Source organism: Chlorocebus sabaeus, chromosome 8 (genome assembly GCF_047675955.1).
Source record: "Chlorocebus sabaeus isolate Y175 chromosome 8, mChlSab1.0.hap1, whole genome shotgun sequence".
Classification (NCBI taxonomy): Eukaryota; Metazoa; Chordata; class Mammalia; order Primates; family Cercopithecidae; genus Chlorocebus; species Chlorocebus sabaeus.
In genome coordinates, this window is record NC_132911.1 from 56,731,188 (window position 1) to 56,803,276 (window position 72,089).

General features: G+C 40.4%; 1 protein-coding gene across 2 annotated transcripts; it reads right to left on the minus strand.

The window, feature by feature from the left end:
• Positions 1-9,537: 9,537 nt before the first annotated feature.
• ALKAL1 (ALK and LTK ligand 1) lies at positions 9,538-37,436 on the minus strand. Of its 2 annotated transcripts, XM_008000618.3 has the most exons (5): positions 36,984-37,436; positions 18,091-18,144; positions 15,513-15,593; positions 14,126-14,202; positions 9,538-10,091 (listed from the first exon to the last, which is right to left on the minus strand). In XM_008000618.3, exons 1-4 carry the CDS (start codon positions 37,171-37,173, stop codon positions 14,138-14,140), a joined length of 390 nt encoding a protein of 129 aa, XP_007998809.2. In that variant the 5' UTR covers positions 37,174-37,436; the 3' UTR covers positions 9,538-10,091; positions 14,126-14,137. The 2 variants fall into 2 exon arrangements, with proteins under 2 accessions (XP_007998809.2, XP_037856436.1); XM_038000508.2 differs by lacking the exon at positions 14,126-14,202 and having other exon boundaries at positions 36,984-37,293.
• Between the last annotated feature and the right edge of the window lie 34,653 nt (positions 37,437-72,089).

A 72,089-nucleotide genomic window follows, 5' to 3' on the forward strand; every position in this document is an offset into this window, starting at 1 on the left:
CTTTTATTTTAAATTCAGGGATAGATGTGCAGGTTTCTTACTTTGTTTCTTGTTACCTATGTAAACTTGTGTCCCAGGAGTTTAGTGTACAGATTACTTTGTCATCCAGGTAATAAGCATAGTATCCCACAGGTAGTTTTTTTTATCCTTACCCTCCTCCCACCCTTCACCCTCAAGTAGGCCTTGGTATCTGTTGCTGCCTTCTTTGTGTCCATGTGTACTCAATATTTAGCTCCCATTTATAAGCAAGAACATGCGGTATTTGACTTTCTGTTCCTGTGTTAGTTTGCTTAAGAAAATGGCCCCCAGCTCCATCCATGTTGCTGAAAATAACATGATCTCATTCTTTTTATGATTGCATAGTATTCCGTGGTGTTTATGTATCACATTTTTTTTAATTCAGTCTACCATTGATCAGCATTTAGATTGATTCCATATCTTTGCTATTGTGAATAGTGCTGCAATGAACATATGCGAGAATGTGTCTTTACAGTAGAATGATTTATATTCCTTTGCTTATATACCTAACAATGGCATTGCTGGGTCAAATGGTAATTCTCTTTTAAGTTCTTTGAGGAATTGCCGCACTGCTTTCCACAATGACTGAGCTAGTTTACATTCCCACTGGCAGCATGTAAAGATTCCCTTTTCTCCGCAACCTCACCAGCATCTGTTGTTTTTTAAGTTTTTAACAGTAGCCATTCTGACTGGTGTGAGATGATATTTCACTGTGGTTTTGATTTGCCTTTCTCTAATGATTAGTGATGCTGAGCATTTTTTCATATGCTTGTTGGCCACATGTATGTCTTCTTCAGAATAGCCCTCCTAACTGGGGTGAGATGATACCTCATTGTGGTTTTGATTTGCATTTCCCTGATGATTAGTGATGTTTAGCATTTTTTCATACATTTGTTAGCCATATTTGTATGTCTACTTTTGAGGAATTTCTGTTCAGAAATTTTGCCCATCTTTTAATCAAATCGTTGGGTTTTTTTTTTTTCTGTTGACATGTTTGGAGTCCTTGTATATCCTGAATATTAATCCCCTGTCAAATGAATAGCAAATACTTTCTCCCATTCTATAGGTTATCTTTTCACTTTTCACAAATGCTTTTTAGTTTGATATAATCCCATTTGTTGGATACTAAAAAAGTCTGCTTAAAAAAAGAAAAAAAAAAGAAAGATATAATCCCATTTTTTTTTCTATGTGATATGCTTTTGAGATATTGTTCATAAAATCTTTACCCAGACCAATGTCCTGAAGCATTTTTCCTATGTTTTCATCTAGTAGTTTTATAGCTTTAGGTCTTACACTTAGTTCTTTAATCCATTTTGAGTTGATTCTGGTATGAGAGGTGGGGGTCATTTCATTCTTCTGGGTGTGCATTTCCAGTTTTCCCAGCACTGTCCTTTCCCCAGTGAGTGTTCTTGGCACCTTGTCACAATTCAGTTGACTATAGATATATAGATTAATTTCTGGGTTCTCTGTTCTGTTACATTGGTCTATTTGTCTGTTTTTATGCCAGTACTATGATGCCAATACCGTGATGTTTTGGTTACTATAGTTTTGTAGTATATTTTTGAAGTCTAGTAGTTCTTTTTGCTCAGGATTGCTTTGGCTATTCAGGGTCATTTGTGGTTTCATAAAAACATTAAGATTTTTTCTTACTGCTGTGGAGAATGCCACTGGTATTTTAATAGGGATTGCATTGAATCTGTAAGTTGCTTTGGGTAGTTGCTCATTTTAACAATATCAATTCTTTTTTATGTTTTATTTTATGTTATTTATATTTCACTTTATTTTATTTTATTTTAGATCCAAGGGGTACATGTGCTTGCTTCTTACATGGGTAAGTTGCATACTGAAGGAGATTGGGATTCTAGTGTACCCATTACCTAAATAGTGAACATTGTACTCGACCAGTAATTTTTTTAACCCCTCCACAATCCTCCTCTTTTTTGGAGTCCCCAGTGTCTACTATTTCCATCTTTATGACCATTTGTGCCCATTGTTTAGCTCTTACAAATGAGAATGTGTGGTATTTTTGTTTGTTTGTTTCTGAGTTATTTCACTTAGCATAATGGCCTCTAGCTCCATCCATGTTGCTGCAAAGGACATGATTTCATTCTTTTTTGGGGGTGCATAGTATTTCATTTTATACATATATATCTTATGTATTATGTATATAAAATATATAATATATATTTTATATATATATGTATCTTTAATCAAACCATTGATAAACACATAGATTTGTTCTATGACTTTGCTATGGTAAATAGTGCAGTGATACACATACCTGTACGTGCATATTTTTAATATAATGATTTATTTTCCTTTGGGTAGATACTCAGTAGTGGGATTGCTGGGTTAAGTTGTAGTTTTATTTTTAGTTATTTGAGAAATCTCCATACTACTGTCCATAGAGGTTGAACTAATTTATGTTCCTACCAGCAATGTATAAAATTTTACTTTCTCCACACCCATGCCAACATGTGTTCTTTTTTGACTTTTTAATAATATCCACTCTGTACTAGGCCATTCTTGCATTGCTATAAAGAAATACCAGAGATTGGGTAATTTATAAAGAAAAGAGGTTTAATTGGCTCCCAGTTCTGCAGGCTTTAAAGAAGCATGGTGTTGGCATCTACTGGGGAAGTCTCAGGAAGCTTTAATTATAGCAGAAGGCAAAAGGGAAGCAGACATATCATATGGCAAGAACAGGAGCAAGAGAGAGGGACACACATTTTTAAACAACCAGGTCCCATGAGAACTCACTCACTATTACAAGGGCAGCACCAAGAGGATCATGCTAAACCATTCATGAGAAATCCACCCCTGTGATTCGGTCATTTTCCACCAGACCCCATCTCCAATTCTGCGGATTACAGTTCAACAAGAGATTTGGGCAGGAACAAATATACAAACTATGTCACATTCTGACATATGATAATATCTCTTTGTGGTATTAATTTGCATTTCTTTTTTAAAATTTCAGCTTCTGTTTTAGATCTAGGGGGTAAATATGCAGGTTTGTTACATGCATATATTGCACCCAGGTAGTTGGTCTAGTACCCAATAGGTGTTTTTGTAACCCACACCCACCTTTTTTCTTCCCCCATCTAATAATCTACAGTGTCTATTGTTCCCATGTTTGTGTACACGTGTGTCCAGTGTTTAGCTCCTGCTTACAAATGAGAACATGTGGCATTTGGTTTTCTGTTCCCATGTCAGTTTGCTTAGGATTATGGCCTCCAGCTTCATCCATGGTGCTGCAAAGGACATTATTTCATTCTTTTATGTGGCTGCATAGTAGTTCATAGTTGTGTATGTACCACATTTTCTTTATCCAACTGACCATTGAGGGGTACCCAGATTGATTCCATGTCTTTGCTATTGTAAATAGCATGGAAATATATCAACTCTCTGGCTTTGTGTCATAATCTTATTCGGAGAGACCTTGACCATTTTTTGCTTCCACAAGATATCACACTGGTCTGTCCATTGCATTGATGACATTATGCTGATTGGATCCAATGAGCAAAAAGTACCAAACACACTGAACTTATTGGTGAGAAATTTGTGTGCCAGGGGATAGGAAATAAATCCAACTAAAATTCAGGGAACTTCTACCTCAGTAAAATGTTTAGGGGTCCAGTGGTGTGGGGCCTGTCAAGATATTTCTTCTCAAGTGAAGATAAGTTGCTGCATTTGACCCCTGCTACAATCAAGAAAGAGGCACAACACCTAGTGGGCCTATTTGGATTTTGGAGGCAACACATCCCTCATTTGGGTGTGTTACTCCAGCCCATTTATCAAGTGACCCGAAAGGCTGCCAGTTTTGAGTGGGGTCCAGAACAGGAGAAGGCTCTGCAACAGCTCTAGGCTGTTGGAGAGCTCTAGAATTTTGGAGCAAGGTCCTGCCATCTTTTGCAGATAACTACTCTGCTTTTGAGAGACAGATCTTGGCGAGTTACTGGACCTTGGTGGAAACCGAATGTTTGACTCTGGGTCATCAAGTCACCATGCAACCTGAACTGCCTATGATGAATTGGGTGCTTTCTGACTGGTTCAGGCATAGCAGCATTCCATCACCAAATGTAAGTGGTATATATGTGATTGGGCTAAAGTATGTCCTGAAGGCATAAGTAAGTTACATGAGGAAGTGGCTCAAATGCCCATGGTCTCCACTTCTGCCACCTGCCTTCTCTCCATTAGCCTGCACCGATGGCCTCATGGGAAGTTCCCTATGATCAGTTGACAAAGGAAGAGAAGACTGGGGCTTGATTCACAGATGGTTCTGCACAGTATGCAGGAACCACTCAAAAGTAGACAGCTGCAGCACTACAGCCCTTTTCTAGGACATCCCTGAAGGACAGTGGTGAAGGCAATTCTTCCCAGTGGGCAGAACTTCCAGCAGTGCACCTGGTTGTGCACTTTACATGGGAGAAATAACCAGATGTGCAATTATATGCTGATTCATGTGCTGTAGTCAATGGTTTGGCTGGATGGTCAGGGACTTGGAAGAAGCGTGATTGGAAAATTGGTGACAAACAAATTTAGAGAAGAGGTGTGTGGATGAACCTCTCTGAATGGTCAAAACTGTGAAGATATTTGTATCCCATGTGAGTGCTCACCAACAGGTGACCTTAGTGGAGGAGGAGTTTAATAATCAAGTGGATAGGATGACCCATTCTGTGGATACCACTCAACCTCTTTCCCTAGCCACTCCGTCATTGCCCAATGGGCCCATGAACAAAGTGGCCATGGTGGCAGGGATGGAGGTTACACATGGGCTCAGCAACATGGACTTCCACTCACTAAGGCTGACCTGGCTTCGGTCACTGCTGACTGCCCAATTTGCCAGCAGCAGAGACCAACACTGAGCCCTCGATATGGCACCATTTCTTGGGGTGATCAGCCAGCTACCTGGTGACAGGTTGATTATACTGGACCTCTTCCATCGTGGAAAGGGCAGAGGTTTGTCCTCACTGTAATAGACACTTACTCTAGATATGGGTTTGCCTATCCTGCAAGCAATGCTTCTGCCAAGACTACCATCCATGGACTCACAGCATGCCTTATCCACCATCATGATATTCCACACAGCATTGCTTCTGACCAAGGCACTCACTTTACTGCTAAAGAAGTGTGGCAGTGGGCTCATGCTCATGGAATTCACTGGTCTTACCATGTTCCCAATCATCCTAATGCAGCTGGATTGATAGAACGGTGGAATGGCCTTTTGAAGTCACAATTACAATGCCAACTAAGCAACGATACTTTGCAGAGCTGGGGCATAGTTCTTCAGAAAGCTGTGTATGCTCTAAATCAATGTCCGATATATGGTACTGTTTCTCCCTTAGCCAAGATTCACAGATCCAGGAATCAAGGGGTAGAAGTGGAAGTGGCACCATTCGCCATCACCCCTAGCGATCCACTAGCAAAAATTTGCTTCCTGTTACCACAACATTACGTTCTGCTGGCCTAGAGGTCTTAGTTCCAGAGGGAGGAATGCTGCCACCAGGAGACACAACAACTATTCCATTAAACTGGAAGTTAAGATTGCCACCTGCACACTTTGTCTCCTCCTGCCTTTAAGTCAACAGGCTAAGAAGGGAGTTACAGTGTTGGATGAGGTGATTGACCCGGACCATCGAGATGAAGTGTGTCTACTACTCCGTAATGGAAGTAAGGAAGAGTATGCATAGAATACAGGAGATTCGCCAGGGCATCTCTCAGTATTACCATGCCCTGTAATTAAGGTCAATGGGAAACTGCAACAGCTCAGCCCAGGCAGGAGTATGAATGGTTCAGACACTTCAGGAATGAAGGTTTGGGTCACTCAACCAGGAAAAAAAAACCCACAACCTGCTGAGGTGCTTGCTAAAGGCAAAGGGAATACAGAATGGGTAGTAGAAGAAGATAGTCATCAATAGCAGCTACAACCACGTGACCAGCTCCAGAAATGAGGACTATAACTGTCATGAGTATTTCCTCCTTCTTTTGCTAAAAACGTATTTGTGCATGTATATACTTGTACTAAGAAAATATCTTCATTTTATTTCCTTTTCCTTTATCATGTGACATAAGATTTACTGACTTCATATCAGCATTTTAGGTATTGTTAACTTTGTGTAACAGTATTTGGGTTGGGGATTAGTGAGTTTCCCATTGTATGAAGGATAGTTGTGTTATGTTAGGCATAATTATGACCTCATTATTTTCTTAATTTGAAGATTATGTATGATCTCAGGAGATATGTATGGGTTTGAGTTGACAAGAGGTGAATTTGTGATGATTAATACTGAGTGTCAACTTGATTGGATTGAGGGATATAAACTATTAATCATGGGTGTGTCTGTGTAGGTGTTGCCAAAAGAGCTTAACATTGAAAGGTGGGCTGGGGAAGGCAGTCCACCTTTAATCTGGTGGGCACCATCTAATCAGCTGCCAGCAAATATAAAGCAGGCAGAAAAATGTGAAAAAGAGAGAGATGGGCCTAGCCTCTCAGCCTACATCTTTCTCCCATGCTGGATCCTTCCTGCCTTCTAACATCAGACTCCAAGTTTTTCAGTTCTGGGACTTGGACTGGCTTTCCTTGTTCCTCAGTTCACAGACAGCCTATTGTGAGACCTTGTGATCATGTAAGTTAATACTTAATAAACTCATATATATATACACACACACACATATATATGTGTATATATACATACAATTCATATATATATATACACACACACACATATACATCCTATTAATTCTGTCCCTCTAAGAGAACACTAATACATCTGACTTGATGCAGATAGGTAAATAGAGCAGTATATTTATCTCAAACCATCTCTTCTCTGTCTCTCTCTCTCTCCCCCCTCTCTCTGTCTCTCACACTCCCTCTCTACACTTCTTCCCCTTCATCAACCTCCCCACCTATGATTGGCACACACTGAAGAGGCAAAGATTCACCTTTGTCAAGGATCAAGAGGTAGCTCAGGGTTCTGTGAAACACAAGGAGATGTGGTTTACCTTGCTGGGGGCTACACAGCAGGAGCTCAGGAGAAAGTTCCCCAGGAGCAAGGTGTTAGAGAGCTGCCAGGCCAAAGCCAAGGCACAAATATAAAACTCACCACTAAATCTCCATAGGGACCAGACACAAGAGGGATCCCAGTTCTTCAAAGGGGATGAAAGGAAGTCAAACTGAAAATATCCCAAGTTAAAAATGTCCATCAGATGTCAAACAATAGCAGCTTCTGACCCAAATAGACTCAAATAGGGCTCCAAATTTTTTTTTTTTTTTTTTTTTGGCTGGCATATACATTGGAATTTTTCTAGTAAATGCCAACATTTAGAAACTGAGATGTTTCACATAAAAATCCAGATTGCAGTCTTCCTAGAAAAACCAAAAGGAAGCCTGCGTTCTCACTTAGCAGCATGGCCAGTGAGATGTAGTGGGGCTACAAACCCGCCCTACCCCAGACTACATCGGGTCTCTGTGCTACAATCAAATCACTTGTGTTAATCGCCTGGCCCACAGGCATTGAGTTTCAATGCCAGTGTAAAGTTCTTTGAATCCATGAGTTAGATAAATTGAAGCAGTTACAGGACTAGAAATGAAGTGGGTAAACACAACGTTTTCATAGAAAACATAAGTTTTGATAAGTCACTAGACAACTGCTCAATAGTGTTTTCATAAGTCATTGTCTGCTTTTTATTACCGGTTACAGTGTGTTTGTTAATCTCATTCATTGGAGTATGAGATGACTGTTTATTCCTTCACTACACAAAGTAACTACTATGAACCAGGCATTGTTGTAGGTTCTAGAAATACTTCAGAAGACAGTCTCTTCTCTTGTAGAGAGAATTCATGAGAGAATTCATCGTCATTTATTGTGACGAGGTAGATAAGAAACCATCAAGTGTGATTGCGTAAACTGATAATGATTTGAAGCAAATTAAGCCAGAAAATGTGGGGGAAGGCTAATTTAGATAGGGTTAGATTTTCCAGTCAACCATTTTTTACCATGTGGAAAATGATAGGAGATATACACCTCCTCTCCCCCACCCCAAGGTTAAAGCCCACTTCCTCTCTTCTAGAATGTCTCAAGGGGTAGCTTTACTAACTACATTTTGCCTTTCAAACCAAAAGATCTACACGAAGTAGAAAGTTAGGTAATTATACAGACAGCTCCAGGCTTAACAAGGTGGTTTGCCTAAATCTCTTAAGTGCCTAGTTGAGAACAGCCCACTTAGTTGATGTAGCTCTAAATATTCTGAAAACATTGCTAACCTCCTGGTTTGCTGCTTAGACAATGAGATCATTTCTCTGATGTGTGGATATTACTTTACCAAGTAATCATGAATATTTTACCCTACTCACGTTTCAATCACTCATTTGTCCACGTGAGAAAATTTTCTCATTAATACAATGAGAAAATGAGGATCATGTAGTAAAATAAACACGATTTTAACTGGAGTAATATTTAATATATCTTTGTGTGTTTTTGAGAAATATATAGCATGGAACACATTTCTGAGGTATACTACTCATCTATGAGAATGTTTAAAATCTAATTTCATAGAATTGCATCTGAAATCATTTATCTTATTAAAACCACACTAATCACGAAGCCCCTTTAGGCTATTTTCTGTATTTCAACCAAATATGTCTCACCAGTAAGTTCTTTTATATCATCATTCAACAGCTTCTTCATTTATAAAAACAGTCCTCAGCTCCCCAGATACTTATAATCAAAACCTACTTCATTTTCCCAGATATAGTATTATAATTATTATAAGTAAAATTAACTAAAAAGTAGTTTTTTTCATTATTACATAGCATTACTGCAGAATTTTCTCCCCCACCTCAGATTTTTTAAACATAATTATTTGTAAATCTTTGCTCATAGACCAAAATAAGTAAAACCAAAAATTGAGAATGGAGCTTCATAATATTCCTGAAGCCAAGGGGCATTTTTGTAGCTTGGTTTTCTGAGGAACAAAGGACAATGTATGTATACATACACAAATAAGACATGATACAGTGTCTGGAAGTTATGCAAGAGACAAAAGGCACTGCATAATTGAAATGATGGCTTCCATGAGGCACAGAGGTACATATGTCTTCATGACACCAACACAAGCAGTTGGCAAGTGATACAAAGTCAATGACTTCACTGTTGAGGTATTGTGAAGCAACTCATGATTTGTCTACTCATTAAAGGGATGGAGGTTCTCCATCGTTTTGTTGTAGGTTCACAATTTTTTTTTCATTGTTGTTTTTAAATAGAACTTCTTGGCTGCATCAGAGTATTCTGCTACATTCTAAACAGAGCATCCAGGCCACCCATACATTCCTCTCACTCCTTGATATACAGCTCGCCAGTCCAAGAACAACTGGACTTCTTTGTATTTAAGAGAGCAATACCAGATGTTCTAACTTTAAAAGGCAGAAGTTGTCTCAGGATTCTAATTATCAATTCAAACAATACATATTTATACACATATACATATATGGTAATCACACTTCAAAAGCATAACCTCTATTGCAAACATCTTTAATTCAAAGGAAACAACACATTTTTTCACATTTCAGCTTTAATAAAATTCACATTTCAAATTAATGCAAGTGAAGACAACAAGTTCTAAATAAATGTATTTAAATATTAAATAAGAATTATAAAATTTAACTTGGTACATGATGATTTGACAAATATATTACTAACAGTCATATACAAAAAAATCATTATTTCTCACTGGTACTCTCAGATATAATTTACACAATTATATGTTTAATTAGATTGTAAAGAAAATAATATATCTAGTAAAAATAAAATACAATCACACAATTTTTAATATCTAATTTTCAATATGTGATTCAAACTCTGTTTTACAAAATTATAAATTACTGTATACACAAAAAGATAAAGCAAGAAAGACTCCATTCTGTGACAGGACACAGCTACCAGTTATTTCTGGGAAGTCTCTTATTTTACTCATCTTCATATCCATAAAATTATAAATTTCATCTTTTTTTTACATTTTGCATGATTTGAGGCACTTTTTCTTCACATTAGATGTACATTCTTAGGAAATGCCTATGGGGGGAAAAGAAGAACCATATCATTTATGACCTGGTTTTTAGAATACTTATAAACATGTACAGTTTCAATAGTTTATTTTATTTTGCTTAAAGAATCTGTGGACTCCTAATTTACAGTCTAATCCTGAGAATGCAGACTAATTCGTGTGCAGAGGGGCAGGAAGGTTGATCAGTACTTTTAGAGACTTTAAATATTGACTTTTCCCTTAAAGATTTATGATATCTAGACATACCAAAACAGAAAAGAATTTGACACCTTGTGAACAACTCATTAAATATCCCTAACATTTATTAATCTGTAATATTGATTGCAAACCTTATTAAATAAATAATTCGAAACAGATAACTCATAGAGAAAAATCACTAAGTCTCTAAAATCTATAATTTTCAAAAGTCATGTTTATCAGCTCTGTCTTCTATGATCTAGCCCAGGAGAATGTAAATTTGTGTACATTATCTTAAATTATAATACAGCACTTGTTTGGGAAAACTTTTCCAGTATTGTGTTGTTTCGGGACTTTAGGTAAATTTACTCATTTACATGGAATATATTAAAAACGAAGAAAGAGATAAATATAACTTGGTTTAGGCCATTTCAATAACCAAGTGAATTATCTTGATTTATGTTTTGTGTTGTTCAAAAGAGTTGAAACCAGGCACGGTGGCTCATGTCTGTAATTCCAACACTTTGGGCAGCCAAGATCGAGGATCACTTGAGCCCAAGAGCTTGAGACCAGCCTAGGCAACACAGTGGGACTCTGTTGCCACCAAAAAAAAAAAAAAAATTAGATGAGCATGGTAGCATGAGCCTGTAGTCCCAGCTACTTGAGAGGCTAAAATGGGAGGATCACTGGAGCCTGAGAGGTTGAGGCTACACCAAACTATGATCAAGTCACTGAACTCCAACCTGGGCAACAGAGTAAGACCTTGTCTCACAAAAAAAAACAAAAAAAAAAAAAGGAAAGAAAAGAAAGAAAGAAAAAAGCTTTGAAACAGGTAGGTTGAGAGTAATTGAATTAAGTATCCTGCCACTACAATAATCTAGTTTATTTTCTTAATCTAAAAAATTTTTTTTTCAATTTAGCAACTGTAGATATGCAGAACTAACAGTTCTAATTATTATCATTAATGTGTAATAATCAATTTTAAAGTAAGACTAAGTATAGCAACAATAATAGGTCAGGATTGTCTCAGTAATTGTCACAACAAAACTGTGAGATAGTTTAAGTAAATCCTCATGCAGTTATTTATGATATTGATACCGAGTTACACTGGCCAGTTCAAGATATTCATGATTAATTTTAGACTACAAGTCCTCTATGACTTTTTTTTTTTTTTTGACGGAGTCTTGCTCTGTCGCCAAGCCTGGAATGCAGTGCCATGATCTCAGCTCACTGTAATCTCCACCTCCTGGGTTCAAGCAATTCTCCTGCCTCAGCCTCCCGAGTAGCTGAGACTACAGGCACGCACCACCACACGGCTAATTTTTGTATTTTTAGTAAAGACAGGGTTTCACGATGTTGGTTAAGCTGGTCTCGAACTCCTGACTTGAAGTGATCCACCCGCGTCAGCGTCCCAAAGTGCTGGGATTACAGGTGTAAGCGACGGTGCCCAGCCATCCTCTTATGACTTTCACTCCCACCTTCACAACTGAGGAACCAGTTGCCTTAAAAGGACTTGTCCATGGTACTGAAATGCTGACCCAAAAAAAGTTGACTTGGTACTACACTGCGAAAGAACTACTGATTAGAGAAATATTTGCAAAGAAATAAGTATCTTTCAGTATTTTGTATAGAGTCTACTTTTTAAAATAAATGTTACAATTTACATTCAATTTATTTAGGATCGTACAAATACTTTATTGCCCAAGGGCTCCTACCATAAATTAGCCAGAATGAAAATTCTGGTTTACCATTTCACTCTTGTAAAGTAATAGGCTAGAGCAAGAAATAATTACATGTTCATCATCTTTTTTATTCTTTGCTTTTTCTCTTATTATTACAATATCTTCTCTCTGTTTCCTACTTAGAGTACCAAAACTGTACCAAAGTTTTAAGACCTGTCTTCATTTTTATTATATATTTTGGACAGTTAAAAAATAGAACTGTATAAGTACTTTTGTTCATCTAATGTCTATCTGCGTAATGTTTCTGCACAATCATGAAACAACACTAAATGCTGAAAGATTTTTGGAAATCTCTCAAGGCTGGTAAGGTTGTCAAAAAACTATTTTAATTCAATCACTGCTGAGGATATTTTAAACTAATTCATTAAAACGGTCTTTTCATTTGGACCAAGTTTTAACATTTAGTGAAAAATCCATAGATTAAGTTCACAGGTATTGCTAAAATAGGCTTCCTGGCTTCTGACATTATTCAAACATTTTCTTAAGAAGATTAGGCTATTAACAGAGTGAAGAGACAACATGTAGAATGGGAGAAAAGATTTGCAAACTATCCAGCTGACAAGGGACTAATATCCAGAATACACAAACAATTAAACAGCAAAACCCAGATAATCTGATTTAAAAGAGGGCAAAGTATCTGAACAGACATTTCTCAAAAGAAGACATACAAAAGTCTAACAAATATATGAAAAAAATGCTAAATATCACTAATCATCAGGGAAATGCAAATCATAACCATGATGAGATATTATCTCACGCCAGTTAGAATGGCTATTGTCAAAAAGACAAAAACAAATGCTAGTGAGGAGCAGAGAAAAAGGAACCTTTATACACTGTTGGTGAGAATGTAAATTAGTACAGCCATTATGAACAACGGTGTGGAAGTTTCTCAAAAACAAAACTAAAAATGGAACCACCATATAACCCCAAAAATCCCACTACTGGGTATTTATCCAAAGGAAAGAAATCAGTATATCAAAGGGATTCCTGCATCTCTATATTAACTGCAGTACTAGTCACAATAGCCAAGACAGGCAATCAATCTAAATGTCCATCAGTGGATGAATGGATAAAGAAAATGTTGTGTATATACACAAAGGAATATTATTCAGCTATAAAAAGAATGAAAAGCTACCATTCAAGGTGGCATGGATGAAGCTGGAGGACATTATGGTAAGTGAAGTAAGTCAGGCACAGAAAGATAAATATTCTCACTCATATAAGGGAGCTAAAAATAATTAAGCTCATAGAAGTAGAGAGCAGAAAGTTGGGTATTAGAAGATAAAGAGGGCCAGGAATGGTGGCTTATGCTTGTAATCCCAGCAGTTTGGGAGGTTGAGGCCGGCGGATCACTTGAGGTCAGGAGTTTGAGACCAGCTTGGCCAACATGATAAAACCCCGTCTCCACTAAAAATACAAAAAGTAGCCAGGCATGGTGGCACGTGCCTGTAGTCCCAGCTACTTGGGAGGCTGAGGCAGGAGAATCGCTTGGACCTGGGAGGCGGAAATTGTAGAGATTGTACTACTGCACTCCAGCTTGGAGACAGAGCGAGACTCTGTCTCAGAAAAAAAAAAAAAAGAAAGAAAGAAAAAAAAAAGGCTAAAGAGGAGTGGGAGGCACAGCTGGGGAGCGGTTGGTTAGTGAATACAAACTACAGCTAGACATGAGGGTTCTGGGGCTCTGCAGCACTGTAGGGTGAATCTGGTTAACCGTAATTTATTGTATATTTTTGTAAAGCTGCAAAAGAAGGTTTTGAATGCTCACAGTATAAAAAATAATAAATGTTTGAGGCATATCAAACATTTATTAGTATTAAATTTTAGATTAAAATTTAAATTTAATTTAGATTATTTTTCATAGACCACGACTCTACCTCCCACAGAGCTTGGGTAGGGGGAAGAGCTCTCAGGCACATTCTTTTAAGGGCATGGAAGTATGTAAAGTGTTGTTATATTAGTTAAATTAAATTTTAAATTAGTATCACATTTTGGTTAAGTATCAAAATGTCACACCGTACCCCATAAATACGTACAATCATGTGTCAACTAAAAAGAAAAGGAAAAAATGTTAAAAAATAAAGTTAGACTATTAAACAGGATAAGAAAAATAAATATATACTCACAGGGTAGGTTTGCTAGGTCTGGGAGCACAGTGGACTCACTGCTAATCTTGTTAACAATCTAGCACATCTTTTGTAATCTAGGAAAAACATTTAAAGATAAATTATGTATAGAGTTACTAGAAATGTTGGGGAAATCCTGTTATTGTTGTCACTAATTCATATAACAATAACTACAATTTAATAAATAGCTACTATGTCAAGTGGTGAAAATGGATTTTCTCATCAATTCTTTTAATAACACGATCTTGAAGGTGCTATTCCTATATTCACTTTAGAGGTGAGACAAGAGCCTCAGAATGTTAATTAATCACCCCATAACTAGTCAAAAGCTTTATGCCAAAGCATGTGGTTTCTCCACCATGCTTGGCTACCATTAGTCATTCTGCCTGTAATCCAATGTGATTGACTTTCTCTAGCCATTTAACACAAGTTGTTTTATTTTATTTTATTTTGGAATTTTTACTTATTAATTTATTTATTTATTTATTTTTATTTTGAAGCCAGATTGTAAGATTGGCTAACTTTTGTATTTTTGGTAGAGACAGGGTTTCACCATGTTGCCAAGGCTGGTCTCCAACACCTGAGCTTAAGCGATCTGCCTGCCTTGACCTCCTAAAGTGCTGGGATTACAGTCGTGAGCCATCCCACCTGGCCTAAACACAAGTTGTTTTTGAAAAACATTATAACAAATCAACTTAACATGCTGAGTAAAAGTCAATACTCCTCAAGATGAGCAATCTAGTTAAAAAGAAACAAAATGCTTAGAATTCATGTTCTTTAAAAGGAAAGTTGAGGCTTAGAAAGGAATTTAGAAACAGCAAACGGAGTTACCACACACAGTCATAATTTTGGCACTTTAAATGACAGTGCTTAAATATTATGTTTAGAATTATTATTAACTTCAGTAACTAAAGTATCCAAAAGAATTCATTATAGCAACCTTTACATGCTATCATTACTCAGAAAAATCCAGCATCATTATATAAATGATGTGATATAAAAAATATTTACTTTAAAATAACTTAGGAAAAAATTTTTACTTAGAGTTCACAGTCATCTCATTTTTTTTCATTTATTTGAGACAGCACCCTATTTATGCCAAAGAATTTGAATCATGATAAAATGTTTAAATCCTAACAAACACTTTGGTCTTTAAGGAAATCTGGCTATTATCAGATTTGAATAGATTCCCAATTAGAATGTGGTTTCATTCCTTACAGCAACAGTACACACAAACCTTAGGTACTGTCAGTGTTATAAATCAGTGTTATAAATAGAATGTCAATGGTTAGTCTACTTCTTCCCATCCACAGACATTTGAAGTTTAAAATTACACACATTTATTGTTGGATAATTTTTTTTTTAAAAACCCACCCATGTTACTTACAAGCTGGTGTTGAGCACTCCCTGGTATTGTAATAGAGTCGGTGGAAATGTTTGCTGCATTCTGGTGAAAATGTGACTGGCCCTAGAGCACAGGAAAAGAATGCTTATTATAAACATAGGCATGTTTTCCAAACAAATTTCCTAGCACTTTATGGGTGGATACAATATAACAGCACTTTACATACTTCCATGCCCTTAAAAGAACATGCCTGAGAGCTCTTCCCCCACCCAGGCTCTGTGGGAGGTAGAGTTGTGGTCTATGAAAAATAATCTAAATTCATTCCACATTCTCAACATCTCACATAATGGAATCTTCACATGTAGTACAACTATGTAGAAAAATTAAAAGAAAAAAGTTCTGGACAGATAATAAAAAGACTGTAGAGAGCAAATTGAGTGCATGACAAGTACAAAAAATAAGTATCTTTGGTTTCTACTTTCTGTTTTTATCTAAAGCAATTAATGTTTACATGCCAAGACATTTATTCCATTTTCTAATTATAGTAATTTGTGTCGTATTAGTGTCTAGGATAATTGTAAAATGGAATGGGCAGGGCCTTGAGAAGTCCTTTGTCTCTCCCTTTAAATCCAAGGTAGGGCCCATCAAGACTTTCATCCCGGATGGGGAGTAGTGGCTCACGTCTGCAATCCCAGCACTTTGGGAGGCCAAGGCAGGAGGATCACTTGAGCTCAGGAGTTCAAGAACAGCCTAAGCACCATAGTGAGACCCTGTCTCTGCAAAAAATAAAAATAAAAAATTAGCCAGGCATGGCAGCACACACCTGTAGTCCCAGTTCAGTTACTCTAGAGGCTGAGGCAGGAGGATCCTTGAGCCCAGGAGTTGGAGGCTACAGTGAGCTATGACTGCACCACTGCACTCCAGCCTGAGCAACAGAGTAAGACCCTATCTCTTAAAAAAAAAAAAAAAATACACACAGAACAACAACAACAAAAAAATGTTCATCCCTCCGTCCCTCTGGTGTCTGCTTCTCGTGGGGTCCAGTCATGTCGCTAACGGCTGCCTCAAAAGGCTCAACATCCCCACACATCCCTGTGCCCTGCAGGTGCATCTCCACTTGATCCTCAGGACCATCCTTTCCGTTAATAAACAGGTAGGGCCCTTGGACTTGACTAAGTGGGCAAACCACATCTTTCCCACATCACAGGCCTGAGGTGTAAAAGAAAAAAAAAGTAGCTGGGATGACTGGGAACAGAGAGGTAATGCCAATAGTAAATATGGGGGTGTACTGTCCACAATAATTCAGTGATTTGCTAGAAATTGGGGCACAGGACGATGTGCAAATGATTCACAAAGTCGATATGAAGAACAAAACAGTGTCATGGGACAGTATTTATCTGTGCTCACGATGTGGCAGGTGGGCCTGGTGCAGTGGCTCACAACTATAATCCCAATGCTTTGGGAGGCCAAGGCAGGAGGATCACTTGAGCTAGGAGTTCAAGACGAACCTGGGCAACATAGTGAGACCCCATCTCTAAAGAAAATAAAAAATTAGCTGGGTGTGATGGCATAGTAGTCCCAGCTACTTCGGAGGCTGAGGTGGGAGGATCCCTTGAGCCTATTTGTTCAAGGCTGCAGTGAGCCATGATCTCACCACTGAACTCCAACCTGAGTGATGGAACCAGACCCTGCCTCAAAAATAAAAAATTTTTGGCCTGGCGTGGTGGCTCACACTTGGAGGCTGAAGCAGGCAGATCACTTAGGCCAGGAGTTTGAGACCAGCCTGACCAACATGGTGAAACCCCATCTCTACTAAAAATACAAAAAAGTAGCCGGGCGTGGTGGTGCATGCCTGTAATCCCAGCTATTTGGGAGGCTGAGGCAGGAGAATTGCTTGAACCCGGGAGGCGGAGGTTGCAGTGAGCCGAGATCATGCCACTGCACACCAGCCTGGGCAACAAGAGCGAAACTCTGTCTCAGAAAATAATAATAATAATTAATAAACAAATATATTTTTAAAAGATGTAGTATATGAAAGTCTGTCCCTCCCCGTTCAAAACATTTCTATTGCCCCCTCTCTCCCTACCTCCCACCGACTGGGGAACATAGTCTGAATTCCCCAGCATGCCGTTTAAGATTATCCACAACGTGACTCCAAGCTACCTTTCCAGCCATATATTTGACCAGGGCCACATACGTCCCACATACCTAAGCCCACCCACAGTCCATGCATACCTGTCCTTGCCTAAACCACACCCTGTGCCTTCATGGCTTACTCAATGCACTCCTTCTGAACAGAAGGTCTCTCTCACCACGAGAAAGCCTTATTCATCCCTTAAAGCCCACCTTAAATACTGTGTCTACTACAAGCCTTTCTTGGTAGTTCTTGGTCACATTATTCGCTTCCTGTGTGTCCTTAAAAAGTGGTTCATACTTCTATTACTTATTAAGGGCTGGTTTACATTACAGTTAACACAAGTTAGTAGCATCCGTCCATCTCCCCAACTGGACCATGAGTCACTTACAGACATTTATTTTCATATCCCTAGTGCCTGACATAGTAACCTGCACACATTCTTTTTATTTAGTTAATGGAATCATTGATAAATTTTGTACTTACCTGTGAAATGCTTTATGAATTTGTCTTTTAAGTTAGAATCTCTTGGGAATATTTCTGAAAAAGAAAAAAAACCTTCAGAATTTCTTGAATGCATTTCTCCCATTTAAAAATATCCTTAATACTTCGGGAGGCCGAGACGGGCAGATCACGAGGTCAGGAGATCAAGACCATCCTGGCTAACACGGTGAAACCCCGTCTCTACTAAAATATACAAAAAACTAGCCCGGCGAGGTGTCGGGCGCCTGTAGTCCCAGCTACCCGGAAGGCTGAGGCAGGAGAATGGCGTAAACCCGGGAGGCGGAGCTTGCAGTGAGCTGAGATCCGGCCACTGCACTCCAGCCTGGGTGACAGAGCAAGACTCCGTCTCAAAAAAAAAAAAAAAAAAAAAAATCCTTAATATGCTAAATACTTAATAAGGCACTAAACACATGAATTCGTGACAGTTTATTTAGCTGAGTCCAAACAGATATCTCCAGCCCTGACCATTTCCTGGGCTCCAAAACTCCAGTACACCTACCTCACCGCTTGCTCTACGGCATGAAGGGTACCTTACAGCCCTCTCAAAAGTGCACAGTCGCAATGGAAGGTCTCCTTTTCCTCTGCCCAGACCTGTTTGTCCCCATGTTCCTCAGTCCACTGAAGACTGACTGAAGTGGCATTGCTCTTGATCAGGCCCCAGCTCAAGAAGTTATGCTTGACTTCCTTTTTCCCTCACCACTACACCCAACCCATGAGTTAGTTTTATGTATTCCACCTCCAACAAATTATTCCAGACCCACTCACTTCTTTCTCCTTCCCTCAACATGAGTCTGGCCCAAGCCATCGTCCTTTTGTGACCATGCCTTGGCAGTGGCCTCCTAACCCCTCCTCTACTGCCCATAATCATCTTTCTCCCCAGTAGCCAGAACAAACAAACTGAAATGTACTATAGGTCATGATCTCTCCCACTTGGAAGGCTTTGCACTTAATATATAATAAAATTTAAAAATAAAAGTGTATCTCAGGCTTTACCTTGTACTCACTAAAACTACACCATCCAGAAAATGCAATTTATACAAACAACTGGGAGCACGTGCAACACTTTCAAAGGAAAGGAAAACTTAAACTTTAGTAAAATAGTGGAGCCTCAAGGTTTGTTGGTAGGTATACATTTAAACTTACAACATTGTAAGAATATAATAGGGAAGTGAACGTTTGTCATCCCTCTCTAGGAGAGTCTGAGCCACCACGGTGATGAGTGTGACTTCGCCAGGACAAGGCAGTGGTGACTGAGGCTTGGAAAATGCAGACGCAGTAACTCTAACTGTTCCTTACATGCCATGAGCTCCTGAGGGACATCAGAACCCCTTTCCTGTGCCGGGAGCTCCCCAGCTTGGGGGAGCCTTCTGCGAGTTCAGGGCCTGGCTCAGGGAGTGATTGTGTGGGTGCAGCAGGAATGCAGAGAGATCGGAGCTCCCCTCCCATTTGACAATGAACACCTGCACTTTACAAACAATTAAAACTAATCCAGGAAAACAAAGCAGCAGTAAAATGAAAGTACTTCATCACATAAACCTTTCCTCTTCTCTCCGATAATGCTCCACTCAAACATAGGTCTTTTCCCCTGTACTTCTCAGAAAGCAAAAATAGCAAATTGGCTTCTGTGGTGTCAATATTTGGGCCAGGTAGTTACAGTGGTGCATTCTGAAAAATGAATGAGAGCTGAGTACAGCAGAAGCACCTACTGTGGCTAAGGCGTGCTCAAAGACTTCATAAATAATTCTATTTCTGAAAGCATTTTAGAGTATCATTTTAATCTCTAGACCCTGTGACAAGGACGACACTCAGGTGTGTAGAAAATTGCATATTTTAAGTAAATTACCCTCCTCATCTCCGCCCCATAACACATTTTATAAGATGTCACATTCTGGTTAGCATGACAGGGCACCGTGCGTGTCTGTCTTCCCCGCAATTATGGCTTCCTGAGGAAAAGGATGTGGTCTTGTCCCCCTGTACAACCCGGCTTTGCTGGCAGAGGCACCTGGCACGTGTTCAAGGAATAGGAAGCCGAGAGGGCTGCTACTGCTCAAATGGAAACATCAGTGCCTTCTTGCACTCAGTACAGCCCACCAAGAAAACCACAATTTCAATACACTTGAATTTTAACTTCAAAGCACAAACATCATATAGGAATACAAGAATGTACAACAGATTGATTTAACTGAAACAGAAAAGTGGTGTTTAAGTCCACACCTGAAGTAACAAGCCAGAGATAAGAAGGTAAGAAGAGATGGGAATGGGGAGGATTGCAGCCTGTTTAAGTATTGGGAGAAATGTCTAGAGCTGCTGAAGAAGAGGTGGGTGACACAAGACCGCAGGCACAGGTGGGCTTTAGAGTCAAGTTGTACACAAACTTTGTGCTTAATTCTGTAGGTGATGAGAAGTCAAAGGGCTTTAGGCAAAGGAAAGGCAAGGTTAAGCTACATTTTCAAAAGATCATTGAGGGAGGGAGGGAATGGGGAGAATTGGTCAAAGGATTCAAAGCTGCAGATGGGTAGGATGAGCAAGTCTAGACGAGGACTGCAGGGAGTAATGATGTGTTGTATGTGGAACAATGGTTGAGTGAGCAGAGTTCAGGAGTTCTCACCATCAAAAAAAAAGGGTAACTGTGAGATGATGGATGTGATTTGCTTGACCACAGTAACCACTGCACTCTGTATACATATATCAATACATTATGCTGTGCACTCTAAAGACATACAATAAAAATAAATAAAATTATATACACCATTTAAACATTTTTTAATAAGCAAACTTCGTTTTTTTGAGACAGAGTCTTGCTTTGTTGCCCAGGCTGGAGTGCAATGGTGCAATCATGACTCACTGCAGCCTCCAACACCTGGGCTCAAGCAGTCCTCCTACCTCAGCCTCCCAAAGTGTTGGAATTAGAGACATGAGCCACTGAGCCCAGCATCAACTATTTTTAATAATAAAAAACAATTATGCCTAAGTATTGTGAAAGGAAAATAAATCTCAGGACCCCAAAATCACTAAGCCAAGGGAAAAGTCAAGCTGGGAACTATGTCAGGCAAACCTGCCTCCCATTAATTCCTAAATAAGATAGTTACAAAGATAAAAAGCCACATACCTCCCTCATGATCTGTCCACAAGAAAATTCTTTGTGGATGGAGGATAGAGAGAACTCGAAGTCATCCCTCTGAGGCTCACCTGAGACAAATACATATGATTGTTTCCTCTGCCCTATTGTTTATGTAAAACTGCAGATTCACCGAGCCACACTAAACTGTTTATTCAGTGGAAGGCTGATCAAGGACTCAAAAGAATGCAAACTTTTGTCCCTTATCTACTTCTGACCTGGAACCCCCCCACCCACCTCCCTCCCTGCACATACCCCTTTCCCCTCAAACCCGTTTCACCTCCCCCATCCCCCTTAAACTTGTCTTGCCTTACTGAGCCCAACCAATGTACATCTTCTACATACTGACTGATGTCTCATGTCTCCCTAAAATGTATAAAAGCAAGCTGTACCCCAATCACCTTGAGCACATGTCAGCAGGACCTCCTGAGGTTGTGTCATGGGTGCATCCTTAACCTTGACAAAATAAACTTTCTAGATTGATTGAGACCTATCTCAGATACTTTTTTTTTTTTTTTTTTTTGAGACGGAGTCTCGCTCTGTTGCCCAGGCTGGAGTGCAGTGGCGCGATCTCAGCTCACTACAAGTCTCAGATACTTTTTGGCTTACAGTACAGAGGGCAAAGAATAGATGCAGAGAGATAAGTTAAAAGGTTTACAGTCATGTGCTGTTTAATGATGGGAATACGTTTGGAGAAATGCATCATTAGGTGATTCCTTCATTGTGGGAGCATCATAGAGTGCACTTACATAAACCTTGGTGGGAGAGCCTCCTGCACACTCAGGCTATTGCTCCTAGGCTACAAAACCTATTGTGCTGAATACTGTGAGCAGCTGTAACACCATAGTGAGTATCTGTGAATCTAAACATATCTACACATAGAAAAGGAACAGTAAAAATACAGTATTATAATCTAAGGACCACCATGGTATATGCAGTCTGTAGATGACAGAAACGTCCTTTTGTGGCACGTGACTATAACTGTATTGACTAGCACTGGCCTATGCAGGGGCTAGCAAACAACAGCTCCTGAGGCAGATCCAGCCTGCACCTGTGTTTGTGAATAAAACTCTGCTGCAACATGCCCACATCCATTTGTTTAGGGGTCGCCAGTGGCTGCTTTTTCACTACAAGGGCAGAACTGAGTAGTTGCTGCAGAGATAGTATGGCTCACTGTACAGAGCAGAAAAGTTCCTCTTCAAAGCTCCTCTTGGTTTAAAAATAAAATAATAGACACTAGGAATAATAGCTCCTTACTCCAAAGCGTCTTATCACCTACTAGTTCTTACACTTTAGCCCAGTTAGTTGCTTTGGCTTGCATGCCTGGACAGGCCCAGGCAAGTCTTAGCTCATAGCTTATGCCCCTTCCTTGTTTGGAAATGTTATTGCTTCCTTAAACCTTTTGTAAGCAACTTCCTTTTCTTCTTTATTCTCCCTTGAACTTAGCTATTTAGGGAAGTTTTTAGGTTATTAGCACACCGGGTATCAGTTTAAGACTGTGAGGTCCAGCTCCAGCCAATGGATGCAGGACACAGCAGTAAGGACGACCCAAATGCGTAAGGGATAAATATGTCTGCTTTTCCTTTGTGCAGGTGTGCTCTCACCATTGTTCCATCTGCGAGAGGCATCCTTTCTGTAGATAGTAAAGATTGCCTTGCTGAGAGATCCTTTGTCTCCACGCTTTTCTTTGCAGCACCAATTATCTGTTTCTAACACTCACAAAGCCCAAAATATTGACTATGTGGCCCTTTCTAAAGAAAGTTTGCCAATCCCTGCTCTGCAGCACACTCCTATTTGTATAAAAACAAACTAAAATGGTGGGAGGTGCCAGGGAGCAGAATTCTGGGGATGGAGAGAAGAGATACTTTTCCATGCACACCCTTTTTATTACTTTTAACTTTTTTGAACATAAATCTGTACTAATTCTTCAATAAAAACTAATTGAAAATGAATTTGCATTCAGTGACTAGATGTACCCAATAGTTTTGATCCACAAAATATTAAATAAACAACTGAATGTAAGAAAATTACCCTAGGCCAAGCATAGTGGTTCACGCCCATAATTCCAACACTTTGGGAGGTTGAGGCAGGTGGATCACCTGAGGTCAGGAGTTCGAGACCAGCCTGACCAACACAGCGAAACCCCATCTCCATTAAAAATACAAAAAAATTAGCCAGGCACGGTAGTGTGTGCCAGTAATCCCAGCTACTCAGAAGGCTGAAGCAGGAGAATCACTTGAACCTGGGAGGTGGAGGTTGCAGTGAGCCAAGATCACACCACTGCAGTCCAGCCTGGGTGACAGAGCAAGACTTGATCTCAAAATAAGTAAATAAATAAATTTTAAAAACTAAATAAAAGGAAAACTCCCCCTAAACAACAAAACTAGTTGATTTCTCTCAGATGGAAAACGTTCTAAGAGAGCAGCATCTACGATGAGATAAATGGGAGCCACACATGTAATTCTAAATGTTTAGTAGCCACATTTAAATAGTAAAAAGAAATGAGTGAATTAATTTAATCATTTGGCCAGTCACAGCAGCTCACACCTGTCATCCCAGGACTTTGGGAGGATGAAGCTGGAGGGTTGCTTGGGCCCAGGAGTTTGAGACCAGCCCAGGCAACATAGTGAGACCTCATTTCTAAAGTTAAAATTAGAATTAAAATTTAAAAAATAATAATTTATTTTAACCGAGTATAGCCAAAGTGTTACCATTTCAACTTGTTATCAACAATATTAATTACTAATGAGATATTTTACTTTTTTTGCACTAAGTTTTCAAAATCCAGGGTGTATTTTGCACATTCAGCACATCTCAGTTTGGACCAGCCACATGACAAGTGCTCAGTAGCCTCATAGCTCGTGGATGTGGTGTTGGACAGCACAAGTCTGAAATGTAACTTCAGGCTGGATGTGGTGGCTTATGCCTGTAATCTCGGCACTTTGGGAAGCCGAGATGGACAGATCGCCTGAGGTCAGGAGTTCGAGACCAGCCTGGTCAACATGGGGAAACCTCGTCTCCATTAAAAATACAAAAAAATTAGCCAGGCACGGTGGCACACGCCTGTAATCCCAGCTACTCAGGAGGCTGAGGCAGGGGAATCACTTGAACCTGGGAGGCAGAGGTCGCAGTGAGCGGAGATTGCACACTCCAGCCTGGGCGACAAGAGTAAGACTCCATTTCAAAAAAAAAAAAAAAAGAAGAAAAAATAAAATAAAATGTAAGCTTCAAATGACAACTAGATGAAAAAATAAAATAAAATGTAAGCTTCAAATGACAACTAGATGGGAGGAAGAAGTGCTAGTGTTCTATAGCACTGCAGGATGACTACAGTAAACCATAACACACTATACAATTTCAAGTAGCTAGAAGGAGGATATTGAACGTTCCCAATACAAAGAAATGACAATTGTTTGAGATGGATATGCTAATGACCCTGATCAGATCACTGTGCATTATAGATATTGAAACATCACTATGTACCCATTATTTGCCAATTAAAAAATAAAATAAAATGTATGCTTCATTTCTGTGATACGTAACTACGATTATATAAAAGATTACATTATTTGGGAGGGTTAAAATCAAACAGGTCTCTAGGTAATGCATGATCATTATCTTGGAAAAATTTGAATAAATGACTATCTCATTCATCCAATTTGTAAAAATTTCTAGTTTTTATTTACTAAAACAGTTGCCATCTGCTGCTCTCCTCAATTGTAAGTTTACAAAATCTTTTAAAGAAATAGATTTGCATACATATGTACATATATATGTTGGCATACTTATCTCTTATTTTATATTCTTGTTTTAAAATGAGCCATGGTCAAGTGAAATAATTAAAAAATGCAGTACGACCAGAAAACAAAATAATTGAAAATGTTTATTGTTTGCTTCTACCTGCATATAATTTGACTATCTTCCATAAAGATAATTTGTTCTGATATGACTTACTGTTGACAAGCCTTGTTAATTGATCCTCAGTCCTTTGTGAGGTACTATGGAACATTACTTTAAGTTTCAATCTAGCATTACATTAGGTACTTAAATCAAAATGTTTGCTGTACAGTTCTTTCAGTTATTTATTTTAAAGATAAGACACTACTAATCTCATTACTAATCAATCTAATCATTGTATAACTAGTTCCTATTTCAAAAATAAGAACGATTACCTTTATTACAGCAGTACTGAGAGAATTATAGATGAGAACTGTTTTTGGAGAAAAATTCAATTTTAATTTCAATATGACAAATTCAAATTTTTTAAATATATAGCAGAAAAAGCTATACTATATTAAATATATAATAGTAGAAAAAGCTACTTCAACCTCTGCCTTCATCGTCACATGAAGTTCTCCTGTGTCTCTGTATCTTCCCATGGTTGTCATCTTATTAACAATACCAGTTGTACTGAAAAAGAGCCGACTCTAGTATAACCTTTTAAATATATTAAAGCTGACTTTTAAATATGTTTAAGAAATATTTTTTTAAAAATACTAAATTGGCCAGGCACGGTGGCTCACTTCTGTAATCTCAGCACTTTGGGAGGCTGAAGCAGGTGGATCACTTGAGGTCAGGAGTTTGAGACCAGCCTGGCCAACGTGGTGAAATCCCTTCTCTATTAAAAGTACAAAAATTAGTCGAGCATGGTGGCATATGCAATCCCAGCTACCTGAGAGGCCGAGGCAGGATAATCGCTTGAACCAGGGAGGCAGAGGTTGCAGTGAGCCCAGGTCGCACCACTGTACTCCAGCCTGGGTGACAGAGTGAGACTCCATCTCAAAAATAAATAAATACATAAAAATACTAAATTAAAAGCATTTAAAAATAAACTGCCATAAAATGGGTGCCTTCTTCTTTCTTTATGTAGTTACATAACATCTGTACCAGTATATACTTGTAAATGTATAAATATTTGTAAATACATGTTTTTATATCACGCTGCTTCTGTTACAGTTTAAGATATTTAAATAGAGGGATGTATGTGTGTAACTCTCTTTTTGACACACACATTAGCCAGGTGGTTTAATGAGACCTACATGCCATTTAGGCTGCAAATTACGCAGAGGATATAAAAGTAAACTCAAATTGGTTGCTGATTATCTTCTAAGTTTTTGCTACATTCTACAGACCAGCAGTGTCAGCATCTTCTGGGAGCATGTTAGAAATGCAAACCAAGCCCAGATTTACAGAGTCAGACTTTTATTTTACTGGAACACAGTATGTTGGATAGACTCCCATTGATATAAGTTTGTGTGGCGCTTTTGAGCTGCAGAGACAGAGTTGAGTAGTTGCAGCACTTTCTCAAACTTTACATATGGAATAAGTACCGATGGATTCTGCCTTCAGAAAAGACCATATACTATGTATTTGTTTCCTAGGGCCACCATAACAAAGTTCTACAAGTGGGACGGCTTATATCAACAGAGACTTACTGTCTCACAGTTCTAGAGGCAAGAAGTCTGAAATCAAGATGTGGGCAGGGCCATGCTTTCTCTGAAGTTTTGAGGGAAGGATCCCTCCTTGCCTGTTCCAGCTCTGGTGGCTGCCGGCGATCCTTGGCTTGTCGATGCTCCACTCCAATCTCTGCCTTCATTGTCACATGGAGTTCTCCTGTGTCTCTCTATCTTCCCATGGCCATCATTTTACTAAGACATCAGTTATACTGAAAAGGGGCCAATTCTACTCCAGTATGACTTCATCATAACTAATTACATCTGCAATGACCCTATTTCCCAATAAGGCCATACTCTGAGGCACTGGGGAACTAGATCCTCAGCGTATTTTGGGGAAGGGGAACACAATTAGACTCCTAATGTATGAAATCTGAATTCACTAAACAAGTAAGTTGGAATTAATTATTTGCATTATAAAAGAGAATTATTTTCACAATAATTTGCTCAAAATTTTTAAAAATGAATTAACCAAGACATCAAAAAATATGACTTATTTACAAAATTTCAATGGGGAATAACTTTTACATAAATAAATATATTCTGTAATGTGAGGTTTTATTACAATCTCCTGTGAAAGAAATCAGCTAGTCCATTTAGCCAATGCAAGTTGTAAAGACCCACCTACAAAGAATATCCTGACTGAAAAACTTCCGAAAATAGAAAATATGTATTTTTATTTTTTTTTTTTTAGAGACAGAGTCTTGCCCTGTCACCACAGCTGGAGTGCAGTGGTACAATCATAGCTCACTGCAGCTTCAAACTGCTGGGCTTAAGCAATCCTCCTGCCTCAGCCTCCCAACGAGTTGAGATTTCAGGTGTGAGCCACTTTGCCCCACCAGAAATATTTTTAAAACATCACTCACTCCAGGTTATTTATATTACTTAAAGTTTTTGTAGTAGTGTTAATTTAGATTTTTTTTCTTATTTTCTAAGTAGCTTTTGAAAAATATAAATTATTATTTATTTATAATTATTCTCTCTGTGACAGATAGCTTTAAAAGGCAGTATTTACATCCTAAAACTAAAACCCAATGTTTTGGAAGATGTCAACCACCTGCAAGAGTGAGATAAAATTTTTAAAATAAGTCTTTTATTATTGAGCAGTTTTAGATGCACAGAAAAATTACGTAATACAAAGCATTCCCATATGCCCTGCCCTGGTGTCTCCTATTATTAACATTACATTAGTATGGCACATTTCTTGCAATTAGTGAGCCAATACTGATACATTCTTACTCACTGAAGTCCACACTCCTTTCAGATTTCCTTCACTTTTCCTTGATGTCCTTTTTTTGTCCCAGGATTCCACATTACACTTAGTCATTATGTCTCCTTAAGCGTCTCTTGGCTGTGAGTCTCTCAAAATTTCCCTGTTTTGATAACTTTGAGCATTTGGAGGAGTCTTGGTGAGGTATGTTATAGAATGTCCCTCATTTGAGATTTGCCTGATGTTTTCCTTGTAATTAAAGTGAGATTATGGGTTTTAGGGAGGAAGACCACCAAGGGAAAATGCCATTTTCATCACATCCTGTGAAGAGTGCCCACTTTTAGTGTAATTTACTTTTGCTGATGTTGACCTTGACCTCCTGGCTGAGTCCCTGTGTGTCAGGATTCTTACTGCAAAGCTACTCCTTCCCCACTCCCCTCCCCCTGCCCCACACTGTACTTCTCAGAAGGAGGTCACTACGCTCAGCCCACACTTGAGGACAGGGGAGTTATGCGTCCCTTCTTTGAGGACATAGTATCTACATGCATTATTTAGAATTCTTCTACATGAGAGGTTTGTCTCTTCTCCTCCAGTTATTTATTTACTCAATCATTTATTTACGCAAGCAATGACTGATGAATAATTTATATTTTGTGTTACAATCTAATACTACTTGCTTTATTTTGTATCTCAGATGATTCTGGCTCTGGCCATTACGAAATGTTTTAGTTGGCTCCTGTGTTCCTTTGACTCTGCCATTGGTAAGTTTCTGTTGTTATTTTTATTGCTTTGTATTTTTTATCACTTTTTAAAACTTTCTGGCATTACCAGATACTCTAGGCTCATTTCTTATTATTTTCCATCTTAGTCTTGGTTTTAGGGATTTCCCCAATGAACCCTGGTTCTTTTACTGGAGAATGGCATTAGAAACCAAGATCAGGGTATTTGGTGCGCTCCTGCTGACTACAGTGTGGCTGCTTCTAGTCCCTCGAAGCTGACAGAGCAAGGAAAAATGTGTATGGTGTAAGTGAGCACCTTGATTTTTATACATCTGGTGTTTAAATTATTTCTAAAATTGGACTACGGTGCTTAATAGGATATGTTTTGGGGGCTGGGCATAATGTCATCCCAACACTTTGGGAGGCCAAGGTGGAAAAATCACTTGAAGCAAGAAGTTCGAGACCAGCCTGTACAACATAGTGAGACTCTATCTCTACAAAAACTTTTAAAATGAGCTGAGCATGGTGGCGCAGGACTGTGGTCCAAGCTACTTGCGAGGCTGAGGCAGAAGGATCCCTTGAGCCCAGGAGTTAGAAGCTGCAGTGAGCTCTGATCGTGCCACTGCCCACAGAGTGACACTCCATTTCTAAAAAAAAAAAAAATTGGAAGATGCAGCATCTGTAACATTTCACTGATTATAAGAGCTACCTAAAATTTATTTTAAATGATCTGACTTAAAACACATAGTCATATCGAATCAGACTCTATACTCAACCGTGTCCTATGTCCTCTCTTAGGATTGGACAGTCATGCTTTGCTTTCTCAGCAAAAGTAAAGTTCTGTGTCCAGCCAGACCTCCAAAGACGCCTTGGGTTTTTTTTTTGTAAATTCAGGTAGACAAGCTAAATAATCTCTAAAGTCCTTTTGAAGTCCTCTTATATTATGCAATATTATGATAAAATTCTACCATTAGATTGCATATTCACAAAAGGACAGAATATTAAATGAGCCCAGAAAACTTGAAAAAATACAAAGTCATATTATAAAGTAGACTATTTTCTTGCTGTAAACCACAGAACAATTTATGTTTAATTTAAATTTTAGCAATTTCATCTAAAGACTGATCTCATGAAAATGATTTATTCAGTTTCTAGTTTAATCTAGTTAATCCCTCTTCCAGATTTAAAATGATCATTTCCATAGACACTTAAAAAGATAAACAAGATTCTTATAAAAATGCTAAAACAGGGCCCGGTGCAGTGGTTCATGCCTGTAATCCCAGCACTTTGGGAGGCCAAAGTGGGCAGATCACCTGAGGTCAGGAGTTCAAAACCAGCCTGACCAACATGGAGAAACCCTGTCCCACTAAAAATACAAAAATTAGCTGGGCATGGTGGCACATGCCTGTAATCCCAGCTACTCGGGACGCTGAGACAGGGGAATCACTTGAACCCGGGAGGTGGAGGTTGTGGTGAGCCGAGATCGCACCATTGCACTTCAGCCTGGGCAACAAGAGTGAAGCTCTGTCACCAAAAAAAAAAAAAAAAAATGCTAAAACATTTCAAAAACAAATAGATGTACCACATTTCACAAAGTGATAAGATTTTTATGTGTAATCAGTTATTAGGCACGACAACCAAATGACAGTAGATTCGTACTTGCAGAAAACACAGGATCTAGCCCTAATAATATTCTTGGATTAGGCAGTGAGAAGACTTATCAACAAACTAAGCGACTGGGAAACTCCAGAGAGCTGTTAATCCAGCAATAAATTAACCACCCTAGAAACACAATCTCTAACAATAAAAAACTTGCCTTTACTTTGACCAGAAATAAAGGACAGAGAGCAGGTTTGAAGGCAGAACACAGGTTTAGGTAGAAAAGGGTCAAGTTTGAGATTCTGTAGCTGAGATATTCAGCAGATAATGAATATACTAATTTAAAGGACAAGGTAAAGAAAAAGGAAGAAGATACCTTTTGGAATCTTCCATGGATTTTGTAGAAAATCCATTGATAAGCATGGAACCTTGGGGTACACAAACACTTAAAGGCTGAAGAAGAGATGTTTGGAGAGAGAAAGAAGGAATGGTCAGAGAAGAAGAGAACAAAGCAAGAATAACTGTGGAATCAGGAATTATTTAAAGAGGAAGAGACGGGTCAACTGCAGCAAAGCATCCAACAGGCCAAGTAAGATAAAGGTCGACAAATGCCTACTGGAGTCAACTGGAGTCCAGGTGGGATCATGGGCAGGAAGAGGCGATGGAGGGCTGGAACACAGATGAAGCTGGCAGAGGATATCGGATTTTGCCCTGTGAGCTGTATTAACCATGAATTTTTATTTTCTGTATTTCCAGTGCTTTGACATCTTGGGGCCTTGCTGACCCTGGAGAGAATGCCCCTCCCAGGGTAGCTATTCCTAGAGAGAGTAAACTCACAGAGACAGGACACAGGTTTAGGTAGGAAAGGGTCAAGATCGAGATTCTGTAGCTGAGATAGTCAGCAGATAATTCATATATAAATTTAAAGGACAAGGTAAACAAACAGTGCAAGCTCACCTTTCATTTACAAAGCAGCCAATGCAAAACCCACACCTTCACCACTTCTTTTACTGGGCTCTCTAACTCTGGGCCAACATTCCTCCACCCTAATCACTCCAGGGCCAGATACCTGATGACTAGCGGCAGTCCTTGGTGCCAGAGCCCACTGAAATCACTCAAACCAGCCAATCCTAAGCCCGCTTACCCTGCCATGCCTTGGCTTTCCTGGGGAAATCACAGTACAACCTCTTGCCCACTTTTTCCCCGTTCCTTCTTCCTCATGACCCGCCCTGGTGCTTCCCCTGTGGGCTTGTGTGGTTCGCTGTGCTCCTGTCTTTAGGGACATGTGAAGACAAACTTCTTCCTTCATGATAGTCATTTCCAGGCATCTGTGTCTTACTATCTCTGATTAAAACAATTCCCAGGTATATTTTAAAACAAGCATGGTGGTAGATCCTGCATGGAATGGTGATCTAGTCATATATACTTTATATACACTGGAAATGATGCAAAAATTGGCTACAAGAAAGCTTTTATCTCTCCTTCTAATCTTCTATAACAATTTTAAACTAACTTTTTCTAAATATAGCGTGTTGTTTCCTAGATGAGGCAATGAAATTCTTTATACAGCAAGAGTTTTGCAGTGTATTTCAAAATACCTTATTGTGAATGTTTTTGAAATGTGTAATTACTACCTGATTACCATATGTTAAAGATTTTACCAAAGTAATGTAAAATATTGGATTAGATAGTAAAACAGAAAAAGCACTTATAAGAAATATTTTTCCTAAGAATGGAATATACATGGGTTTAGAAGACTGGATGGATAAAACTCTCAACAGGAATGATACAGTAATACAACTGAACCAAAATTTAATTCATCAACAAACGAGATAAGCAAGTTTATTGCTCATTGTCCACATAACCTAACCTATGTGTTACATTTGCTTTCTTTCTTGTGAAGTATCTTTTATTTTTGCTATATCTTTAAATAATTCTTTAAGGTGTGGCTATTTTAACATTTCATCAATTAATACAGTAGTAATGAGTAATTCTTTAATGTAGTAATTAATTTTTATTCTTTTGACTTAAAGTTCAGAGTATGACCCCTGCCCTACTTTGTTTTTAAATCTATTAGAGACTTTGTTTTCAAATCTGTTAGAAATCACAAAAGATAGTTATAAGAAAAAGTTACACAAACAGATAGTATTCCAAACCCAACGGGTAACTTGTTGTTTTTCCTTTCTTAGCATCAGGCATATCTGCTGGCGATAGAAAATCTCCTATAAACAAATATAACCAAGCTCTGAAGCAGTCATGATGATATCCATCTTTTCAGGTTCACCATGGCTGATGCCCAGGTGGTGCTTTTAGAGAGTAAGAAGCTGCCCGCCCGCAGCTCCTAGGCCAGGAGCCCGGTCAGGTGCTCCACATATCTCCCTTGTTGTTACATCTTCACAAGAAGCCTCATGATGGGGTCTTCCCTGTGGCGCAGACAAGGCACCTGGAACTCAGAGATCCACTCCTTCCCAATTCCACAGCAAGCCTGGAACCAGTGCTTTCTGTCTCATGGAAATGATCAATAGCCAATCTGATACTGTCGATAAACTTTACAAAACTATCAGCCAGAAATAATCACCTTTTGGGGTTTCAATTTTTTGGTGTTTTTGTTTTCCTGTTTTCTCACATGTAACTATTGCATAATAAAGATAAGACTTTTTTTTAACAGTTGGCTTATATAATTTGCCTTATGTTTACAGAGAAAACAGAGCCTACCAAGCGTGAGTAGACACATACATAAGATGAATAGTAATTATGGATTCTGTAGAAGTTAAGCAAAGTTGAAGACTCATATATTCAGATTGTAAAATATTAACAGAAGTATAAAATGTTGGCTGTGGTGGTAGCTCACGCCTGTAATTCTAGCACTCTGGAAGGCCAAGGACTACAGATCACTTGAGGTCAGGAGTTTGAGACCAGCCTGGGCAACATAGCAAAACCCATCTCTACTAAAAACACACAAAAAATTACTGGGTGTGGTGGCATATGCCTGTAGTCCCAGCTACTTGTGAGGCTAAGGTGGGAGGTCGAGGCTGTAGTGAGCTGAGATTGAACCATTTCACTCCAGCCTGGGCAACCAGAGTAAGACTATCTCAAAAACAAAAAAAAAAAAAAAGAAGAAGAAGTATAAAATGTTCATAATGGGGCCTGATGCAGTGGCTCACTCCTGTAATCCCAGCACTTTGGGAGGCTGAGGCAGGTGGATCACTTGAGGTCAGGAGTTCAAGAGAAGCCTGGCCAACATGGCAAAACCCTGTCTCTACTATATATATATATAATGTATATATCTGCCTTTCTTTCCAAGGAAGCTAGGACCTTCTTGGAACATCAAGAGAACTCACAGCAGATTTATGACCGGGAAGAGACCAGCCCCATGCTACTTATGAAGCACGTTCATTTGCCATTGTCCAGCATAACCTCATCAAAACTCCTTCACATGCTCTCCTTAAGCGCCACGTCAGCGAGGTTTTATATTAAAACAACAACAGCAACCACAACAACACAAATCTGACCCCAGAAAGCCTGTAGAAATAAGGTAAACATGAAATACCTTGAAAAGGCAGAGGTAGCAAAGGAAACGTCATATACATCAATACTTGCTAACAGTCCCCTTACACTGCTACCTCTCACACCTCAAGCCAATTTTCTCTCTGTCAAAAACTCTGAACCTCCTCTCTACTCCCACCACGGCCCTGTTCTCAGCCTTCTGACTCTGTTTTTCTTTCAGTGGGTGAGTGTTCTGATGTTTCTTTCCTTTGGCAGAGTTTGAGGTTTGGTCCCTTGTTTGTGCCATTCTGCTGGTGGCGCAGTGACCAAAGACAAAGGGAGGAGGGAACAGGAATGAGAGAGCAGGAGTGAAGGTTACTGGGAATTCTTATCCCAACAGGACACACTGTCAGGGGCACCAATAGAATTGGAGATGATGTACAGGGTCACCATAAAGCTCTCAAGAGGGTCTGAACTAGAGTGGTGGGAAGGACACTAAAAAGGAAGACCCAGATTCGAGAGACATCGGAGGCAGGAATTACGAACTGAATTGTGCTCCTCAAGCACAATTGTCAACAATGTTGCCCATCACAGCGACCACAGCTGTGGGTTAAATGGCTAAATGACAGGACAGATACATGCACGAACAAGTGGGCTGTGAGAAGGAAGGAGGGCCAAGGACGGTGAATCAGGAGTGTTCCTGGGAACCTAACACATCTCCTCCAGTCCCCCACTCTCCGCAATCCTCATGGCATGCTGTCTGGCCCCTCCTGCCTCAAGGTTTCCTAGTTACTACTCCCTCTCCCTGGAAATGATCCCCCCACCTCCAGCTCACATCTGCATTTAGGGAAGTTGCCAGGCCTACAGAAAAAGGCAGACAGCGCAACTGCAGGGGCAGCAAAGATTGCTGAATCTAGAACAGGTATGTTAGGTCTGGGCGATGGTGCTTATTACGTCACTACAGAAATATGGAGCCATCATTCCAGGCACATCTGACAGAGAGGAGAGTCCTTGACCTCCCGGACCTGCGAGACATTTTCCTCCTGAATGAATGATAACCCCTGCCACCTGCTGAGTGCGCCCCTTGAGAACATCCAGATAGGCCCTTGCCCTCTATATTCTCATGTCCTTGTTTGTCCCTGATACATGTGCAAGTACTCCATTCACAGACTCAGATACGGATGTTATGACCCACCCTTTTCTCCCCTTGTGAATGTAGTATAGCAATCAAAAACTTAGACAACTACAGTCACAGAAAGCAATGTCTTTGAGGGTGCCCACAGGGCACTTTCTGTCTGACTATATTGTTGTTTAAAACTTCAGATGGTTGCCACTTTTAACTTTTAATAAAATATTTTTGGCCAGACACAGTGGCTCACGCCTGTAATTCCAGCACTTTGGGAGGCTGAGGCAGGCAGATCACCTGAGGTCAGGAGTTCGAGACCAGCCTAGCGCAACATCGTGAAATCCCTTCCTTACTAAAACTACAAAAAAAAGAAAAATAAAAATTAGCTGGGCGTGGTGGTGCACCTGTAATACTTGGGAGGCTGAGGCAGGAGAATGGCTTGAACCTGGGAGGCAGAGGTTGCAGTGAGCCGAGATCACACCACTGCACTCCAGCCTGGGTGACAAGAGCAAAACTCCATCTCAAAATAAATAAACAAATAAAATATTGTTTTATCCCTTGTAACTCACTTCAGTAAGTCTTCACTGTCTGAATCAAAGAGAAAAGATCTGTTGAATGAAACAGGTCTGAATGTGTGCCCTCGATTTTCTGTACTTTGAGAGCCTTTCTCCCAGATCTTTCACATTCCAAAGTCACATTTTATTCTCTGAGATAAACATTTCAGGCTACCAATAATTTTAAGTCAAAGTGCATGATCCGTGTGCACCATTGCTGCACGGCCGTGCTGCGGACACAGACCCTGTGCCCTCCCCCTCCTGAGGGCTCCCCAGTGGCCGGCTGGACTGAGAGGCTCTGCCCAGGTTGTCCACACACCAGCTGGGCAGCCCACCTCAGCTTCCCACCTTCTCCATCCCCTCCCCAGGGCAGGACACCCTGCTCACTCAGTGCAGGTGTGCACCAGCCCCTCCCTCCACACCCAAGTGTGCAGGAGAGCGCAGACACTGCTGTCTGCTCCTCTGGGTGGCCTCTGCCCTCTGCATGGTGACGGACAGGAACTCGAAGAAAGTTTGTGGAGAGAATAAGTATATATTTATATCACAAGTACTGTGGAAAAAATGATACTAAGAAGCCATTGTTTGCTTTCTTAGCCACGAAGCCTGAGGAGAAGGGATCAGGAGCTGTGCTCCCAGGGCCAGCCACTAGCTGCCGGGCGTCCCCAGACCACCCTAGGCCCTCTCCTCTTCCCAAGCCTGGTGGAGGCCACCAAATGTCCCTGCAGAGGGGCCCTTCTGTCCCAGCCTCGCGGCCAGCTTCACGTTGCTTTACTGTTGCTGGGTGTGAACAGAAACGTGTGAGGAGCTTCTCGCTTCTGTCCCCATCTTCCTTCCCTGCGTGTCCTGCCCTCCTCCCTTCAGCGCTGCCCCAAATGCCCGGCCGCCCCCTCGGACCTCCTTTTCCAGGGCCTTTTCCGTTTTCCCTGCATTCACAAGACCTCTTCTCTGCCTGTGGGAGTCTCACGACCCTCTAGAGCGTGACTTTTTCCTCTCTCATTCCTTCCACTCCCCTTGGGCATCTAAGTAGCAGGAACCTGACTTGTCCAAAGTCGATTTGGGAGCAGCCGGCTGCGTCTTGGGCCCTTCTAAAATGATCTAGGAAAGGTTCCAGTAACATAAGCTGCCGCCTGCTGAAATTGGCGCATCCTCAGCCACTCGCTGTGGCCAGCGTAAAGGGGAAGGGAACTGGGCATTCCTGGCACCGTCAGGTGTCTACGGACAGCAATCTTAGTTAATTCTCAAAACCCTGGAAGACCCAGAAATGAGGTGCTGACAGGGTCCTAACCTGTCCACCACCCCTAGGCCGGTGGGACTGAAACTCATATCTTTGGGCTGCTTTACCAGTTTATTTCCAAAAAGGCCTCCCACACCTGGGAGGGGACATAGAAGGCTGGTCCCATTGCCAACTGGATTTCTTTACTTAACTCTCAACCGTGGTAAATCTAATACGCTTACGACCTCTTTCTGAGAGCTGGGAATCTGCAGAGATGCTCTGTTCTCTGCTGTACTAATCTCAAGCTTCCCAAAGCGAGTGCCTCGCCCAGCTCCTAGGGGAATCCACGGAGCCCCAGTCGCAGAGCAAAGGATGGGGCGGGACGGGGATATCCTACCTGCGCTCCGGGAGCCGCTGGGAGTCCGGCCGGCCCCGGCCGCGGGGAGGAAAAGTAACGGCTTGGGCTCCTCATTCGTGACGTGCGCTCCCCTGCGCCCCCGCGGCCTCCCGTGGGCTCCGGGCGGGGACAAAGCCAGCGCCAGCAGGAGGAGTGTGGACAGCGGGGCGCAGGGTTTGAGAGGCCACATGTTCGCAAGCGGGCAGAAGAGAGTGGGAGGCTCGTGGAGGATCCTGACGCAGTTCCGGAGGGTGCGCAGCCCAAGAAATGGCCAGCGGGACCAGAGCGCGGCTACGCGGCCGGCCGCAGTCCTCACGCGTGCCTGCCCTTGTCTAGTCCCGGGGGTCGGCTGGAGCTGCACTGGGACTCGGCCCCCAGTGTGCCGAAGCCTAAGCGCTGCGGGGCGCGGGGCGGGAACGGGAGGCGGTGCCTGGGGCCACCGGGTCGTCCCCCAGGATGAGGGCGTGTCCCAGCGCGCGGGACCCTCGGAAGTCCGCGCAGCCTGCCCGGGCGGGCACCAATCTCGGACTCAGGGGGTCTCAGGGCTCCCTACGCAACGCCTGCCTTGGACCCGGACCCTAGGCTCGCTCTCTGGTCGCCATCCCTGGGAGGACCCAGTAGGGTACCCGCCGCGTCGCCCCGGCGGTTCTCCCTGGGCTCTGTCTCCCGCCGCCCCCACCCTGCAAGCCTCGGCGTCCGTCACGGATTCCCCTAGTTGGCGGGGTCAGTAGAACCCGCGGTGCCTAGGTCGGGACGGAAAAAAGCAGCGCCGGGGTGCGGCCTGGATGAGCGGAGATCGCCGCGCCTTGGGCGCAAAGGTGCAGGGTGCGCTCACCTGCCGAGGCCCTGCTCGCTCAGGAACCACGGCCACTCTGTCACGCCAGCCGCCCCTGCCCCAGCTCTGGAGGCCCTACCTGCGCTGCTGGGCGCAGCACCGCGTTCTCTTCCGCGTGGGGGAGAAGAGGGCGGAGGAGGTCTGGGGCTGGGCACCGGGGACACAAGCCCAGCTTCCCTGGCCATCCTGCAGGGAGTGGCCGGTTTCAGTGCTTTCCCAGGTGAAATCGCTAGGGTTGACCAGTGCGCCCAAGAAAGCAGCCGGCTGAATTTTTCTTCAAATTAGGGAACTCTTCTAAAGAGTTTTAGTGTTAACAACTTAAAAAATGAAATTAAGGCCAGTCGTCCTGATTAAAATAAAGTGAGCATCTCTGATCAAACCGCGCTCTGTAAACTGCTGTTGTTTTTTCAGCCGCCTGCTTTATTGCTTTATATTAAGGATATTGAAAAATGTTGAAATTGCTCTCTAATCAATTGACTACTAATTATCTCCTCATATGCAAAGTGCAAACAGGTGAAAGGAAGAGGGCAGGAATAACTAAGGAAACTGAGGCGCCATTACTCCTTAGGCATTGCCCAATGTTACATTACTCTACAAAAAGAAATCTTGTCGGTCACAGATCCTGAACAATGACCTCAACTCCTTCAAATCGTTTATCTAGGTTTGGCATGTCCGACATGCCCAAGAAATTGGGGAAACAAAGCAAGCTTTGCAGGAGCCCTGTGAAATCGTGCCTTTGGATGAAGCTCTTTTGAGGAAGCTGTTACACGGGTGAAGACTGCTTCTTCCAATCGTTTCACTGTCAAGCTTGCATAGGAATATGGTATTTCCTAAGCAAACACAGCGGTGTAACAGAATGGCTTCCACCACCGGAGACCCAGAAGAGTCTTCCTAGAAAAACAGGTTAAGACTCTGAAGGCCCTACTTAGGTGGAATAAACGCTTTCTCACAGCTCTACTCAAGTGAAATAAGAAAACATTAAAAGTTCACAGACATTAACAGGCAGCTCAAAAATAATTTTATTGGAAAATAAAAAAATAGGGACTAGTCTGAAAAACGATGGAGAAATGCAGTATGAAATAATGCTGGAGAAGAAGTGGTACTGAAACCATGACAAATGGATTTTTTTTTTTTTTTTTTTTTTTTTTTTTTTTTTTTTTTGAGACGGAGTCTGGCTCTGTCGCCCAGGCTGGAGTGCAGTGGCCGGATCTCAGCTCACTGCAAGCTCCGCCTCCCGGGTTTACGCCATTCTCCTGCCTCAGCCTCCGGAGTAGCTGGGACTACAGGCGCCCGCCACCTCGCCCGGCTAGTTTTTTGTATTTTTAGTAGAGACGGGGTTTCACCGTGTTCGCCAGGATGGTCTCGATCTCCTGACCTCGTGATCCGCCCGTCTCGGCCTCCCAAAGTGCTGGGATTACAGGCTTGAGCCACCGCGCCCGGCGACAAATGGATTTTTTAATCAACCATCTATCAGAAGCAAATGACAGCAAAACCTGAAAGCTGAATTATTTCCCTCTTCCTATACGTTGAAAGCTAGAGGAAATAAACAAAGCAATGAAGTTTTCGAGACTGACAGTTTGGGGTCTACTTTCAGCTGTCATTAGCCATAGGACCCTGAGCAAACCATTTAGTCTTCTCTCTAGCAAGGTTAAGAGGTTGAACTTCAGTGGTTCTCAAACTGTATACCATGTGAAAGAGAGGCTGTAAAAAAAATGCAGGTTCCCACACCCCTCGGGATGCAGTCCCCCAGAAGAATCCCGTAAATCCGCACCCAGAAGAATCCCGTAAATCCGCATTTTAAGGGACTCTGGGTAGTTCTGAAGCAAGTGGTCCTTTGAAACCCACCTTTATTCGTTCAACAAAAATGATGTGAATGCACACTGTGGAGCAGGCAGTGAAAATACAGCAGAGCCACCACAGTGGGTAAAATGCACGAAATCCTCATCTTTGTGGAGCATCTAGCTTCAGGGATCTAGTTTGCCAACACAATGCTTTTATTGTAAATAAACAGGTTGCCTATAGCTAAGTCACTCTTTGCTTTTGTTCGTTGTTCATTGCATATCTTTGACTACTTTTCTAACTGCCCCAACTAAATGCTGCTTGCCCTGCCTCTTGCTAATTTGTTTAGAGGCAACTTGAAGTGTTCATGTCAACATGCCCTCAGTAACACTTGTTAATTTATTATTTAGTGTATAAGGAGGGGTTATCTGTGTAGAAACAGGTACTTAGTAACTAACGTTTAAAGTAATCCAAAGTTTTTTAAACTGTAACTGTTACAAGCTATTTTAAGCCTTGAAACTCAAGGCACTTATTTTCTTTACAACTTAGCTAATAAATTAAACAAGTGAAGTTTCCTTATTTAACACCAACAAACCCTATTAAACATTTCAAAATACAATCACATATTTAATATAGTTGATTTTCTTAAACATTTTTAAAAACAGAAAAGTCACAAGTATTGAAAAAATCCATTGCTACATCTCCCCCAAAATATTGGTAATACTGGTAATATAAACTTGAGGTTCTCTAGACAGAACTAACAGGATATATATATACTTAATAAACTCCTACACATATATATATATATAGGAGTTTATTAAGTATTAACTTACACAATCACAAGATCCCACAACAGGCTGTCTGCAAGTTTGAGCAACAAGGAGACCCAGTCCAAGTCTCAGAACTGAAGAACTTTGGAATCCGATGTCCGAGGGCAGGAAGCATCCAGTATGGGAAAAAGATGTAGGCTAGCAGGCTAGGCCAGTCTCACCTCTTCACATTTTTCTGCCTGCTTTATATTCGCTGGCAGCTGATTAGATGGCTCCCACTAGATTAAGGGTGGGTCTGCCTTCCCCAGCCCACTGACTCAAATGTTAATCTCTTTTGGCAACACCCTCACAGACACACCCAGGATCAATATTTTGTACACTTCAATCCAATCAAGGTAACACTCAGTATTAACCATCACAAGAATAAGATTATGACACAAACCCAGAGAGTCAATATACCCCTGAGGTAGGACAGTAAAGGTATATCGCTGGCCTTGCCAGATGAAGGAAAATTGCTTCTGGTGGGCCTTATGGACGGGAATGGAGAAAATGGCATTTGCCAAGTCAATGTCTGCATACTGGATACCAGGAGATGTGGTAATTTGCTCAAGCAATGAAACTACATCTGGTACTGCAGCTGCAATTAGAGTCACCACTTGGTTAAGCTTATGATAATCCACTGTCATTCTCCAAGATCCATCTGTCTTCTGCACAGGCCAAACAGGAGAGTTTAATGGAAATGTTGGGGGAATTCAAATCACCTCCCCTGCATCTTTCAAGTCCTTGATGGTGGCATTAATCTCATTTCCTCCAGGTATGCAATATTGTTTTTGATTTACTATTTTTCTAGGTAGAAGCAGCTCTAATGGCTTCCATTTGGCCTTTCCCACCATGAAAGCCCTCAGCCTACCAGTCAGGGAGCCAATATGGGGATTCTGCCAGCTGCTAAGTATGTCTATGCCAATTTTGCATTCTGGCACTGGGGAAATGACCACAGGATGAGTCTGGGGACCCACTGGAACCTAGTGTAAGTCAGACCTGAGCTAGAGCTCCTTTAATTACCTGACCTCCATAAGCCCCTACTTTAACTGGAGGACCATAATGACATTTTGGCTCCCCTGGAATCAACATCAGCTCAGAGCCAGGGTCCAGTAGCCCCCAAAATGTCTGATCATTTCCCTTTCCCAATGCACAGTTACCCTGGTGAAAGGCTGGAGGTCTCCTTGAGGAAGGATGGGGAAAAGATTCACTGCATAAATTGTCAGTGATGTAGTAGGGTCCTTCCTCAAGGGGACCCAGACTCAAGGGGTTCTGGGTTTGTAAACTAGCTCAAGTCTGGAAATTGATTGAGGGGCCATGATTCTCTGTTTTTGTAATTCAAATTAGTCTTTTGTCCATTCGAACTAGAATTTTTCTCCTTATATAAATTAAGAAGGAATGCAGTAGGCTTCCCATCAATTTCACTTCTAGGAACACTGTGATTAATTAGCCAATGGCAGAGCTCCACACGAGTCAGACTATTCTGATTGCTGCTTTGCCTCTGCTGTCCATTATGTTAGCTACGCCCACCTTGCATTTGACGGTTGAGTGCTGCCACTTGGCCCCTGCCTCCTTGGGATCCAATTATGCCCATTGTATTTAAATTTTGTGGTTGAATGACTATGGTTCCCACCATTAGATCTGACATACAGAAAAGAGCAATTACAGGGCTCTTCAAAGATGCAAGTGCTGCCCTCACAAATCTGTATCACAATGCATTGGTAAAGGCTATATCTTCTGGACCCTCCCAGCTGGAATGAGTAGGTGTAAAGTGACTAAGCCACTCCACCATCCCAATCTCCCTAAGCCTTTGGATTCCCTCCTCTACATTAAACCAAGGGAGGTCAGGCATTTCCAGCTTGCTCTCAGTGAGCTATCTTTTAATCCATATTTCAGCTAACTGAGCAAATAAGCTATTAGAACCTTTTTTTAACTCCCCAAGCTGCAACATTAAAAGCGGAGTCCCTACTTAGTGGGTCCAAATCAATAAATTAAGCCTGATCCAACTCTATGTTCCTTCCACCATTATCCCATACCCTTAATGTCCATTTCCATGCCTGTTCTCCAGATTTCTGTTTATATACACTAGGGAACTTAAGCAGTTCTTTTCGAATGTAGCGCACCTCCTCGTGGGTCACACTCTCAACCTCACCTCTAGGGGCCTGAGAGGAGTTTAGTCTAGTTATAGGTCAGGAAACAAACAGGAGTGGTGGGGGTGGCTCCTAAGGAGAATCAACATTATTTTGCCTGGCAACTGCTTCAAGGGAGGCCATCACTGTTGCCTCGGGCAGTGCAGGGTTTAGCTCCTCAAACAAAGGTGGAAAGGCTAATGGCAGCATGGGTCAGGGAGGGGATTTTGCCACTACTGGGGATGGAGAAGCTGTTCTTTCTGGCAAAAAAGGTTCATCAGAGTTTACAAACTCTGGATCAGGGTCCTCCCACACGTCCCATTCCAAGTTGCAGGGTCCTATTCTTTTGCCATCAATGCCCTCACTTTAACAGTAGACACCTGGTGAGGCTGTGCACACACCTTTCGTTACAGGTCAGCCACTCACATGATACGAACTTCTGTCTGTCTTTCCACAATTTCAGCGCTTTCTCTACAGGAGATAAGGCTCTCACTTAAGGCAATCTTAGCAGATTTCAGGCTCAGTATCTGCTTCTGAAGTCAGGAGATGGAATCCCTAAATTCCTCATTTTCTTTCATTACTTTGTCCACTGAACTTAGGAGCAAGCAACCATCTTCATTATGTTTGTTGGGTCTTCACATATAGTCAAAGATATCATGTATAGAGTCACTAAGCTCCTTGCCTCTCATGAGCAGTGAATCAGGAATGTTAAATGCATTTATTTTGCATAATTCTCTAAACAGTTCATGCCAAGGACTATCAGTGTTCTCCACACTATTAGAAGTAGAGTCCTTAGCATTTTGGGGTCTAATAATATTAAGCAACCAGCTCCAAAAACCCCAAAGCCAATGAAAGAACTCCATCTTTAATATTATGCTCCTCTAGAACCACTCCCGGTACCAAAATTTGTATTAGTCAGAGTTTTCTAGAAGGCCAGAACAAATAGGAGAGATAGAGAGAGAGAGAGAGAGAGAGAGAGAGAGAGAGAGAGAGAGAGATTAGTTTATTAAGTATTAACTTACACAACCACAAGATCCCACAATAGGCTGTCTGTAAGCTTGAGGAGAAAGGAGAGCCAGTTCAAGTATCAAAACTGAAAAACTCTGGAGTCCAAAGTTTGAGGGCAGGAAGCATCCAGTACAGGAGTGTTGGGAGCAAGCCCCCCAAAATCTGACCATAAACTGGCCCCAAAACTGGCCATAAACAAAATCTCTGCAGCGCTGTAACATGCTCATAATGGCCCTAAGGCACACGCTGGAAGGTTGTGGGTTTACCAGAATGAGGGCAAGGAACACCTGGGCGGAAAACCACTTAAAGGCATTCTTAAGCCACAAACCATAGCATGAACAATCTGTGGACATGCTCCTGCTGCAGTTAACTAGCCCAATCTATTCCTTTATTTTGGACCATCCCTTGGTTTCCCATAGGGGATACTTTTAGTTAACCGAATAGCTATAGAAACAATGCTAATGACTTGTTTGCTATTAATAAATACGTGGGTAAATCTCTGTTCTGGACTCTCAGCTCTGAAGGCTGTGAGACCCATGATTTCCCACTTCACACCTCTATATTTCTGTGTGTGTGTCTTTAATTCCTGTAGCGCTGCAGGGTTAGGGTCTCCCCAGCCGAGCTGGTCTCGGTACAGGAGAAAGATGTAGGCTGGAAGGCTAGGCCAGTCTCGCCTTTTTACATTTTTCTGCCTGCTTTATATTCACTGGCAACTGATTAGATGGTGCCCTCTAGATTAGGGGTGGGTCTGCCTTCCCCAGCCCACTGACTCAAATGTTAATCTCTTTTGGCAACACCCTCACAAACACACCCAGGATCAATACATTGTATCCTTCAATGCAATCAAGTTGACACTCAGTATTAACCATTACAAAATTTAATTTTTAAAAATCATCATCTCTATCTGTATGCGTGTTTTGTACGTTCTTGGATACAAGGCTATTTTTCTGATCAAAATAAATAGAAGTCGTGCGTCAGGTTGGAAGTCCTGTTTTAGATTAGATTAGGTTATTGATTTAAGGTTATCTGATAGAAAATAAGGAGCTTGATTTGATTATGAATTAGAGGAACAGGTCAGGACAGTAACATAAAAACCTGGAACCCCCAAGATGATTAAACCATACTGTAGAGTTTATGGAATCAGGCCCCTTTTTACAGCAATAAAGTATTTCTCACCCACGTCTCTCTAGGACTTGGTGTGTTACATTTTACTCTGACCTTTTTTTCTTTTTACTGTAACCTCTGACACAACTTTTAAAATAATTTCCTTCAAGTTTTTCTGCCTATATTCATGGAATTGCATGCCACGCATGCACACACACACACAAACACACCCCATTTGTAAGACTGTTACTTAATCTTTTGCTACCTGATTTGACCTAAACTTCATCTAATACATGCATAGTGTGAATGGAGCAATATATGACATTTTCTCTAAATACGATTTTTAAATCACATAAGCGCCTCCTCTGTGGTACCACATCATTTTCCACTTTTGAGTAAAATTAAGGATCTGTAATAATAATCACAATATCATTTATCCTTCTTTTGATGCTCAAACAACACTATCTGGTCAACAGGAGCTCTGTGGCCTGTCTCCTTTCTTTTTGGCACTCCACAGCATCTGTGAGAGCAACAAAGGTGTCCAGGCACACCTTGATTTCCCTTATTGCTTTTCATCAGGGAGAGATATTTATCTGGCCACTCTGGAGGAGATTTTACTGGAGATGGGGCTGAGTTTGCTCCGAATGAGAGCACATGACAGGGGCAACAAAGATCTATGTATTAAGGGTCCTGAATTCATGCAGTAGTTTCCAGCTTATCTACAACTTTATTAAGCCCTTTCTTAAAATTATTTTTTCAAATGTGTTTTTAATTTTCCCTTTTAGAGCTACTACTAGTTCTTCAGAGTTTTCATTATGTGTGTGACTTATACAGTATATATGTAACTTACACAATGACATAGTAAAACTAACAGAAGAAAACAAAGGGGAAAAATGAATAGGGTCATTTGTAATGTAAATGAATATATAATAGGCATATTTATAAACTCACTTATTTCCTATAACAAACTGGTTTTATGACAACCTGCAATTTCTAAAAAACATAAAGTTTTTTGTTTGATATGCTGAAGAGTAATTATTCGGTATTTCTTATCGTCTTAGGAAAAATATTTTACAGTGAAGCATCTAAATACAGAAAGTATGTTCGGGTTCAAGGAAATTAGGAAATTGCTTTCTCTTTGTTCAAGACTCCTTGTCCATATTTCCCTTTTAATCAAGGACAGGCAAGAAGAGAATGATGCGGTATATTTATGCTGCACAGCTGTCCTTAGGGGAACTGCGATGATTCCACACTGACAGTCTCTGCCAAATGAGGCATTGGTCGGGACTTGATGGAAGGGCTGTCTTGGATACACACAAGCACAGATGATGACACTGTGAAGAGTGGCCACTCTAAATGCACGGGGGAATTTTACAGATTATCCCGGAATTATAAAAAGCTTAATTTATAAATGTCTGTTTATTTCCTCTCTTACATGTTTAGTCTGAGCTACTTTACATCACTTTTACAACTCAGAGTCAGCTAAGTGGCATACTTAAAGCGGGAGGAAAAAGATAATATTTATAATTCTACGGCAAGTACATCATAGTGTATTCTGTTCATATTTTTGAGCTGAGATACTCAGAAGATTTAAAAAATTGTTATATTCTTAGGTAACTGAATCATTACAAACTTTTAAAAATTTTTCCTATGCTGAGTACACATAAACCATGTGACTGGGAATAATTTTTTTTTAAGTAAAAGGTTAGAAGTTAATTTAAAAGTATTTCACAAACTTTGACATGTAAAATGCTATGCAGAGTAAAATTGAGTTATGAGGCACCATCCTGATCTCAAAGGGGAAACAAGATAACATATGTTGAAATGCCAGCAACAAAATCTTAAGACACACTAAATAAGAGAGTCAAGGGACACATTTCCAATAATTCATGTATTGAGGTGAAAGAGGGATTGGATAAGTATGATTAAGATACACAAAATAATATTTATGTTTTTAATTATACGATCATCTTAAAATGAACTATTGACAATATTTTTGAATACTTTAACAACTGTCAGGCTGTGCTTACATTAATAAAAATCAGTCACAGGACGTGGTAGCAGCAATTTAGTAATGCTTTATTGTTCAGCTGCTGTTGAGTGAGAGTGGAATGGAGGAAGCAGTCGAATGTGGAAGTTGGAAAATGGGCCCTGCATCTGTCTACATGGATTCAAATCCCAGCTCCATCACTTAATAGCTGTGTGGCCTTAAGGGATATTGGACTCTCTTCAAGCCTCTGTTTGCTCACCATAAGACAAGAATAATAATCTAGCACTTTAGTGACTGCCATGTATAGGTTAGACTTATTTTTAGGTTCCTTTAAAGTCAGCACCACGGCAGAAATTTCAGGACAGCCAGAGACCAGCTGCCAGTTGGTTCTCTACACGGTTTGAGCCCACTCAGATAACTGCTCATGGTTTTCAGTTCTCTGCTAGTGATGTGAATACCATTTTCATTTCTTTGGAGAGATCTGTATTTTTCTGTGGTCACCAGACCACAGAAAGGCTTTCGCCTGCAAACAGGTACTTGCTTTGAAGAGGGGAGATGTTTCTGTCTGCTTCATAACATCTCATACATCTCAGAAAATAGAGCTGGCTTAAAGCTTGGGATAATGAACTCTCAGGCCAGTTTGTTAGAAACGCCACCAGAGTCTGAAGTCACAAGCTCTTTGAGATATATTGGACTTGTGTACTTCCCTTTAGACCATATCTAAAGCTTGCCTCCTGTGGGTGTTCTTTATGGACGGTCCACACCTCACCACTTCTTCAACCAGTGGCAAGTAAAAGGGGTCCCATCAAATTACTCCTTCTGGGACCCCACATTGCACTTAAACAGATTAGCTGGTGATTGTTTTCCTTATGTTGTCTCCCAACCTATATCTTGAACATTTCCAGCCTGAAGACAGGGCATACACTTTTTGTTCTCCCTCAATAATTTGAACAGAGCTCAGTAAATATTTTGGGGACAAGCTGATTTGAGAGAGTGAGAGAAATCAACATCATTCTTGCCAACATGCTGTAAAATATTTCTCTTCCTGTGCAGGGAAACAATTAGAATGGGAAGTTTATTCACCAATAGGTGGCAGTGTAGACAGATTATTATAGCAGAAAAACAGTAAATTGTTAAAAATGCCTGATTTCATGTTCCATTCCTGCAATACATTTTCTAACACTTCCAGTGTCCTTGCTTTTCCTCTCAGCTCTGTCTGCCACTGCCCTGCGTGACTGTTGCCTGAACAATTGTTTTGGCTTCTTAACAAAGCTCTCCAGTCTTTTTTTTTTTTTTTTTTTTTTTTTTTTTTTTTGCGACGGAGTCTCACTCTGTCGCCCAGGCTGGAGTGCAGTGGCCGGATCTCAGCTCACTGCAAGCTCCGCCTCCCGGGTTTACGCCATTCTCCTGTCTCAGCCTCCCGAATAGCTGGGACTACAGGCGCCCGCCACCTGCCCGGCTAGTTTTTTGTATTTTTTTAGTAGAGACGGGGTTTCACCGCGTTAGCCAGGATGGTCTCGATCTCCTGACATCGTGATCCGCCCGCCTCGGCCTCCCAGAGTGCTGGGATTACAGGCTTGAGCCGCCGCGCCCGGCCAGCTCTCCAGTCTTGACCCTCTTTCAGTAGCCCCTGATATTTCTGCCAAATCACATTCATAAGTGCTGATCCGATTGTGTCAATGTCCTGTGTAAGCTCATAGGTGCTCTCTATGTTGTGCAGTGCCAAGTCCAAACAACCAAACCGGTTTTCCAAACTGTTGACATTTGGAACCTTTGTAATTTTCACTCTTACTTTATTATCCAGCTACGCTGGTCTTCTCAATTTTTTTTTTTTTTTTTTTTTTTTCTAGCAAGGATATCCCATTGCTCTGAGCCTAGTATATCCTTAGAATATTTATTACTCAGATATGCATAAATCCTATATGTATATCACATAAATATCCATCCTTATATTCCTACTCATTCCCTACAGCCTGCCCAGTTGGAATTGATTACTCTGTTCCTTATTCCCGAAGTACTTTGTTCCTTGAAGGCTTTCTATCCCACTGGAACTGTTTTCAAGATCAGATGAGAGACGTGTGCGCTATTGCTAAGTACTGTGAACTTCCAGAGAGAGGGAGTGTTATGTGTGTGTTCATGGATGAGAGAAAGAGTATGCACTCAAAACATTAGTTTAAAAGTTTAGGCTGGCTCAGTGGCTCATGCCCGTAATCCCAGCACTTTGGGAGGCTGAGGCAGGTAGATTACGAGGTCAAGAGATCAAGACCATCCTGACCAACATGGTGAAACCCGTCTCTACTAAAAATACAAAAATTAGCTGGGCATGGTGGTGTGCGCCTATAGTCCCAGTTACTCAGGAGGCTGAGGCAGGAGAATCACTGGAACCCAGGAGGCGGAGGATGCAATGAGGCAAGATCACGTCACTGCACTCTAGCCTGGTGACAGAGTGAGACTTGGTCTCAAAAAAAAAAAAAAAGGTTTAACAGATTGTCATTGTATCTTCATTACAAAATGCTTGCCAATACCATCATAAAGAAACAAAGATAATTTATTAGAGGCACGGTAGTCTTTGCCGAAAATGATGCTGAAGAAATTGGACACCCATAGGAAAAAAGAAAAAAAAAACACCATAGACACAGTACACCTTTCATGAATACTAACTTAAAATGAATCATAGGCCTAAATGAAATGTAAGACTATAACTTCTAGAAGAAAATCTAGTTGAAAATACAGATGATCTTGGATTTGGTAATGAGTTTTTAGATTTGGTAATGAGTTTTTATATATATCACCAAAGGTACAATTCATGACAAAAAAAAATTGATAGATTGGACTTTATCAAAATTTAAAACATTTACTCTATGAAAGATACTGTTAAGAGAATGAAAAGATAAGCCACACACTGGGAGAAAATATTTGTAAAAAATATAGCAGATAAAGAACTTGAATCCAAAATATAAAAAGAACTCGTAAAACTCAGAAAACGAACAACTCAGTTTAAAAATAGACAAAATGGCCAGGCATGGTGGCTCATGCCTGTAATCCCAGCACTCTGGGAGTGGAGTTTACAGATAAACAAGGGAAGAAGCTAGAATCATCCACGTGATAATAGATTCAAACTAGAAACCTCAATATATATTCATGTTTAGTTTAATATGGGTACACACTGTTACACATAGAAATATGTATGGATATATGTATACACACTGGTTAGTACACACACACTGCCTTACCCTGTCAGCGCAGAGGGTCTAGAGGCAATAACACCCAGTAATGAGGAGCACACCTACAGCCCAGGTCCTGGTTTCTAACAGTATTTACTAATAAAAGGGTCCTGGGCTCCTTGGACAACTGGCCAATTCTAACACTGGGGCAGGTACTACTCAAGAGGAGCCTGAAGTATCTTGTAGTGACAAAAGGAAGTGCAAAAAAAAAAAAAAAAAAAAAAAACCCACACATACACACAATGAAGGGGAGAGAGGTGTCTGTCAAAGGAATTCAGGAGCCAACTAAAAGAACCATCTAGGTATGAAGCCCAGCATGCGTTAACTCTTTTTCCTAATGTTCTACCCCCTGACACCCCGCTCTCCCCAAACAGGCCCTGGAGTGTATTATTCCCCTTCCTGTGTTCTCATTGTTCAGCTCCCACTTATAAATGAGAATATGCAGTGTTTGGTTTTCTGTCCCTGCATTAGTTTGCTGAGAATAATGGCTTCCAGCTTCATCCATGTCCCTGCAAAGGGTATGATCTTGCTCCTTTTTATGACTGCATAGTATTCTATGGTGTATGTATCACATTTTCTTTATCCAGTCTATCATTGATGGGCATTTGGGTGGATTCCATGTCTTTGCTATTGTGAGTAGTGCTTCAGTGAACATACAGGTACATATATCATTATAATAGAATGATTTATATTCCAAGTATATACTGAGTATATACCCAGTAATGGAATTGCTGGGTCAAATGGTATCTCCAGTTCTAAAACTTTGAGGAATCACCACACTGTCTTCCACAGTGGTGAACTAATTTACTAATTAGAACTAATTCTCACCAACAGTGTGAAAGTGTTCCTATTTCTCTGCTACCTCACCACTAAAAATTAGCTGGACATAGTGGTGGGCATCTGTAGTCCTAAATCCTCAGAAGACTGAGGTGGACTCAGAAGACTGAGGTGCTTAAGCCTGGGAGGTCAAGGCTGCAGTGAGCCGTGATCACACCACTACACTTCAGCCTGGGCAACAGAGTGAGACCCTGTCTAAAAAAAAATTCTAAAATAGGAAGTCCATTTAAACAAAAGTCCACATCATGTTTAATTCTAATGAATTATATAGGAAAATTACTTTCCATACAACAAAAGAGTAAAAATTTAAAGCACTATCCTTGATTTTGTAACCTTTTCCGGAAAACTACTGAACATACCATCATCACATATATATTAATGTTGTTTGTCATAGCATTCTGGCATACTTTCTGTGGTTCTCAAATGTAGGTCATACTGTCTCCTCAGAGGGCAACTGCAAATCTGGAAGAGTGAGTTGAATTGATATGTTGCATGGGAATTAGTACTGGCATTTAGAGGATGTAAACAGGGATATTAAAAATCCTACAAATCAGTAAAGGCATGTGGTGCACGCTTGTAGTCCCAGCTATTCCGGAGGCTGAGGCAAGAGAGTTGCTTGAGCCCAGAAGTTCGAGCCTTTAGTGATGAATTGTGCTTGTGAAGCCACTGCACTCCAGCCTGGGCAACATAGCAAGACCCTGTCTCTAAAAAAATGTAAGTTAAAATTTCAAAAATCCTGCAAATCAAAAGGTAGACCCATACAACGAATAAGTTTTCTGCCCCAAATACCAACAAGGTTGTTCACTGAGAAACACTTAAAATGGAAGTATTATTTCCATTTCTCAACTACATAAACTGTCATATCACGGGACTAAATTTTACTATTATTTGACCATCTTGGTTTGGTACCACTTTTTACATATTGAAATTACTTTCTTATATTATCGTCATCTTCTTCAATCAAGTCCTGGGATTGAGCTAGAGCAGTCATCTTGATGTTACAAATAAATAACTTGAGAAGCACAGAGGTTTTGTGGCACCCTCATGTGACTCAGAAGCCAACCCTACCATAACTTTCTGTGGGAATGCAAGTGAATCTACGTTTCTCAGTTTGGAGAAATATCTAAAATAAGGAGCTGGGTCGTTCACACTGACTCCTCCTTCTAATCAACTCACAGGTGGAAGAGATGTTTGGAGTTAGTAATTTTCCTAAATTCCATCATTCTTCCTCTCACTCACTAAAAAGAAAATGTACAGTTTTGTTGTCACAAGACAGATCTTCCTTGATTTAAAGTTAACCATATTGTAAGGGAAGATGTAGTTAAGTCTTTCTCTTTTTTTCATATAATTAATTCTTACATCCTACAGTCTGTTTTTTCTCGATAAGCTGCAGTGTTCTGTAAAAATGAGATGATAGTTGAGGTATGCACCTTCCATTCTTTTAAATTTACATGGTAAGTTTTACTTATAAAAATTTAAGAAATCACTTTCTACATGAGTAGCATCAACAATAAAAAACAGAGTTATCTTCACCATGAATAAACTATACTCTTGTGACTATTTCAGGAAAGAGGTTACTGGTTAATTTAATTTTGTGATTAACTTAGTGTTCACAATATACTAAATTTTTTTCAAAATTTGTTTTAGAACTACAGTTTAAGTCACAGAAACATACCCAGAAGAATAACAGGGATAGAACATATTGGGCAAGGCACGCCCCATTGGTGAGGAGAAATATGCAAAAGCCCAAATTAGATACAAAACTCACTTAATAGGCCAAGCGGAGTGACTCACAGCACTTTGGGAAGCTGAGGCTGGCAGATTACCTGAGATCAGGAGTTCAAGACCAGCCCGGACAGCATGGCGAAATCCCGTCTCTACTAAAAGTACAAAAATTAGCCAGGCGTGGTGACGCATGCCTGTAATCCCTGCTACTCAGGAGTCTAACGGAGGAGAATCGCTTGAACCTGGGATGCGGAGGTTGCAGTGAGCCAAGATTGCACCACTGCATTCCAGCCTGGGCAACAAAGCTAGACTCTGTAAAAATAAAATAAAATAAAATAAAATAAAATAAAATATACATAAATAAAAACAACCCTCACTTTAAAAATGTATACACTAGAGGAATAAAGCTAAATGTTTTTAAGGACTATTTCCATGAAATTTACTCTTCATTCTTGGAATATTTCTCTCCAGATTACCAGTCAATGATTTAAAACAAGAGTGGAATCCACCTAAGAGAGAAATGTTATCAAGTGGTTTCAGCTGTGTCAGAAGCACCACTGCTTTGTGAAAGGTAAATTACAGCATGATTGAATAATTACAGTTTTCTTTATCAGTCTATGGTCAGTTTGAATGATCTGGATCAACATCCTGGGAATTTACCTAATTTCATTAACCTCACACTTCACAATAATTCAGCATATGTGGCTAAACCAATCCATTATATGTTGGTTCTTTTAACTTTCAATCCAGAATATAAACTTTTTCCGATGTTCTCAAATGTTATCAGAGTTAAAGACAGGAGTTCCTACTCTTCTCAATCTTTAGTGTTCCTAAGAACCACACAGGAATTGAGTGAAAACACAGTTTTCTCAGGTCCCATCTGTAGAAATTTTGATTTTTAGACCTGAGTGTGGAGTGTGGGAACCAGGGAACCGCAATTTTTTTTTTTTTTTTTTTTTTTTTGAGACGGAGTCTCGCTCTGTCGCCCAGGCTGGAGTGCAGTGGCCGGATCTCAACTCACTGCAAGTTCCGCCTCCCGGGTTCACGCCATTCTCCTGTCTCAGCCTCCCGAGTAGCTGGGACTACAGGCGCCCGCCACCTCGCCCGGCTAGTTTTTTGTATTTTTTAGTAGAGACGGGGTTTCACCGTGTTAGCCAGGATGGTCTCGATCTCCTGACCTCGTGATCCGCCCGTCTCGGCCTCCCAAAGTGCTAGGATTACAGGCTTGAGCCACCGCGCCCGGCCGGAACTGCATTTTTAATGAACAACCCCTCCCCTACTCACCATCCTGGGGAAAAAAAAAAAAAAAAAAAAAAAAAAAAAAATTCTGTGCAGAGAGTCTGTGAATCACACTTTTAAAGTGTTTTTAATTTTGTAATGCTTTATATTGAAATCATTTTAGACTCACACGAAAGTTGGAAAAGTTCCTATATACCACTTACCCAGCTACGCTAAATGCTAACACCTTATGTAACCATAGTACAATCATCAAACCCAGGAAATTAAAGTTAATACAATATTATCAACTACTCCCCAGGCTGGATGCACACGCAGCCACGTTCTCTGCTGACGTCCCTTTCCCGGTCCGGGAGATGACCCAGAATCCCACTCTGCTTTATGAGTCGGCCCTCCTTAGTCTCCTCCAATTTGGGAAGTTCCTCAGACTCCTGTCTTTCATGACCTTGACACTTGTCAAGAACACTGACTAGTTATTTTGTAGAATGTCTCTCAGTTTGGGTTTTCTTCTTTTTCTTTTTTTTAGACAGGATCTAATGCTGTTGCCCAGGCTAGAGCGTAGCAGTGCGATCATAGCTCACTGTAGCCTCAAACTCCGGGACTCAAGCAATCCTCCTACCTCAGCTACTCAAGTAGCTGAAACCACAGGCATACACCACTATGCCCACTTATTTTTATCTTTTTTATTTTTTGTGGGACAGGGTCTTGCTATGTTGCCCAGGGTGTTCTTGAACACCTTGGCTCAAGAGATCCTCCCTCTTCCCCCTCCAAAGTGCTGGGATTACAGGCATGAGCCACTGCACTCGCCCAGTTTGGGTTTTCCAAAGTCTCTCTGTGATTAAATTTTGCTCGTGTATAGAAGCAACAGTGTGCCCACTCAGGGCATCTTATCAGGAGGCAGGTGATGTCACTATGTCTCCTTACTGCTATTATATTTGATCACTTGGTCAAACCAGCATTTGCCAGATGGCTCCACAGTAAATTCACTGGTTTTCCCTTTGTAATTAGTAAGTATCCTGTGGGAAGATACTCCTTGGCCAAATGCCTTGTTTCTCTTGCTTATTTCTTCTCTCATCCTTTTTTTTTTTTTTTTTTTTTTTTTTTTTTTTGAGACAGTGTCTTGCTCTGTCGCCCAGGCTGGAGTTCAATGGCACAATCACAGCTCACTGCAACTTCAACCTCCCAGGTTCAAGTGATCCTCCCACCTTAGCCTTCCAAGTACCTGGGACTACAGACACACCACCATTTCCACACCTAGCTAACTTTTAAATTTTTTGTAGAGATGGCATCTTACTATGTTGCCCAGTCTGGTCTCAAACTCCTGGGCTCAAGCGATCCTCCCACCTTTACCTCCCAAAGGACTAGGATTACAGGCTTGAACCACCATGCCCAGCCTCTTCTCTCGTATTTTAACTTACTAATTTTAGCAACCATTGATAATGGATGATAGCAGCAATTGCTATGTGTTTACTAAATGGTCACTTTCCATTGTTATTAATGATTCCTTCATTTCTTCTCCCCTGTTTATTTACCTACTCTTACTTATATTTATTCAATTAATTTTTTATATTTGAGACACTAGGCTCTACTAAATAGTCAATCAACATTTTGGGAGCTTCTATGATCAATTAGGCTTTGCTCTAAGTCCTGGACAGGTAAGTGAGTAATAACAGTTATTGCTTTTTAGAACATTTTAGTGTGTTAGACTCAAGTGAGTTCGATTAGCATAACATATTTTCACCAAGCCTGCTTTAGGAAACTGAGTTAACTCAACTTCTGGTATTGATCAAGGGCTCTCAAATTTTAGTAAAAATAAGAATCACTTAGGGCCGGGTGTGCTGGCTCACACCTGTAATCCCAGAGCTTTGGGAGACCTAGGTGGGAGGATCACCTGTGGCCAGGAGTTTGAGACCAGCCTGAGCAACACAGCGAGACCATATCTCTACAAAAAAATTTAAAAATTAGCTGGGTCTGGTGGCACATTCCTGAAGTCCCAGATGCGCAGGAGACTGAGGAGGGAGGATCACTTGAGCCCAGGGGTTCGAGGCTAAAACGAGCTATGATTTCAATTAGGAAACTTATGAAATGTGCAGACCGAATACAGGGACTGACTCAGTAGAGCCAGAAAAAGACCAGATCATCTGTGTTTGTTGCTATGGGACCTCAATGATTAAGACACAGGGGGTCAAGAACCATACTTGAAAAACTGCTCTAGATTGAGAGCTCAGACAAGAGACTAAAACTCTTTGCAAGGCCCCTGGAGGAGCAAATTAGTCTCCTCTGCTTTGGCATATTTTTAATTAAAAGATGCATTTTCATTTCTTCAGAGAAAATTCTCTTCTCTTCTAAAGCATATAAACAATTCTTTTATTTAGGCCTATTAGTCTTTCCCAAGACTCATCAGTTTCTCTGACCAGTGAAGAGAAACATTTGTGGAGGATGAAAATGCACTGGCTTTCTGCTCATTCAGGGTTGTGCGACCATAGCACTTGTTAGCAGTACTGGAAAAGGGTGGTTTTGCTCAATCCTGTTCCTCTGAGGGCTCTGGATGACCTAAGCATTGTGTATAAGTTTCTTGAAAAGCACCATGGAAAAGCAAATGAAACACATTATTGTAGTTTCAAAATTTGGTAAAATGTTAGTGTGTTTAAGTGTTCTGTATGCTGTACAACTTTTACTTCATTCCTAAGGAGGGCCTGAAGCACAGTAGAATTGGGAAAGAGAGTCTACTTAAAGTTTTGGTCATCAAAGGCCAGGACTTCAAAGCCACTTCTGCTTCCCACTGCATGAACGTGGGGAAACCATCGAAGAGCTCTGAGTCTTAGCTCCTCAAAACAATGGGGTAATCCCAGAACCTTGTTGTGCCAACCTCACAAGGAATGAATGAGCTCCCAATGAGATCATAATGCAGGGAAGTATTTTTTGTTTCGATTACAGTAACTCACAAAAATACTCTTTGTTATTACGGACCACAAATAAATTAGTTGATTGCTGTTCTTAGAAATAAAGGGCATTAACCCTCGATTCTTAGGGTTCCCTGAAGAAAGTACTGCATTCTATTCAGAGTGTAAAAATGTTTACATGATTAGATTATGATTAGAATAATGAGGGGAACAGCTTTTCCCACCTCAACAGACTATCAATTTATGTGCTGTTTCTTGTTTTATTGGATATAATCAGCAGCAAAAAGAATGTTCATTTATAATAAATTTTGAGAAACATAATTTGAGCTGTATAGATAGAAATATTATTTATTGCTTTAAATAAACCATTCCAATGATGGTTTGTTTCTTATGAATGGACTCTGTGCCACCAGTTAAATTAATGAATTTTTTCTGAGTGAGATCAATGGTGGAGCTGAGAAACCCGTCAGAAGGAGAGTCTCCAGTCCTCCTGTGCAGCTGAGCATGTTAAGCCTACTATAAAGTTTGTTTAAATTTCTCTCTTAAACAGTCTTAAATATAAAACAAACTCAAACCCTTTAAGGGAAAAAAGTTCCCTTATGTACCTGCTAATTTCCTTGTAAATCTTCCAAGCATGATTAATATGATTACTTAAACCCAACTGTCCAAAGGGGATTTTTGACAGTTTTATGAGGGAATTAGTTATTTTCTATTTTACAGCCGGTCCTTTTCCTCTCAGCTGTAAAGCTGGGTGTCTGGGAGCCAGGGCCTGCCGCGCTCAGCCCGGCCTGGTTCACGGCAAAGTCCCCAGACCGCATCCTGGACGTCTCAACTGCAAAGATGCTCCCCTCTCTCACCTGCGAGTTCTCTTTAAAAACATATATAATGATTAAAAGAATGCCCTTGTCTTTAGCCAAATTACTGCTAAGTAGACTTCCCCTTTCCATCGCACTGAACAGGTGTTTGCGAGTCACCCACGGCCTCTGAGAGCTCGTTCCTGGGCTCTACTTAGAAGTTACTTTCACCAACAACTTGTCCTGTTCTCAGCTCTGGCCTGTCCCCCTTTCCCCATATTTGTGGAGCGGTCATTTTTATTTTTCATTCAGTTCAACTCTATGCCCATCTATCAACTACCTACCTTTAAAAAGGCCAGGGACCTGTTTCCCTTTTTCCCACAGGATATAAAGACTAGAGCAGTGGTTCTCAAAGCGGTTCTCCCAGGCTCCCCTGGAACTTTAGAAAGGAGAGCTGTTCACCTGCTGAGTCAGAAGCCTGGGGTGGGACCAAGAGTCTGTGCTTCCACAAGCCCCACAGGGATGCTTGATGCTCACTTGCTTGAGAACCACTTGATTAGAGGCTCAGCCGGGGTCCTAGTAGAAAAGCATAGGTAATGGGGACCCCAGCAAATTTGTACAAGCTTGCTAGTCAGTATCAAGCAAGATCATGTAGATTGAATTCAGAAAGAAATACTTTAAGTTTTATTTAATATACTGAAAGAGGATATTTTTGACTGGCTTGGAGAGGAAACAACGTTTTTTGTTTGTTTGTTTGTTTAGAGACAGGGTCTCAGTCTGTTGCCCAAGTTGGAGTGCAGTGGAGTTCAAGCTCACTGCAGCCTTGAACTCCTGAGCAGCAGCAATCCTGCTGCCTCAGTCTCCTGAGTAGCTGAACATACAGGTATGTGCTGTTGTGCTGTCATTTTATTGTTTGTGTTTGTTTAATCCCTCTGATTTTTGTTTCTCTTTTTCCCCTTCTCTGCCTTCTTTTGAGCAAGTAGAATAATTTTGGCATTCTCTTTTACTTATTATCTAAATCATTATTAATTTGGTGACTTTTTGATTAATCTGACTTCACAGTATTTTTTTCAGAGGTTGTTTTCAGGATTATAATACACATTACCTAATCTAATTATAATACACATTACCTAATCTAATCATAATACACATTACCTGTACTTATAGTTAGTATGTTACCATTTTAAGTACAAAATTGAAGCCTTACCACAATTAAAGTCCCTTTATTCTTCCTCCTTTGTGTTATAGTTATTGTATGTATTATAGCTATCTGAAACACTGAATTGACATTGCTATAACTCTCAAATTTCAACAGCCATACATCTTTGAAGGACTTAGAAGAAAAACGTAGTCTAACTTATTTACCCAGATATTTATCATTTCTGTTGCCTTTCCTTTAGTTCTGAAGTTCCATGTTTTTCTCTGGTATATTTTTCTCTAAGCTTAAATAATTTTCTCTAGCATTTTTTAGAGTGGGTCCGATGGTGATATTTTTTTTTAAGTTTTCCTTCTCTTAAGAATTTTTTTTAAGTTTTCCTTCTCCTGTATTTTGCCTTATTCTTGAAGAATATTTTCTCTGGATACAGAATTCAGAGCTGATAGTACTTTACCTCCTGCATTTGAAAAGTGTACTACTTCCTCCTGGCCTTCATGGTTTCTTATAAAAAATTCACTGTTAACTAAATTGTTATATCATCAGTTCATTGTTCTCTGGCTATGACAAGACTTTATCTTTAGTTTTTAGTTGTTTATGTGTCTGTGTATTCTTGTCTTTGAGGTTATTTTGTCTGGAGTTTGCTGAAATTCTTGAATCTGAATGTCTTTTACCAAATTTGGGAAGTTTTCAGCCATTCACTTTTCAAATATTTTTCTGCATCATTTTCTTCTTTCTATTCTTCTGAGATATCAATAATATGAATATTAGACCCTTTGATATTGTGATATTGTTCTACAGGCCCTGAGTCCCTGTTCATTGTTTTCAATATTTTTTCGTGTTCTTCAGACTAGATAATTTCTATGGCTCTATTTTCAAGTTCACAGATTTTTTAATTAGTCATCTCTATGCTTCTATTGAAACCATCCAGGTAAGTTCTGATTTGTTATATTTTTTAGTTGTAAAATTTCTATTTTAAATACATTTCTTCTATTTTTCTGCTGAGAACCTTTATTGTTCCATTCATTTCCAAAGTGTGCAACCTTTATTTCATGGAACATGGTTACGAAAACTGCATTAATATCTTTGATAATTTCAACATCTGATTTATTTCAGGGTTGACATCTGTTGTCTTTTTCCTTGGTAATTGGTCACATTTTCATGGTTATTTGAATGTCAAGTAATTTTGGATTATATAAAAATGTGGACATTTTGAATATTATATGTGAGACTGAGTTTCAGGAGAATATTTATTTATATAAATATTTTTTTGATTAGTCAGGCAATAAACTCAATTAAGACTGCAAGTTCTGACTTGCTTTCTGTGGGCAGTGTGTTTCCAGTGTCTTTGAATCATATAACATCAAAACCAGAAAATTGACATTGGTACAAGAGTGTGTGTTATTCTATGGTATTTTATCACACACGTAGAGTCTTCTGTTTGTTTCTGCCCTACATATGCACCCCTCAAGCGTTAGTCTGGGAGCTGTGTGGTGTTTATATCACAGTTTAGTTCTCATAGCTTTTGCTGTGCTTCTTTGGGTCTGATTTGCATATGAACAGTTTGGTTGTGAGCTCAGAAATTGCATGGTTCATACACAAAATTAAGGATGTCCTTCTCCATCTCTCTTCTCTCTGGGGTTCTCTCCCCATCCACTCCAGTCCCTTTTCCCAATTGCTTTGGCGGGGAAAGTGGATTTGATTTAGAGCATTAGCTTCCATGCTGCTGCACATTGTCATGCAATAGTGGCCACTTTCAGGGTGAAGCAGCAGGAGAAAAGAGATAAATGAAGAGGATTTCCTTCATACTCTCCCCACTCAACTCACAGTGGCGTGTGTTTTTTGTTTTTTGTTTTTGTTTTTCCTAGTCTTCAAGCCAGAATGAGGGTTTTCCCTGAGTAGTTATTGTTGTCTCCTCTCACTATAGTTATATGAATCAGATCCCCTCAGGTAAAATAAAAAAAAAATCCAGAAAACTCAACAGTATTCCTGTCACACTGTAAGTTTTGACTTCCCTCATCAATCTGCCTCCCATGGTGTACTTTTCAGTCTTCAGAAAGCTGAATTTTCTATAAATGTCAATTAGACCCTGTTGATTGGTGGGGTTGTTAAATTCTTCTACATCATTGTTGATTTTCTGTTCAGTTATCCTATCAGATGTGAAGGATGGGTGTTAAAGTCTCCAATTCTAATGTGGATATGTCAATTTCTCCTTTCAATTCTATCAGTATTTGCTTCATATGTTTTATGACTTTGTTGTTTAGTGACATACTAGAGCAATGTCTTCTTGGTGGATTGACCCTTTTATCATTGTGTATGTGCCTCTTTCTCCATGGTAATTTTCTCTGCTCTAAAGTTAACTTGATTTGATATTAATATAGCCACTCCTACTTTCTTTTGATTAATATTTGCATTATATATATTTTCTATCTTTTTACTTTCAATCTACATACATATATACATTTGAAGTTTTTTTTAAAAAAACAGCATATAGTTGAATTGGAGTTTTTTTCTACTGTGCAAATCTCTGTCTTTAATTTTTTTAATCATTTACATGTAATATAATTATTGCTATGTGAAGGCTTTAAGTTTACCATTTCATTTTAAATTTTATGTTTATTCTTTCTGTTTTTGCTTCTATGCTTTCTTTTTTTTATCTTGTTGTTTGTAACTTGCACCTTTTTGAAGAATTTCATTTGTTTTTATTGATAATGCTTTTGAGGGTATCTCTTTCTTTAGCTTTTTTAAAAGTGGTTGTTAAAGGCATTATATTATACAAATATACCACAGTCTGCTAGTGTTAACATTTTACCAGTTGATGAGAACTGTACAAAACGTGTTTTCCTTAAATTTCTTTACCCTCGCCTGTTTATAATTGTCCTAAATATTTGCTCTACATACTTTGAAAAACACATCAGATAGTGTTAGTATTTTTACTTAATAATCATCAATGTTTTAATGCAAGAGAAGAATAGTCTATTGTGTTTACACATATTTTTAATAATTCTTTTTTTCTTTCCCCCTTTTTGATGTTCTCATATTTCTCCATTTATCACAACCTTTTTTGTTTTATGAATTCCTTTTGCTGGTTTTTAGGATAGATCTTCTGAAGTCAAATTCTTATTGTTTTCCATCATCTGTGTTTGTCTTGATTTCCCCTTAATATCTAAAGAATATTTTTACTGTATATAAAATTATGATCAACAATCATTTCCTCTTAGCACTTGAAAAACATGTGCAACTTCTTTCTAGCTCCCATGGTTTCTGATATTATTTGAATAGCACTGTATTCCAGTCTGGGCAACATGGTGAAACTTGTCTCTGGAGAAAACACACACACACACACACACACACACACACACACACACGCACACAATGAAATGGCAGGCCAACCTAGTCATGTCAATAATTATATTAAGAGTAAAATTTCTGACCAGGCACGGTGGCTCACACCTGTAATCCCAGCACTTTGGGAGGCCAAGGCAGGCAGATCACCTGAAGTCAGGAGTTTGAGACCAGCCTGACCAACATGGTGAAACCCGGTCTCTACTAAAAATACAAAATGAGCTGGGCGTAGTGGCACATTCCTGTAATCCCAGCTACTTGCGAGGCTGAGGCAGGAGAATCGCTTGAACCTGGGAGGTGGAGGTTGCAGTGAGCTCAGATTGTGCCATTGCACTCCAGCCTGGACTTTAAGAGCAAAACTCGATCTCAAAAAAAAAGAGTAAGAGTAAAATTTTTATTTAGCTCTTCATGCCTTCTGTTTCCTTGCTGAGACTTTCCATTATCTCATTTGTTTCAAACATGACTGTAATTACTTGTTGTCACATTTTATGATAAATATTTAAAATCTTTGACCAAAAATTTCAACAGCTGCATCATCTTGGTGTCTGTTGGTTGTTTTTCCTGTTAAGGTTGAAATTTTTCTTGTTCTTTTAATGAAGGATGAATTTCAAATAGGCATTTGGAGTATTCTGTTATGATACTCTAGATATTTTTTAAATCTTCTGTTTAAGTGCCAGGTGTCGTAGCTCATGCCTGTAATTTTAGCACTTTGGGAAGCTGAGGTGAGAGGATTGCTTGAGGCCAGGAGTTTGAGGCCAGCCTGCATAACATAGTGAGATCCCATCTCTACAAAAACTTTAAAAATTAGCCAGGCATGGTGACACATGCCTGTAGTCCCAGCTACTCAAGCAGCCGAGGTGGGAGGATCACTTGATCCCAAGAGTTCAAGGCTGCATGGAGCTATGATTGTGCCACTGCACTCCAGCCTGGGCAACAGAGTGAGACCCTGTCTCTAAAAAAAATTAAAAATTAAAAATCTTCTCTTTAAGCAGTCCTGCTCTGACACTACACTTGTGAGGTAAGGTGGGCACTACCTTGTTACTGTCAGTTGGGGTGGAAATCCAGATCTTCCCCTAAGCCTCTATTAGCATCTTTTTTTTTTTTTTTTTTTTTTTTTTTTTTGAGACGGAGTCTCGCTCTGTCGCCCAGGCTGGAGTGCAGTGGCCGGATCTCAGCTCACTGCAAGCTCCGCCTCCCGGGTTTACGCCATTCTCCTACCTCAGCCTCCCGAGTAGCTGGGACTACAGGCGCCGCCACCACGCCTGGCTAGTTTTTTGTATTTTTTAGTAGAGATGGGGTTTCACCGTGTTAGCCAGGATGGTCTCGATCTCCTGACCTCGTGATCCGCCCGTCTCGGCCTCCCAAAGTGCTGGGATTACAGGCTTGAGCCACCGCGCCCGGCCGCCTCTATTAGCATCTTAAGTGGGTATACATCTCACACTTCCTGAGTAGGAGTGAAAGCAGGATACTCACTCAGTCTTCTCTGACACCTCAGCATAGGAGAAGGATTGGCTTCTGACATTTAGTCAAGAATGAAAATATATTCTAATTTTGCTAATCGGGATGCAGCTTCTTCCATCATGTTTGGCTTGAGTGCGGTGGTTGTTATGTAAAATTCTCTCACTTGCTAGGCTTCCCCTTTCCTGATTCTCTCACGACATAGAACAAGCTTTACAAGGCAGCGTTTTGTTGTTGTTGTTGTTTGTTTGTTTTGTTTTTCTGTACCCTCTTGGCATTTCTTTGTTACCACCTTCTCCTGAATCCAGTCTGAGCTATATGAGGCAAAAAGAAAACTCAGGGAACTCACCCTGTGTCCTGGAGCTCCTGGCTGGGTCTGCCTTCTCCCAATCTTTCAGAGACTTCTTAAGTTTGTCGTATATATAACGTTCAGGGATGTTAGCTGTACTGCATGGTAGAAAAGAAGTGTGTCTACTCCATCTTGTTCCAGACCCAGAAGTCTGTGTGATGCAAGTTTAATCATCCTGTCTCAATTATTTTTTAACAGGGTCACTCATCAAGAGGTCTTATAATGGTGTCACCATAAGTCCCTCTTCTGGATTAAAGATTTTATAATTCATCAGCAAACAAGGCAAAATAAGACAAAACTCTTTTGCTTCAAATTTCTGAAAGTCCCTACAAATTTGATTCTACCTATCACCAACTGTGCAAAGTCATCATTGTTTCATCATCTTCTGATGCAATTTATAGGGTTCATTCAGAACCCAGCTGTCCTATGACTTCATATTTATCCAGGGTTTTCTTACATCTAATAAAGAGTGCTCAAACAATCAGTTAAATTACCTGCTTACAAAACACTCACATAACTAATTTCTGAGTTGTACTTTAAGGTTTTTCAGAATAAGTGGTATGTATTTTCTCAATTTTCTTCAATCTAGGAATTAAATCTCACAGAACTTAAATTATTTATCCAAATTAATAGTGAAACCGTGAAGCTTAGGATAGTTATTGCCCATATTTGAAGGTTTTTCTCTATGAATCAGAATTTTTCTGTGTGCCTTCAAGAAAACTAGTGAGTTGGAGTTAAAGGGAGAACATTTCAAGAATCAGAGATTATGCAAAGATTAGATGAATTGCCCGTGTTGGTAGTAACTTTTTCTATCTCTGGAGAAATTCAGACATCAGTTAGATTTTATACAACTCTTTGATGATTTATACTAGGTTTGAATTTTAGAATATAGGGGTTAAGGTGAATGTTTGAATTCATGCTTTGTATCTAAACCACAACTGAAAAGATCACATGCCACTCAAATAAATCATTTATTAAATTTTGATTCCCCTGGTAAGTTGTCTACTCACTCTCTAAAAAAATTAAAACATTTAAAAAGTTGTCTACTAACTAAGAGAATAGATTTTAGCTCATCAACTGCCAAAAGGATCCATCAAATATTTATTGTACGTATAAAATCTGAATAATTGAAAAAATTACATGATCATGTTAGATTTTTCATCCACTATTCCTCAGTTCAAAGAGAGATTTGAGTAGGTGTAAGATAAAGAGGCTTGCTGTACTTCACATATGAATATCAGCCAATTTCAAGAAGACAAGGTTAATTTCATATGCTCTTTGGTGCCCTAATTATTAAAGCAATTGTCACTTTTATAACCAGCATTCCTAGATGTCAAATTGAAGACAGAAAATAGAGTATCATAAACTTGATTACCAATAATTGAAACACCACACTTACTTTAGGAAGATAATTATTGTTGTTTTCAGTGGGACCATACTCTGACAATTGTGAGATTTTGCCTAGTCTCACCTTCTGCCACTAGGAAACATATCCAGGCATATTTGAGAGGAGCAGATGGGCAGTAATAATACATGTTTCCTAAGTGTACTACTCGAAATCTAAATGTCCTTTCCCTTATTTATTTTCTTATTGTGCTATTAGAGGAGTTCAGATGACTTAGATATTGATATCTATAGAGATTTCCTTCACTGAAGTGTCTCTCATTCGCAGAATATTGTTTCAGATGCTAAAAATCTCAACTATTTTTTCTGACAGTCAGGAATTGGCATTAAGGCCTTTGTTATACTTTTCTGCTAACATACTTTGGGATGTGTAGTTAAGACCTTGTTGTAAATTGATCCTCCGGGCTTTGATAAGAAATTAGAATGAAAATGGAAATGTCTGAGTAGGACTACATGTTGTCTTATTACATGAAAATATCTTTGAATTGTGACTTATTCCTGTAAACAAGATGTTCTGTTTTTATTCCTGGTAAAATAATTTCAAATATCATCTCTAAATTAAAGAAAATCATAATAGAACCAATTAGAATATGTCCATGAACATTTTCTTGAGAATCATCAACTTATGACTTATGTTTTAGAATATCTTTAGTATCATAAATCACATAATTTTAATAAAGTGTATAAATATAATAAATATTTATTTATTGTACAGATCATTATTTTTAGTACAAACCATTGTCAATATTAAGTTTGATATACAAAACTGAGAGTATCTAAGGTTATTTTCTACTGGTTAGAGTCACAATTTCTTTCTTTCTTTCTTTTTTCTTTTTGAGATGAGTCTCTTTCTGTCACCCAGGCTGGAGTGCAGTGGCGCGATCTTGGCTCACTGCAACCTTCACCTCCCAGGTTCAAGTGATTCTCCTGCCTCAGCCTCCCAAGTAGCTGGGATTACAGGTGCCCACCACCATGCCCAGCTAATTTTTGTATTTTTAGTAGAGACAGGGTTTCTCCATGTTGGCCAGGCTGGTCTCGAACTCCTGACCTCAAGTGATCCGCCTGCCTTGGCCTCCCAAAGTGCTGGGATTACAGGAATGAGCCACAGTGCCTGGCCCTGAGTCACAATTTCTAATAGATCGTCCCCTTAAAATAATCAGTACTCACCAGGAAAAAAGTATTAATAAATGTCTCCGAGGATTGTCACTGGCATGATACATGAATGCAGAGTAATTTTACCGAAATAATTTGTAGTGGAACCCTTCTATTGTTAACATTGTTATATGACTTTGGAGGCAATGTGCTAATTATAAAAAAAGATAAAGACACACTAAATGTGTGGCCTGTGCTTACATAACAGAGAAATATGCAGGGCTATGCCATGACAATAGCTCACTATCTTAGCCAACACCATCCTAAGCACTTTACATATGCTAACAACTTTAATCCTCCCAGCTGTCCTTCAAGTTGTTAATACTAACACTATCACCATTTTCATTGTATAGATGAAGAAATGAATCATGCAGCAGGCCACTGGTCCAAGGTCAAAGCTGTTAAGTGGCAGAGACAGAAATTGAACTAGATAGTCTGCTCTAGATATCATGTTCTTAACTCTCACGTAGTAACTTGTTAGTTTCCTCACTCTACATTCATTTATTCACTGAACACAGTCATTGAAACCAAATCCAATTTCACCAGTTTTGCACATCAGGTGGGGTTTTTTTTTTTTTTTTTCCTGACCTGTTTTAGGATGGTACTTGAGATATTTTTATTAATTTGGCTTTCCTGGTCTACAGAAAGAATGTTTGCATCTCTGCAAAATTAGCCATTAGTTCCTTGGCTTGGCTGCAAGCATTTTCACATAACTGCTAAGATAATAAACAACTCCTACTTTTCAACAGCAGAGTTATCTGTTAGAATGCAATAGCCACAAAAGGGCCAGAATTTCAAATGAACAGTGATCATCTAAGAAGCTGTACTCCCCTACAATAGCACAATTCCACATGCATGTTCTCAGTGGTCATTCTGCCTAGTCCTCTGTCATCAGGGAACGCTCAAGCCCCTTCTACTCTAAGTCATTACGCTTGCCAGGCTGTGGGCAATCCAGTCACGTTGGACAATACGGTGTTTAGTGAGTAGCTTTCATCAGATTTAGTCCCACTGTGAGATGTTTACAAGGTCACATTTATTAATGGAATAATTTATTAATTTAAGGCAACTTAAAAATTTTTGTCTTAAGTGTATGTTAATTTTATCGTGGTTCATATGCAATGTAGGACATACATAAAACAAACATTCCTTCACTGTTTTCAACATTAGCATTTCCACATGCAGCCCTCTTCAGTAATGCAGGAGGAACATGCACCAGCTTCACTGACATCTGATCTGAGGACTAACTTGGACTTTCCAGGACACTTTTCTGGGTCGCTACCAATGGCTACTGCAAGCTGGAATCAGTAGTAATGGACAATAGACCACCTTTGTTTTCCAGGCCTCTCTGGGAGGTGGCAGTGAGTTTAGAAGGTAAAATCCATGAGAAAGCTGAGCCTGAGAGGAGGCCCTAAGACGGAATTTCTAAAGATAGAAAGCAAATGAGGCAACCAGGGACAGTGTCACCAGAGATGCTGCTCAACGTTTGGCTGACAGGAGCATAAATCGCTTAAGTCAGGTAGAAACGGCTACAGGCATGGATACTTTAAGTTTTGATGAACTTGGTGCTCGCTAAAAGGCAGTTCCCAAAAATTCTTTGATACCTATAGTCTACCAATGTATACAGCACAGATTAGTCCACGTTTGATGAGACTGCCAAAATATTATTGAATTTACTATGATACCTGATTATATTTTTTCTGTCCAAATTGAGGTTCGGTGCTCTGAGATTTCCCGCCAGCAGTAGCATATGATGTAATTGTAGTGCTTGTCTCTCAGGTAGCTCAAAAATACCATTAAGTACAGAGCTGAGAGGCACACATTAGGGGGCACAAAAAAATAATATTTGGCCAGACACGGTGGCTCACGCCTGTAATTCCAGCACTTTGGGAGGCCGAGCGGGTGGATTACCTGAGGTCAGGAGTTTGAGACCAGCCTGACCAACATGGTGAAACTCTGTCTCTACTAAAACTACAAAAATTAGCTGGGCGTGGTGGTACACACCTGTAATCTCAGCTACTCAGGAGGCTGAGGCAAGAGAATTGCTTGAAGTGGGGAGGTGGAGGTTGCAGTGAGTCGGAATTGCACCATTGCACTCCAGCCTGGGCAATAAGAGCTAAACTCCGTCTCAAAAAAATAAATAAAATAAAATAAAATAAAAGGTTGATTAAGGGCAAGCTTAAATTGAGATGGAGCAGAGACCCCTCTTAGTGGCCTGGCAGACCCTCTAAGCATGAACAGGAAAGAAAATCCTGTTTCTTTCAAGGAAAATTCCAGGCACCTAGTTGGCCTTGAGAAGAAAACGAGCAGCCTGATAAGCAAGAAGGTAACAGTAGCTTAAAACAACAGCCAGGAAGGTTAGAGGCATGAGATATGTTTGGTTCCCTATGGAAACTAAAGATAACATCTTAACGTATGTCCCTGAGTTGTTTTTCATAAATCAAATGGAAAATCCTGTCTGCTGGCAAGTAGACCTCAGATGCAGGGAAATTGAGGACTGAATTCTGATCACTGTTCTTTGTTCTAAATTTCTTTGTAAGGGACCTTGAGGAAGTAATGACCACAGGCCAGAGCTCTGAAAGGAATGAGGCACATCCCCCATATATCTCCCAACTTCCTGAGCCCAGCACAAACACATTCCTCCATATTTCTTTCAAACTTCAGAAAAACATCACCTGGGAGATCTCCAATAAGGAATGCTAAATGTATAATGTTAACCAATTGTAATGCAGTAACCGAGAGAACTACCTTGTTCCCTGTAACTTTACATATCCTGTTTACATCGGGCTATAAAAAGGAAGCACTCGCATTGTTCGAGGCCCTCTTGTATGCTGTAGAATGGAGGGACCAAGTTCGAACTTGTAGTAAAGATCCTTGCTGCTTGGCTTTGACTCTGGACTCTGGTGGTCTTCTTTGGGGAACAAACGGTCTGGGTATAACAGCTCAACATTCCTCTCTACTGACCCTATGATTTTAGACAAAGCTTAATGAACTGCAAATTGGAAAATATTTGAATCCACCTATGACGTGTGGGCCCTCTCCTTGAGATGTCCCACCTTTTTACACCAAAAGAATGTATAGCCTCCATGTATTGATTTATGACAGCCTATAACATCTGCTTCCTACTTTGAAAACTCTTACATGTGCCCAGGCACACTGGCTCATGCCTGTAATCCTAGCAGTTTGGGAGGCTGAGGCAGGTGGATCACTTGAGGCCAGGAGTTCGAGACCAGCGTGACCAACGTGGAGAAACATCATCTCTACTAAAAATACAAAAATTAGCCAGGCGTGGTGGTGCATACCTGTAATCCCAGCTACTCAGGTGGCTGAGACACAAGAATTGCTTGAACCCAGAAGGTGGAGGTTGCGGTGAGCCAAAATGGTACCACCGCACTCCAGCCTAGGCACTGTCTCAAAAGAAAAACAAAGCCTCTTACATGTAGGCCATCTGGGAGTTTGAAGCTTAAGCATTTGCTGCCTGATCCTCCTCGTGTGGTACACTTTAATAAATGTCTCACTTTCTCTTGCTGTAAATCCTGATGTCAGTGTTTGGCTTTGCTACACTAGGCAGATAGACCCAAGTTCAGTTCAGTAACAGAATCTGTCTGTAGTACATATAGATTGTTCAAAAGTTTTAAAATCACAAATGGAAAGAAGACTAAACATTTTGAAATAATGCCTTAGATGCTATATGAAAGTTGAATTTTGTGGTAGCTCACACCTCTAATCCTGATAGAGGCAGGAGCAGCCAAATGCCGCCCAGGTCATTGTGCACAGGGGGTTTGCCTAAATATGCCCATGGTGAAAAATTCCATCACATAACACGTGCATAAGTAAGAGAAATAAATCGATGTGGAGTGGCTCAGACTAAGGGCCCACCTGTGCACTGAAAGAATGGATTGGAGCCACCAGGAATTCACGCTTTATACTGGTGAGGAGCCTGGCCTCTTCAGATTGTGTGTGTGCCTGGTACTCCATTTTTGAGGTAGAAAAGCTGTGTGCAGGATCCCTCTTTTTGTTGAGAGCTTTCCTTTTGCTAATAAATTCTGCCCTCCTCACCTTTCAATTTGTGTGCCTAATTTTTGCTGGTCATGGGACAAGAACCCAGATTTTAGCTAATCTAAGGAGCAAAAAATCCTGAATCATTTTGGCAGCCCATACAAGGACATAAGGAAGGGTGAGTAAAATGTGGACATCCTCAGATTTTTTTCTGAGGGAAGGGGAATCTGCCCCCCACTCCCAGTCACTCTCAGGGGTCAGGAATATCAGCCTTGGTCCAACTCAGTCTTTTCTATAGCATTTTCCTTCTTTTTCAGGATGGTAATAGCATGTATTTTTTCTTTTACAAATTGTGGGTCCCCCACTCCCATGGCTGCCCCCCTTTCCTCCTGGCTGGGGCACGTGGCCATGTCTACTGTATGTGTGTGCTATGTCCAATGGCCATGCAGGGCAGGAAGGAGCCAAAACCACTGACCAGGTCCCAAGGTGTCCTCAGGGGCCTGGGCCCAGTGTGGCCGGCTAGCCAGTGTCCCCTGCCACACATCCACAGAGTCTTCACCTTCCCTGGCTGAGGGGTCCAGCTTGGTTCAACAGCAATTAAAAGTTTCTCTCCCTGTTGGAGAAACTCATTTGCATAAGAATAAGAGGTTATTTCCCTAGGCATCTTTTTCTTTTCTCCACCCTGTCAGTAGTTAACACAGCTCTGTACTTAAGCTATTTTTTCTTTTCTTTTCTCCACCCTGTCAGCAGTTAACACAGCTCGGTACTTAAGCTGTTGTTGTTGCTGTTGTTGTTTTCTCTACGAGATCAGGAGTTAGTGGGTTGGTGCGAAAGTAGTTGCAGTTTTTGCCATTACTTAGAATAGCTGGGACCATGATTGTGTTTGCAGCAACCTAATCACACAGCCCTGCAAGGAGAGGGGGCTTCTCTATGCCAGAGGCTCTTTTTTTTTTCTTTCCTTTTGGAAGGCATCTTATTAGATCAGGACCCCAATTCACAGGAAACGCTTTTTCTCTCCCTTGTTGGAGGAGGACTCAATTCCACAGCTTCATCTTAGCATTCGGCTTATGTTAAGGAGTCTATGCAACTCCCGAGACACATTTTTATCCCAAACTCAATTCCAAGCTTTGGAACTCGAAGGCTACTGACAGCAGTGGGGACAGGGCATATGTGGGTAAGAGCAAATAACCCAACTCCCTAGCCTCCCTTGTTAACATGGGTGAAAGTCGTGTTGGCACCCATGGGGCGGCACCCTGTCAAGGTCGCTGTGACTCACGGATATAAGTGTTATACCCAGACTGTTTGTTCCCCAAAGAAGACCACCAGAGTCCAGAGTCAAAGCCAAGCAGCAAGGATCTTTACTACAAGTTCGAACTTGGTCCCTCCATTCCACAGCATACAAGAGGGCCTCGAACAATGTGAGTGCTTGCTTTTTATAGCCCGATGTAAACAGGATATGTAAAGTTACAGGGAACAAGGTAATTCTCTCGGTTACAGCATTACAATTGGTTTACATTATACATTTAGCATTCCTTATCGGAGATTTCCCAGATGATGTTTTTCTGAAGTTTGAAAGAAATATGGAGAAATGTGTTTGTGCTGGGCTCAGGAAGTTGGGAGATATATGGGGGATGTGCCTCATTCCTTTCATTCCCCCCTTCTTTTCAGGTAACTCTAGAGCCAATCTTGGGTCTTATAAGTCTGACTCTGTTTCAGCGTTTACAGGTTGGTATTGGGCTCTGAGGACCATGAGCTGAACAGTGTCAAACCTTTCTCTGACAAACTGCAAAATTCTGTTAACAACACAAGGTCCTACGGTTAGCAGAAATAGTAGACTTAGCAGGGGTCCAAGGAAGGGGGCTAACAGAGAAAACAT

What these genes read in the sequence shown, in the direction of transcription:
- ALKAL1 (XM_008000618.3), bottom strand. Translation starts at nt 37,173, where the DNA reads ATGTGGCCTCTCAAACCCTGCGCCCCGCTGTCCACACTCCTCCTGCTG. An exon ending in CAGCGGCTCCCGGAGCGCAG is followed by an intron (nt 18,145 to 36,983) that starts GTAGGATATCCC and finishes TTTCTTTTTCAG; the next exon opens with AAATATTCCCAAGAGATTCT. An exon ending in GGAGTGCTCAACACCAGCTT is followed by an intron (nt 14,203 to 15,512) that starts GTAAGTAACATG and finishes TGTTTTTCCTAG; the next exon opens with ATTACAAAAGATGTGCTAGA.